General features: G+C 32.8%; 3 protein-coding genes, 1 non-coding gene and 1 pseudogene across 4 annotated transcripts; 3 read left to right on the forward strand and 2 right to left on the reverse strand.

Moving 5' to 3' along the window:
- The first annotated feature begins 12,063 nt into the window (after nt 1-12,063).
- On the forward strand, nt 12,064-16,995 carry LOC142531102 (putative receptor-like protein kinase At5g39000; annotated as a pseudogene).
- Nucleotides 16,996-25,035: 8,040 nt separating this feature from the next.
- On the forward strand, nt 25,036-27,268 carry LOC142531817 (uncharacterized). Its single transcript, XM_075638089.1, has 7 exons — nt 25,036-25,207; nt 25,321-25,442; nt 25,556-25,608; nt 25,758-25,821; nt 25,970-26,012; nt 26,143-26,190; nt 26,967-27,268. The coding sequence occupies exons 1-7, from the start codon at nt 25,121-25,123 to the stop codon at nt 27,135-27,137; spliced, it is 588 nt and encodes a 195-aa protein (XP_075494204.1). The 5' UTR covers nt 25,036-25,120; the 3' UTR covers nt 27,138-27,268.
- A 990-nt stretch (nt 27,269-28,258) lies between these two features.
- TRNAD-GUC (transfer RNA aspartic acid (anticodon GUC)) lies at nt 28,259-28,330 on the reverse strand. Its single transcript has one exon. It is a non-coding gene; the product is annotated as a tRNA-Asp (tRNA).
- A 14,418-nt stretch (nt 28,331-42,748) lies between these two features.
- On the forward strand, nt 42,749-46,551 carry LOC142532006 (agamous-like MADS-box protein MADS2). Its single transcript, XM_075638303.1, has 8 exons — nt 42,749-43,230; nt 44,474-44,552; nt 44,696-44,760; nt 44,922-45,021; nt 45,444-45,485; nt 45,582-45,623; nt 46,051-46,190; nt 46,298-46,551. Exons 1-8 carry the CDS (start codon nt 43,046-43,048, stop codon nt 46,386-46,388), a joined length of 744 nt encoding a protein of 247 aa, XP_075494418.1. The 5' UTR covers nt 42,749-43,045; the 3' UTR covers nt 46,389-46,551.
- A 149-nt stretch (nt 46,552-46,700) lies between these two features.
- Nucleotides 46,701-47,281, reverse strand: LOC142530654 (uncharacterized). Its single transcript, XM_075636474.1, has 2 exons — nt 46,980-47,281; nt 46,701-46,896 (listed from the first exon to the last, which is right to left on the reverse strand). The coding sequence occupies exons 1-2, from the start codon at nt 47,279-47,281 to the stop codon at nt 46,701-46,703; spliced, it is 498 nt and encodes a 165-aa protein (XP_075492589.1).
- Nucleotides 47,282-55,020: the final 7,739 nt, after the last annotated feature.

Genomic DNA, 55,020 nt, shown 5'->3' on the forward strand with positions numbered 1-55,020 from the left:
TGGTTCTCCGTATTTCAGTTGATCAGTTTACACAAGTCATTAGACTTTAAAATCTCTCAGTTTTTCTTAAAGAAGGATTACTTCGAGTGTTTTCCGCTTGGTTTGAACCAAACTCGATCTAATTCATCGGTGTATACATTCTTATAACAAGAGCTATTGAAGCTCTTAAAGAATATTGTGTTTGAAGCACCTCAAAGGTGCCCGCACACGATCCTTCACATATACTCTAACAAGTATAGCACCAATCAAGGAGCACGTGAATTCTGAGTTGCGACGTGTTAATCTTGTAACGTTGATTGGCTACTGCAATGAGCAAGAGGAGATGATTCTTGTTTATGAGTATATGATCCATGGAACACTGGCTGATGACCTTTTCAAACGTGGTGCTAGTGGCAATCATTCTTCTTCTCTTTCATGGAACCAATGCCTCAAAATCTGCATTGGAGCAGGCCGGGGACTAACTATCTTCGCACAGAAAATGGGATCATACATCGGGATGTAAAGACTTCAAACATCCGGTCGGATGAAAAATTTGTGGCTAAGGTCTCAGATTTTGGCCTCGCCAAACCTAAAAACAGAGGCGAGTCTCAAAGCTATGTTAGCACAAATAATAAGGGAACATATGGCTGCTGCGACCCATATTATCTTAGAACTCATAAACTAACAAGGAGAAGTGACATATATGCCTTCGATGTAGTGTTGCTAGAAGTATGGTGTTGGAGACGTGCTCTAGATCCTAGGCTTGAATAAGATCATCACAGTCTAGCCACATGGGCTCGCCGCTCGAGAACACATTAGGAAAGAAGATATTGAAAAGATTATAATACGAATATCAGGGGTGAAATCTTACCAGATTGTTTGAAGGCATTCCTGTAGTTCAACTTGAGTTTGCACTTGACCTACAGAGGAAACTAAATTCTTTGGTATCTACAGAGACAAACACTGCTAATGGCTTACAATGGGATGCAACTTTGCAATCAGCAAAACCATCCAACAATGGGAAAAGGTCAACATCAGGTAATCATGCAGCTTTATTAACTTTGAGAAACATTTTGATATATATTGTTTTCTATGAATTTTCCCTATAGCTAATAGTGGCGTCTAAACTAATCTTCATGCACTATACCCTGTCAAAGCAACATGTCGTAATTCCTCGAACTTCTTTAGCCAGTACCCAGATTTTTGCAACAGTGAAAAGTCCACTTTTATCATTGTAACGAATTATCCCACTGAGATTATGCAACAGAGGTAGAAGTGACCAAACTTGATTGGGCAACAGTTGAAACTTCCACCAATGGATTCTCTCACACATACCATATGAATAATCAAGCCATTGAAGACTTACTTCTCCACCATGCACTGCTAGAGAATTTCAGACATACTTGTATACGAGTTCATGGATCGGAAAACACAAGTCTCCACGCTATTTTATTTTGTGGGTAACAAAGAATTTTTACATTGTTTTGTCCCAACTCTTTTCACATAGTACTTGTTAATTTGAAGAACAATCTACAGAAGTTCAAAATTTCATTTCACTGTATGGCATTAATTACCTTAAATAGAAAGACATGATCAGCTTCCCTGGCCAGTTCGTTTCAAAGTCATCGTTGAGATCGCTCGAGGAGTTTGCTGTCTTCATCTAAAAAAAGACTTGAGAATAATTTTCTGCAATCTTGAACCCTGCAATATTTTCTTGGACATTAACATGAATCCTAAAATAGCAGCTCAATCATCATCAGCTTCGATTGATCCCCAAGCCACCCCTCTAATAATTGTATTTTTTACAATCGGTAACAATCGAATATGTGAACTTGACTCTAATATCTATTATAAGACTGAACGCTTATCAATTTAAAATTAAAAAATATATATATGATGATAACAATGGTATTAATATTTGTACAATAACTAGCTATAGCTTTTGGTAAAGCGACAAGCGTTCGATCCTACAAACTACTTCGGAGATTTTTAAAAATACCCGAACCCGAACCAAACCCAAAAAATCGAGGATCTCATCCCCGTTTCGAGTTTTTCCAGCAGGGCCCCAAACCCGTGGGAAAAGTTGTCATCCCTAACTCCTTCTATGCCCAAGATATATTTAATTAAAATAGTGAATTAAGAAAACTTTATGTCCAAAAATTTTATTAAATGGAGATTCATTTCCTTAAATTAATAATTGAAATACCGTCATTCTATCTCAGAAAAGGGTAAAAAATATCATCACTCTAAATTAATCTTCAGTGTCATGTATCATCATAATCATTATTCCGTCATTTTTTGTCGCGCCCCGAGCCCTGGCCCGCGGCTGCGTGATTGCACAATTGGCCCCTATAGCAACTACTTCGTATTCGTCATCGCTTTACGAAAATGATTAAACCAAGTTGCTATAGAAGTCAATTGTAAGCCAATTATAAACTCATTTTAAATATTTAATTTTTAAGATGTAGGACAAGGGTATCACAATCACCCCTCCTTCAGAACGCGACGTCCTCGTCGCGCCCTGGCCACTCGATCCACATCATGTAGCACTTTGCCACGCAGGTTCAAGAAGTGACTCTCATGCACGTAGCACTTTGCCCCGCATAGCACTTATTTCCCGGTGTTCCTTGCTGGTGACCGACTCTGATACCATTCTGTCACGCCCCGAGCCCTGGCCCGCGGCTGCGTGACTGCACAATGGGCCCCTATAGCAACTACTTCGTATTCGTCCTCGCTTTACGAAAATGATTAACTCAAGTTGCTATAGAAGTCAATTGTAAGCCCATTATAAACTCATTTTAAATATTTAATTTTTAAGATGTGGGACAATGATATCACATTTTTTAAGAATTGCATTTGCTAAAGTTCGAAGCTATTAACATAAAATTTGAATTCGTTTTCACTGTATATTTATATTTTAAGATTTTTCTTATTATCGTTTGAAAAGTAAAATCATGTACACTATTGATGAATTCTAGATATTGGACATTAAAAATTTACCAATTTTGAAATAGAATAAAATATAATTACTTAAGTATAATAATATTTTCCAATTCAATTGATTATTATTAGAATGTTATCAATAAATTAGATTCATACTGTGCCTAACTTCTTCAACTTTTTCCTTTTTTTTGTTAATTAAATATTTGAGGGGTGTCAGATGAATGATGATAATGTCATATTTATAATGTTCAAATTTTTTTCATATTTTAAAATTTATTATATCATGTTATTTTAATTGATATAATTGTCATAACTTAATTGTTTTACAATCGTAAATAGATAAAATTATCTTTTCCTCCATACAAATTCAAAGACATCACAAAGATAGAAATTTAGAATTTTAACATAAAATAAAAAAATTAATTTTAGACTATTTTCTCCCTCTCACTTAAATTCTAATTTGTATATGTTATTTGCTCAACTGGTGATTCTCATTACACCAACATAACTTCCAATTTAGTGATGGTAACGTTATACTAAGAATTATTTGTGGGAATATCTCGCTCTTACTACTTTTTGACTCATTTGTATCATTTTTCAAAACAATTTCATAATAATTCTATCTATATACCATTTGACTATATATATAATATATATATATATATATATATATATATATATAAGAATCAATTATGATAACATATGTGAATAAGCTCAAAATATATTCTATTTTTTTGTTCAAATTAAGTGTTTATTGATTTTTTTTAATTTAATGTTTGATTATCTTTTTGTCAATATAATTATCGTTATATGTGTGTGTAAATAACTCTACAGATGCAAATAAATTGTCGTGACATTATTTTCATAATTGAGTACTATTTGATAATATATAAATAAAGGGATACTTAAATAAAATAGAATCTATAAGAGTAATTAAAACAATTAATCATTCAATCTATTTTATTTATTATCAAAATTAGTGAGAAAAGCTAATGAAAAAATTCATTGATTTTCTACATATTTCTTTCTCATTTTAGCAACTGTACAACAATATTTTTCTAGTAATATATCATCTAATGTATGTTTCAATGTATGTGGATGCACGATTCATTTGTCCACACTTTTATAAGTACTTCTGATTCAAATTTATTAATTTTTTTATTAATTGTGGGGACCCGGACGCTAATTCAATTCTTAATCATCATTAGGATCAATTTATTAATTCAAGTAATTTGGGTCATAAAAAAATTTCTTTAAATGCGGAACGTAATGAAATCTAACTAATATACAGATTCATATAAAATAAAGTACAAGTCCTGTACAATCTACATTCAATAAAACTAAGGTTTAACAACTAATTATCAAGTGTTCAAACCCTATCTTTAATACAAGTCCGTAGTCTCCACTCTAATCATGATCTCTCTCTTCTTGTCTTGACCCTGATCCTGTCCCACCTGTTGTCATGCACACATACAAACAAGACAACAGCCGGATAACTCCGGTGAGAATTATATTCCCAGTATAAACCATGTATACATGCATTTCATATAAACAATATAAAAGCATGAAATAAACATTCATAACATGTATCAAATTCAGAAGCATGAATCAATATAAACTCGGAATATAACATGTATCCAATCCGACACATGGATCAACACAAACTCTGAATCACACTCAGTGACTCATGGACTCGTACTCGACTCGTCCTAATCTAGGGATCCCGATCGGAATAAGAACATACACCCACCTACACTCCCGATCGGGGTGGTGGCATGTTCTTATTCACGGACTTTGGCTCTTTCCATATCGAACAACAGTAATAGAAGAAACTCCAATTCTATCCACTCCGATATAGCCAAACGTCCGGTGTCTTGACCTAACCGTCACAGACTTTGGCATTTTCACCAATATCCTATCCCGTGACAATGTGCAATGTGCCAGTGACGATTCCATCACTATCCGGCACTACTGTCACAAGATTATCCATTTACAATTAAGCGTATCCGCTTATGACTCAATACATAAATCAATAAATCAAAGGTATCAATCTCATACAATTGCAAATATCGATGCAATAAAGTAAAGTATGTGATTTTGGGAAACTCAAGTCAATCGGACTCGAGTTGTGCAATCCCACATCAACATAAATTTATACCTTTGTCTTCGCGGTCTGACGAAGTTGAAGTCCCGAATTCAACTATGTCCATATCAATCTGAAATACAATATCACATAGGCACAATCTCAATATGCAACTCAATTCAAAATCTAGTCTGATTAATACTCAAATCAAACATAATATGATCAATATCGAATCAAGATACAATCTGATCCATATCGACGACATCACAATATAATCGAAGTCGCTACTGAATCTGATCAATATCAATCCACTGATGTTTCGACGGTATAACAATACAGTCTCGATAACCCCGTCAGTCTCAACATCACAGATATAATACCAGAATTCATAATCAATATCGGTACAACTCATAATCATTAACAATACAATCCTGATATCGAATCTTAATCAAATCAACTCCGAAAATCATAACAAATACATACACAGTCTGTTCTTCAATCTCACTTCAATTATACGATGTCAGAAACACCATATATGATTCATATTCAATTCTGACAATATCATAATTTCAAATCGTATCTAAACGTAACAAAATTTACATCATGTTGTAGCTGTCGTCGCTAGGAACTCAGTGCCGTACTCAGATTCAAAATCAGACGGGCGGATTCTTCAAAATCAAAATTAAAAGCTTCGAAGGAAAAGTGAAATATCCTAAGCTCTATCCTCGTTTCTTTCCTTCTAAATCTTCAAGAATGAAGTTTGTATATATATATATATATATATATATATATATATATATATATATATATATACATATATCATGTTACACGATAACACCAAATGTCACTCTTTCCTTCTGCATGCCGAGCACATATGCGCGCCCAAGCCCCGCGCATATGCGCCGGAAGCTCTATCCAGAAATCAGCTGCTGGACTGCTCGCGCATATGCGCGCACATAAGTCGCGCATATGCGCGAGACCTACTGTCTCGTGCATTCTACGCGAGGTCCTCTGGACATTTACTTTGGTTACTGAACACCTCGCGCATAAGCGCGCCCTCACGCCGCGCATATGCGCGGGGTCTTATGCCAAACCCGCGCATGTGTGTGCGCACCAGATCGCGGATGTGCGCGGATGGCGTCTCCCTCGCACATATTTCGCGTCTTTTCTCGTCTTTCCCGGTCTGATTCATTCCGTCTATAATCACATCAATTAATCACTAAATCATTTCAGATTAACAAGATAAATTTCTCGGGCCTTACATTAATAATATTTAAATTCATCATTAAATTTTGGTTTATAAAATATTATATTTGTTCATGCATTTAGAAATTAATAATTTGACAAAATAAATTTAAAATTTTGATTAAATATAATTTTATTTTCAATTAATTTTTTTTATTTAATTTAAAAGAAATAATGATTATTTTAATTTTGTTGTTTTTTCATTTGTGAATATATTAATTTAGAATTTATTTAAATGATTTTTCATTCAAAGCACTTAGATACTTTATCACATGACCTTCGTATATATAATTTTTTGAAGTTTTTTTTTAAATTTAATTACATTAAAATTTATTTTTAATAATTCATTGAATGTATTCAAATGATAGTGAAATAACACAGTAAATAACGTAATTAATTTAATTTAGAATTTAAATGAAAGTCCAAGAAAATTATTAAAATGAAAAAAAAAATAATTGATATTAATATTAAGTAAATTTAATAGTATGTTTTTTAAAAATTAGCTCAAACATTTAAGAATATGGAGATGACACGAAATAATTTTTTGTAAAATGAAATATGACTTAATTAAATATTATAATGAAAGAAAGACAAGGGAAGAAAGTCGAAAACACAAAATCATAACCATAAAATGTGATTAATTAGAATTATCACATATGTTACTTAATAATTGAAATAAGTGAATACGTGAAGGGTAATTATGTTCGTTCACAACTGGAAAACTTTTCCATCATCCACACTTTTATAGGTAATATGTTATTTGATAATGGAAATAAATAAACACACCTACACATTTATATGTATATATAATGAAATAATTTTTTTTAAAAAATGAAATAGAATGAAATATGACATAATTAAATATTATAATGAAAAAAGATAAGGGAAAAAAGTGAAAAGCACAAAACCATAACCATAAAATGTGGTTAATTCGTATTAATTATTAATTAATAGACTAAATGTGAATTTACCACATATGTTACTTGATAATTGAAATAAGTAAATATGTGAAGGGTAATTAAGTCCGTTCACAATTGAAAAACTTTTTATGTATCCACACTTTTATAGATACTAGCATGATGCACGTGCGTTGCACGTAATATCAATTATATTATAAATATTAAAAAAAATTGATTTTCTAGAAAATAATTTGAATCATTTTGTTATTTATCTGGGCTTAATTTCTTATAATATTATACGATTTATAAGAACTTATATAACTTACTATTAAAATTGTTTCCCAAATTAAAATTCAAGCAGTTGACTTTATGTTATATAATAAATTATAATGAACAAAATATATAGAAAAAATGAATTGAAACAATTTTTTTAAAAAAATTATATATTCAAACACCACGTATAAAGCATAATAACCTAAAAATTGACCAAATTATGGATTTTATCAATGTATAAATCATAATCTACAAAAGCGAAGCATACTAAAGACAAATAATTATCAATTTAAAATCACTATGACTAACTCATAAAAACAATATTGTAATGCCCGAGATTTTATTACTGTAATCTGAAGCTAATCTAAAATGAGTTAATGATTATTGAGGTAAATATAGATGGAATGGATTAGGCCGGGAAAGACGCGAAAATATGTGCGAGGGAGGTGCTATTCGCGCATATGCGCGACCTAGTGCGCACACATGCGCGTTTCGGGCAGTAGACCCCGCGCATATGCGCGGCGTGAGGGCGCGCATATGCGCGAGGTGTCCAGTAGCCAAGGAGCTATAACAGAACATTGCGCGCACATGCGCGACGTGAGCCGCGCACATGCGCGAGGTAGGCAGAGAGTTGGGCGCACATGCGCGGGGTGAAGTCGCGCATATGCGCGAGTGGTAAAATGCACGAGACAGTAGGTCTCGCGCATATGCGTGACTTATGTGCGCGCATATGCGCGAGCAGTCCAGTAGCTGATTTCCGGATAGAGCTTCCAGGCGCATATGCGCGGGGCTTAGGCGCGCATATGCGCGAGACATGCAGATTAAAAATCAGCCATGTTTCATTGGCATGCGATTTGATATATATATATATACATACAAGCTTGAATATCATAGAGAAGAAAGAACGGAAATCGAAGGGAAGAGTTCTAAGTTCTTTACGTGCGAGAATTTGAATGTTACGCAAGATCCGCCCGTCAGAATTCTGATCTAAGTATATTTCTGTAATCTTCGTGTTAGCGGCTTCACACGGACGTAAGTTTTGCTACGTTTCGATATGTCTTGAAATTATGATATTTCCAGAATCGAATAGAATTCATATATATTGTTCTTGCGATATCAGACATTATATAATTGAAGTCAGATCGAAGAACAGACTGTGTATGTATTTGTTATGATTTTCGGAGTCGATTTGGTTGAGATTTGATATCAGATTTGTATTGTTATCGAGTATGAGTTACAGGAATTGATATATGTTGATTTATATTGCGTGGTATATTTATATGGTACCGTTATGCCGTCGAAACATCAGTGAATTGATATTGATCAGATTCAGTATTGATTGATATTGTATTATGGTGTCGTGATATCGATCAGATTATGTCTTGAATTGAGTTATACATTAATCAGTATATTCGATATTGTTATTGCCAGATTGATATAAATAGGCAGTGAGTCCAAGACTTCGACAGAGTCAGACTGAAGATGGACAGAGTTGAGTTTGAGACTTCGTCTTCGTCAGACCGAGAAGAGAAAGGTATAAGTCAATGTGGTACCGGGAGATCGACTCGAGTATAGTATGATATACTTGAGTTTCCCTAAATCACATACTTCTTATTATTATGTTCATTGATTTGACTGGATATGATTGTTCTATGAATGTATAGAAAGCATGTATTAGTCAAGTGATCTTGTGACAGAAGCACCTGATAGTGGCGGGATCGCCATGGGCACATTGCACGATGTCACAAGATAGTAAATTGGCGAAAGTGCCAATGTCTATCACGTATAGGTCACTGGACGATTGGCAATCGATGTGGATAGAATTGAAGTTTCTTCTATTACTGGTGATCGATACCATATCAATGTGGATAGAATTGGAGTTTCTTCTATTACTGGTGATTGATATGGAATGCCAACGTCTTGAAATCGGGATCCCTATACTAGGATTGAGTCTGGTCTGAGTTTAAGAGTTACGGATATTGATTCATTGATTGATGTTGATTTATGTTCCTAATTATGGTACATGTTTAGAGTAAGGGTTATTGTTGATATTAATTCATGTTTCGGATTATGATACATGCTACGAATATTTGATTCATGTTCTGATTTTGATACATGTTATGAATATCTGTTATATGCTTTTATATTATTTATATGATTGCATGTATACATGATTTATATTGGAAATGTAATTCTCACCGGAGTTATCCGGCTGTTGTCTTGTTTGTATGTGTGCATGACAACAGGTGGGACAGGATCAGGGTCAAAAAGAGAACGAGGATGGACTAGATAGCGTGGAGATCCGGGCTCAGAAATAAATTAGGAGTCAGCATTGATATGTAGTTGAACCTAGTTGGATTATTATAGACAATACAGGACTTGTATGTTTATATTTAATATGTAATTCAGATTGATTTACATAACGTTTCCGCTTTGTATTTAAAAAAAAAATTAGACCCTGTTTATTATAATTGATTGATTAATTCTAAGAACGATTAAAAACTTTAATTAACGTCCGGGTCCCCACAAGTATTAAAACAAAAGAAATAGTAATATTGGTAGTAAAATATAACTCATAATATTTAATTTAACCTTCTAAAGAATTTTTTTTACTTTTTATTTTTACAATTCTATATCATGGATAATAAATTCTATATATCGATCTTTCGTAGACTAACATTGATGACTATTAATTTCTTGTTAGATAAGTTTTAAAATAATAAATAAATCAACATATGTAAAGAAATGCACATTCAAATAAGATTATATGGTAAATATCAAATAAACTCATATAATAATTATTAAATATAGATTTTAAACTATTGGTATGATTTTCACCATTAAAATTTGAAATATAACAAAATAAATAAACTTTCATTAAAAAAATGTTATTTTTGTATCTATTGAATTAATTAGTTTGATTTCAAAATAATTAAATAAATATATTAAATATCATATGTAAAAATTCTGATACTTTGACAAATGTTAATCAATGATCATTATAATTATATTTATTATAAGGATTATATCATATATTGTTTTTACAGTAGAAAATAACTTAGAATCTTTTTATTGCTCATTAAGTCTCTTTTTATTAATTACATATTCAAAGTTTTGATTGATGATTGATTTTAGAAGTAATACATGTAATTTTTTAGTTATACAATTTAATAAAATAATTATGCCTATAACATATATATTCGTTATAAATGATTTTTTTCATATTTTTTTGAAACCGTATCATCTTTTAAAATCAAAATTAAACTCTTTAATTTCAATTTTTTGTTAAAAAACCCATAAAATATGTTAGTTATTCTACTATTGCACATATAATAATAAATTTTTCATATATCTTTTTGTGATACTATAATTTATTACTTAATTAGAAATTGCACTAAAAATATAATAACAAAATTACAATAAAATCATTGGAAAAAAATTAGAGAGAAAATTAAAAAGATAAAACATTTAATTGTAGTATAAAGATGAGTTATTTGATAAAATTAATATATGAGTTACATTCTATTCTTGAACTGTCTATAAAAGGTTAATTTTGTCATTGCACAATTGGAAAACAATCCACACTTTTATAGATATATATAAACTATTGAATTAATTAGTTTGATTTCAAAATAATTAAATAAAAATATTAAATATCATATGTAAAAATTCTGATATTTTGACAAATGTTAATCAATGATCATTATAACTATATTTATTATAAGGATTATATCATATATTGTTTTACAAAATATCATATGTAAAAATTCTAATACTTTGACAAATGTTAATCAATGATCATTATAACTATATTTATTATAAGGATTATATCATATATTGTTTTACAGTAGAAAATAACTTAGAATCTTTTTATTGCTCATTAAATCTCTTTTCATGAATTACATATTCAAAGTTTTGATTGATGATTGATTTTACAAGCAATACATGTAATTTTTTAGTTATACAATTTAATAAAATAATTATACATATAACATATATATTCGTTATAAATTCTTTTTATTGCTCATTAAATCTCTTTTCATGAATTACATATTCAAAGTTTTGATTGATGATTGATTTTACAAGCAATACATGTAATTTTTTAGTTATACAATTTAATAAAATAATTATACATATAACATATATATTCGTTATAAATGATATTTTTTCATATTTTTTTGAAATCGTACCATCTTTTAAAATCAAAATTAAACTCTTTACTTTCAATTCTTTATTAAAAAACCCATAAAATATGTTAGTTATTCTACTATTGCACATATAGTTATAAATTTTTTATATATATTTTGTGATACTATAATTTATTACTTAATTAGAAATTGCACTAAAAATATAATTACAAAATTACAATAAAATCATTGGAAAAAAAACGCAGTGAGAAAATTAAAAGGATAAAACATTTAAATGTGTTATAAAGATGAGTTATTTGATAAAATTAATATAGGAGTTAATATTCTATTCTTGAAGTGTGTATAGAAGGTTAATTTTGTCATTGCACAATTGAAAAACAATGTCCTTTATCCACACTTTTATAGATACATAGAATATATATATATATAGATTAGCTGCAATTCGAAGTGACATATGACAAGTTTTACGAGTATTTGTACATCATATGTGAGAATCATTCAAGGGTTGGTGGCGACCTACACATTTTATGAAGACATGCCATAAAATAATAAATTTCTGATCCATGAAATGTATACATTTTTACAAAGTAATAAATAAATTTTTAGTCAGTTGGCTGGTCTCATGAAGTGAATGAAGGTTGACTTTTTAAACCATAACCAAAGTATTTTTAAATGAAGAACATGTTAAGCATTTATGTTCCAAAACAGAGAAGAGAATGCCACTAAAAAAAGACTTGGACAACAAAATAAGTCATCTCTTGCTTATCAATCTGCAGATATGATAAACAAAAAAAATGTCAACGCTTGGAAAGTAAGACAAGATTTGAGCAAACACCACAAGACAAAGTATCCTTCCCCTTGGTTCACATGGATTTCTTCGAAATTTTATCAGCTCCATTTGTTATCGGTTTCTTTGCGATAATCACAGCTGCATTTCATGATCACGAACAACTCACGGGTGGCATTCTTATAAATTGCGGCTCAACTGAAAATTTTGCAGCGGTTGATGGCAGGGAATGGATTGGAGATAAATACAGAAAAATATCTGCTTCGGTGCAGATAAAGGGCTCATCGACAAGCTCAAGCGTCGCAGGTGGATCAATCCTATCAGCTGATCAAGCTCAGTACAAGGCAGCGAGGATTTCAAGATCTCAGTTCTCATACACATTTCATCTCCATCCAGGTCCCAAGTTTGTTCGCCTTCACTTTAATCCAGTTTTATACAGAGGGTTTAAAGGGTTCAAGGATTTATTCACCGTTGAAGCTGGTCCTTTCACTCTGCTTAGTGACTTTAGTGCTTCACTAACTGCTGATGCTCTAGGTGGGAAGGGGAAATCTTTTGCAAAAGAATTCTGCATAAACATAGACGAAAACCAACGATTAGATATCATTTTCTATCCTGATCAAAGTATTCAACCACAAGATGGTACATATGCTTTCATCAATGGCATTGAGATCATATCTATCCCTATGCATCTTTCTTACTTTCGTGGTGGAGTTCAAATGGTTGGTCTTAAGTCTCTGTCCCACGTCTATAATCATAATCATACCGCTCTTGAAATAATCCACCGGGCAGATTGTGAAACCGAGTGATGATTTTTCTAGCATGTTTATGATGAGGACAGCCATTCCCGAGCGTAAAATAAACAAGCTCAATAATATTACTTGGAAGATAGCTGTTGACGTGGGATTCAGATACTTGGTAAGGATTCATTACTGTGAGTTAGGACTCAAGAACGCAAAAGAAGCCCAAGTGATTTTCAAAATCACCATTAACGAAATCAGAGTAGACCATGATATTCAATTGATTGAAAAAATGTACGACAATGAGTTCCTGCAATATGGGGACTACATGGCCACGATACAAGGACGAAAACAGGATGGCAAACACGGTTTATTGATTTCCATAGTCAACTGATGAACTGATGGATAGGAATGGACCCTTTAAAGGATTTGAAATAATAAAGTTGAGTAACTTGGACAACAGTCTTGCAGGCCCAAATCCACAGCCACCAGCACGACGGTCACCATTCCCTACTATACAAAAGTTACTTCAAGTTTGTGGGGACCGAAATATAATTGCGACTGCAATTGTAACTATAATCACTATCGTAAACATTGTTATTTATATATTGCAGCAACTTTGGGACGATGATTTTACAAAAGAAGAAAAAAAGCCATCAGCCAGGGCAAGAAGGCTATGCCGCTGTTTTTCACTGGCTGAGATTGAAGCAGCCACCCAAAACTTCAACCATACATTTGTTATTGGAAATGGTGGATTTGGTAAAGTCTACAAGGGGAATATTAACAACGGACAAGATACTCCAATCAAGGAGCACGTGAATTCTGGACAGAAATTGAGACACTTTCTGAGCTGCGACATGTTAATCTTGTCTCACTAATTGGCTACTGCAATGAACAACAGGAGATGATTCTTGTTTATGAGTATATGATCCAAGGAACACTTGGGGATCACCTCTTCAAACAAGCTAAGGCTGACAATCATTCTTCTTCTCTCTCCTGGAACCAATGCCTTAAAATCTGCATTGGAGCTGGCCGGGGACTAGACTATCTCCACACAGGTCATGGAATCATACATCGTGATGTAAAAACTTCAAACATCCTGTTGGACAAAAATTTTGTAGCTAAGGTTTCAGATTTTGGTTTGGCCAAACCTGAAAACATTTGCGAGTCACAAAGCCATGTTAGCACAAATGTTAAGGGAACATATGGGTACTTCGACCCATATTATATTAGAACTCGTGAACTGACAAGGAAAAGTGACGTATATGCCTTTGGTGTGGTCTTGTTAGAAGTATTGTGTCGGAGACCGGCTTTAGATCCTAGGCTTGAAGAAGATCAGCGTAGTCTAGCCACATGGGCTCGAGAAAACATTAGTAAAGGAGATATTGAAAAGATTATTAGTTTAAATATCAAGGGAGAAATCTTACCAGATAGCTTGAAGACATTTGTGAGAGTTGCTGAAAGTTGTTTAGATGATGAACCAAAGAAACGGCCATCAATGGCTAAAGTTGTATTACAACTTGAGTTTGCACTTGACCTACAGGAGAAGCCAAAGTCTTTCTTCTTTACAGAATCAACATCAGGTAATCATGCAGCAATAACAACATCGAGAAACATTTTCATACATATTTTCCTAAGAACTAATAAAAGGGTCTAAACACATTAAAGATCGACATATATCATTATGATGCTTTTATCTTATCAATCAATCATCAAATTTATACTCTTTTATCCAAAGTTTTCTGATGTATTTGAGCAAGACTCCTAAACAGATTTGTAGCTGACAGACCTAGAGAAAAGTTTACAACCAATTTCGTGAACAACGTTTGTAACCAAGAAATTATACCAACTTCATAACTAACATTGATATGAGCCTAGATTGGCACTAAAAGAAACAATAAAACAGCAGCAGCAGCAAATTCTTCTTTGGATCTCCCATTTGCTTTCTTATATATACCATGGAGTGTTAAGAACTGCCGAGTATATACCCATTTGCTTTTTAATTTTTCATACTTCAATCAAGGAAAATGATGGCCCTGTTTATACAAAGGTTTTACTTTGGATATACATTTATGAGTTTTCTTACTTCTTCCTTTGGAGTTTGGGGGCATGGCTTTATTCCTGACAATTGGGGCCCCACATATGCCATGTAATAAATTAAGCTATTGCGAACTAACTTCTCGACCGCGCAATCCATAGAACGAAGTGAACTCTTTAATGAGAGGCGGGATGATCTTGTAGAAGATTGTGCAACAGAGCTCAAACTGAGTGAGTTTGATTGGGAAACAATTCAAGTTGCCACCATTGGATTCTCTGATTCAAACATTATGGGCAAAGGGCGAGGAGGTACTTTTTACAAGGTGACGTTTCAAGACTATGAACTCAATTACTTCCCTCTATTTAACCTTTATTGAGTTAAAGTTCACCCTCATCATCCTTGTATTAAGGTACTTTGTTCTTGTTTTGCATAGGCTGTGTTACATACAACTCAGGTAGTCGCGGTTAAACGGACTAAATGTTCTTGGTTTGGGCGTAAGCTGTCGAAACTTGAGATTTACCATCTATCCAAATATGAGCATCCAAACATCATGAAACTATTAGGGAACTTCATTCATGGAGAAGAGATGATACTTGTGTACGAGTTCATGGAAAACAGAAGACTTGATGATATTTTATTTGGTAAGTAACTCAGAATCATTTGCTATTTTTTCCCAACTTTTCACATGATACTTGCTAGATAGATGAATAACGTGCAGAAATTCAAAATTGCATTTCATGATACATATATGACTTTAATTACCTTGCTCTCACGAATAGAAAGACGTGAGCGGCTTCCTTGGAGTCTGTTCTTCAAACTCATCATTGGGATTGCTGGAGGAGTTTACCGTCTTCATCAAAGTCCAGGCTTGAGAGCAATCTACTGCAATCTTGAACCCTGCAATATTTTTTTGGACATTGACATGAATCCTAAAATAGCATTTGACTACTGTAAAACTAAAACCAATACCGTAATCAGCACAAGGTGAGTTACAAGATCCTTTCTAGTACAATATTCTTTACTCTCTTGGTCAAATAAAATGTTGTTTTCTGCAATTTATGTGTACAGTGACTATGCCCCTCCGGAAGGTTATCAGGCTAACCAGGTATGTGCATCAGACATCTACAGCTTTGGAGTAATGGTCCTGGAGATACTAAGTGGACGTAAACATGGCCGTTCTAATCAACACCCGGACCTGATTGCTTTTGTAAGTCATACACATTGAAACAAATTAATTCCAAAAAGGTAGTGAATAACTTGATAGTATGATGATACCAAATACAGTAAATAAGCCAATACATATATAAATCTCTGTGCTTTTCACTCACAAACATGAGGGAATACGTACCATATTGCAGGTATGGAACCTGTGGAGAGAAGGGAGAGAGTTGGGCCTGTTAGAGACATGGAACTTTATCGAGTTTTCAAGCGAGCAGGCGAAAACATGCATCCAAATTGCTCTTTTATGCACTCAATTCCAACCACAATACCGACCAAAAATGTCCCTTGTTCTAAGGGCTTTGCAAGGTAGTCAAGATTTGCACGTGGATATGAGAGAAGCGGAACGCCGAAGATACCCAAGATATACTTATATTTTGGAAAAATCCATGGAAATGGTGGGATTCAGTTCAACAGCACTGTGTACTGTGCAATAGTATTCTTTTTTTTTGTTTCAATTGGGCTTGGAAAAATATGGGCCAATAAGCATAGTATTTTTTTGGTTTCAATTGGGCTTGGAAAAATATGGGCCCAAATTTCTCTCCATTTCACTTCGTTTCTGTCCATTTCACATTGTTTTGTTTCCCCTCCACAAACGGCCATCAACTTCCTCCTCAAAACGTATGAATAATTTTTGTCAATAAACTATTCAAAGTCGTTTTTGTTATGAAAAAGTAAATATTTATGGTAAATAAAAATCTCAAACTCTCAAAATTTATTAAACTACATACTTTATAAAATTTTTCTCTCTACCCAATTGTGATTTAGAATTTCTTTACAAATAATCCAAAAATAAATTCATCATTACTTACATCATCACACACTAATTTTCAATATTTACAACTCTTATTTTCAACATTCAAATATTCAACATTTAAATATTCAATACACATGTTTTAAATATTAATTTTCAACATTCTCCCTTATGATGATAATCATAATGATTGTCTTCATTACGTGTTTTTTATACTGCATCGTTAAAAACCTTACTAGGAAAAACCCGTTGGGATAAAAACCACAGTAAGGAAAAAAGATTGCAGTCACGTAAAATCTCCCTCATGTTGACACGAACAATTCTTCATAAATTTCGTAGATTGCGCATCCCAATATTATATATTTGCTTTCTGAATATTGTCGTAGGAAGTGCCGTTGTGAAGAGATCCGATGAGTTTTCACTTGATTGAATGTGACGAATATCAATATATTTATTCTTATCAAGCTCCTTGGTAAATGCGAAGAACTTATGAGGAATATGTTTAGTTACGTCGCTTTTTATATATCATTCTTTCATTTGAGCAACACATGCAACATTATCTTCATATAGTATCACAGGCTTCTCGTCGAATGATAATTCGCATGAGATTTGGATATGTTGGCTCATTGATTTTAACCACACACATTCACGACTTGCTTCATGTAGTGCAATAATCTCGGCATGATTTGATGAAGTTGTTACGAGTGTTTGTTTCTGTGAACGCCAAGAAATTGCAGTGCCTCCACGAGTAAATATATATCCAGTTTGAGAACGTGCCTTGTGTGGATCAGATTAGTATCCAGCATCGGCATAACCAATTATACTTGGATTAGCATCTTTTGAATACAAAAGTCCCAAGTCTGTCGTTCCTCGTAGATAGCGGACTATATGTTTAATTCCGTTCCAGTGTATCTTTGTTGGATATGTGCTAAATCTTTTCAATAAATTTACGGCAAAAGATATATCAGGTCTTGTACAATTTGTAAGATACATAAGGGCACCGATAACACTTAGATATGGTACTTCTGGACCAAGAATATCTTCATCATCTTCACATGGACGGAATGAATCTTTTTCTATGTTTAATGATCTAACAACCATTGGAGTACTTAAAGGATTTGATTTATCCATATTAAAACGTTTAAGGATCTTTTTTGTATAATTTTTCTGGTGAACAAATATTCCACATTCTTTTTGTTCAATTTGTAAACCCAGACATTACTTGATTTTTTCAAGATCCTTCATTTCAAATTCTTCCTTCAAGTATGACACAACTTCTTGAATTTCCTTATTCGTTCCAATGATGTTTAAATCATCAACATATACAGCAATAATTACTCATCAGGATGTTGTTTTCTTAATGAAAACACAAGGGCATATTGAATTATTTACATATCCCTTTTTCATCAAGTGATCACTTAGCCGATTATACCACATTCGACCCGATTGCTTTAACCCATATAATGATCTTTGTAATTTCACATAATAACATTTTCTGGGTTTTGAACTTTGTGCTTCAGGCATCTTAAATCCTTCAGGGATTTTCATATATATATTACTATCAAGTGATCCATATAAGCAAGCTGTAACAACATCCATAAGACGCATTTCTAAATTTTCAGATACTGTCAAGCTAATCAAATATCGAAACGTAATTGCAACCATCACAGGAGAATACGTTTCTTCATAATCAATTTCAGGCCTTTGAGAAAAACTTTGTGCAACAAGTCGAGCTTTATATCTTACAATTTCATTTTTCTCATTTCGCTTTCGAATAAAAACTCATTTGTATCTAACAGGTTTTACACCTTCAGGTGTAAGGACTATAGGTCCAAAAATATTACGTTTATTTAGCGAATCCAATTCAACCTGGATGACTTCTTTCTATTTTATCCAATCCTGCCGATTTTATCATTCACCAAAAGATTTTGGTTCATGATCTTCATTATCATTTATGATGTCAATTGTCACATTAAAAGAAAATATATCATCAATCTCTTCTATATCTTTTCGATTTCATATTTTTCCAGTATTAATATAATTGATAGAAATTTCACGACTTTCGTCAGTTTGTTGTTCTGACAGAACATTTTCATTATCATGTGTTTCTTCAGGAATATCATTCTCTATTTTGTGATCATCGTGTTTCTCTATGAATTCTTTTTCTAGGATTTTTATCCTTGGAACCGACTGGTCTTCTACGCTTCAGGCGTTTTACGACATCATGAGTATTTTTAATTTGTTTCTTTGGAATTTCAATTCGAGCATGAGCATTTATAACATGTATATATGATTTAGTTACACCTTTTACATCTGTAAATGCATCTGGTATTTGATTTGTTATTCTTTGCAAGTGCACAATTTGCTGTACATCTTTTTCACATTGTTGTGTTCTTGGATCCAGATGTAACAACCATGATACATACCATGTAATTTTCTTTTCGGTATGTTTCTTTTTCTCCCCCTAACATTGGGAAGATTTCCTCATTAAAATGACAATCAGCAAAACGTGCTATGAACACGTCGCATGTCTGAGTTTCAAGATATCGAATGATTGATAGACTATCATAACCGATATAAATTTCAATCTTTCTTTGAGCTCCATTTTCTTTCGTTGAGGTGCTGCAATAGGCACATACCCCATATATCCAAAAATTCTCAGATGAGAAATGTCTGGTTCTTTACCAAATGCAAGCTGCAATGGGAAGTATTTATGATATGCACTTGATCTGATGCGAATTAATGAAGCAGCGTGTAAAATTGCACGTCCCCACATAGAAATAGGTAGCTTTGTTTTCATAATCATTGGTTTAGCAATCGGTTGCAGACGTTTAATCAATGATTCAGCCAATCCATTCTGTGTATGCACATGAGCAACATGATGCTCAACAGTGATTCCCGTAGACATACAATAATCATTGAAAGTCTGGGAAGTGAATTCACCAGCATTATCAAGTCTAATTTTCTTGATTGTATAATCGGGAAATTGATTCCTCAATTTTATAATTTGATCCAGTAATCTTGCAAATGCAATATTTCGAGTTGACAATAAACATACATGTGACCATCTGCTGGAGGCATCAATCAATACCATAAAGTATCTGAATGGTCCACATGGTGGATGGATTGGTCCACAAATATCACCCCGAATACGTTCAAAAAACATTGTTGATTCAGTTTGGATTTTGGCTGGTGACGGTCTTATAATAAGTTTTCCAAGAGAACATGCTTTACACTGAAACTTATTATTCTGAAATATCTTCTGGTCTTTCAGCGGATGACCATGTGTATTTTCTATAATTCTTCGCATCATTGTTGAACCAGGATGTCCTAATCGATCATGCCATTGGTTAATATTGAAGAATTATCAACTACCATGTTTGATTCAATGGGACTTATATGTGTATAATGCAATCCAGTTGGGAGCATTGGTAGTTTTTCAATCATATATTTCTTTCCTGATTTATATGTGGTAAAACACATATATTTCTTATTCCCTTCATTCATTGTTTGAGTATCATACCATGGGAATATATATCATTAAAACTCAACAAATTTCTTTTCGATTGTGGTGAATACAAAACATCATCGATCAAAAATTTTATACCATTAGGTAACAAAAATTGTGCTTTACCACAACCTTTAATCAAGTCTACAGGACCTGATATTGTATTCACCATTGTTTTTGTTGGTTTTAGTTCCAAGAAATATCTTTTATTTCGGAGGATAGTGTGCGTTGTACCACTATCAGGTATGCAAACTTCAGCTTTGTTCATAGCATTTTTCATATTTGAACTTCAAAAAAATATGCAATGAAATAAATTACTAACAATACATTTATAAAAATAAAATAAAATACAATACATATGTAAAAATATAACACACGATAAAACATTATCACATTAAAAAATAAAATATTTTACATATTTATTCCACCAGCAAATTGATCATTGTCCGAGAAATCAATCAGAAAATCTTCAGCATCAAAATGAATTGAATCACTCAAAGGTTCATTTGTTAGTGAAGTTGGTCTCCTTTTCTTTCTCTTTTATTGATTCTTTGTAAAGTTTACAAAGGTGCTCAGGGGCTCGACAAATACGGGACCAATGTCTTGGAGTACCACATTTGAAACAAGAACTTTCAAATGTTTTTGAGTGATTCTCATTAACACTCATATTCTCATGATGCCTTTTCAGTGGATGGTTTGGGACATTATTTTGAGATGAGTTATAGGAGTAACTATCTCGATTATTTTCAAAACCACGGCCACGACCACTTCCACGTCCACGTCCACGACCACGATTTCATCCTCTACCAAAATCTTGTCTATAACTTTGATTTTGGTTTCCAAATTTAAATTCATTTTTGCTTACGACATTTACTTCAGGAAATTCGAAAATCCACGCACTTTATATTGTTGTTGTAGATTTATATTTGATGCGTGAAAAGAGGAAAATATTTTTTCAACATTTCCAATTCAGTAATCTCGTGCCCACAAAATTTTAATTGCGAGATTATTCTATACATCGTCGAGTTATAATCACTGACTTTTTAATAATCTTGAAATCTCAATGTATTCCATTCATCCCGGGTGGTCGAAGTATAACTTTCCTTATATGTTCGAATCTTTCTTTTAATCTCTTCCACAAAGCCATATATCTTTTTCAATTAAATATTCACATTTCAATCTCTCGTCGAGATGTCGACGCAAAAATATCATGGCTTTTGCCTTTTCTTGTGATGTTGATATGCCATTTTCTTTTATGGTCTCATTTAGACCCAATGATTCAAGATGCATTTCTACATCGAGAGTCCATGACATATAATTTTTCCCGTTAATATCAAGAGCAATGAATTCGAGCTTTGCCAAGTTTGACATGGTGGTACTAAAAAAATTACGATGCATTTTATTAGTTAATGAATATTGCAATACAAAGTAATTGATAAACAACAAGTACAAACATTCGTAAAAATAAAGAAAACACACGAGGAGAATATTCTCCGATAAATACAAGACTCGTGAGTATGATAACCAAAATAATTAAAAATAACCTTGAGAAAGTCATCTTCTTTTTTTCTTCAAAAAATTTGATGAAGAATAACTTTTTAGAGAAGAAGAGAAAGTTGAAGTGATTGAATGCGCTTGTAAGATCATATTTATAGGGCAAAAACTAGCCGTTCTGTTACCGTTTATGACCATTGGTGTACAAAAAATAAATGTATGTATTTGTATAATTTTATGCTAATAATATGATGTGTATAATATTAGTCATGTTCAAATAATTATGTATATTATATCACATTATTATAATGAGGTATCATAAGGTATTTTGTTTAAAAACCTTATAGGTTTTTATACTTGTCGTATCCCTTACCGGGAGTGTGGGATGTCGTCTTAACATCCTCCCAGGATTTATAACAAGTTTTTGAAAAATTTATTTTTATGATTTCTGAATAACATTATATTATATATTAAATATATACACAATAAATAAATAAACAGTAAAATAAATATTATTACTTTTGTTACCTTTTTCTTCTGTTTTGGAGCTTGGAAAAATATGGAGGACTTTTAGAGCTTCGTGCTGATAACGTGTTATGAAAAAGTAAAAATTTATGGTAAAAATAAAAATCTCAAACTCTCAAAATTTGCCAAACTACACACTTTATAAAATTTTTCTCTCTACTCAATTGTGATTTTCTTCACAAATGAGAGATCTATTTATAGAATTTCTTTACAAATAATCCAAAAATAAATGAGAAAGAAAAGGAGACCAACTTCACTAAAAATTTGTAGGTTTTATGTATTTAACAAATAAATGATGTCGTGATTTATGGTTAAGAATTTTATATGCTACTGAATAAAAATATTCTCCTTATACTTATCAAAATAATTTTACGAGGTTCATGAAAGTGTATTTTTTCAAATGCAGCTCCTTATTGAAAATATTAGTAGAACGACTCCTAATATCACACATTTATTGATTGATTTGATATTTAGAATTTTTGGGTGTGTAAAAAATTTAAGTTAACAAGTATGAAATTTTTTTTAACAAGTAAACATTTTTTAAGATTGGAGTAGAATTTTTTTCGTGAAAATTTGTTAACAAGTAAAGATATTATTACTGATATAATAATATTCAATTTTAAAATCATTAATTTAACTTAATGGAAATAAATTATATACATGATTTCCTATAACATAAATTTAATTATAATTTAATATATATATTAATATATATATATAATTATAAATTTATACTTTAATTAAATTTTTCGTTTATTTTAATTTTTTAAGTATAGTTAGTCAATTATTTATCATTGAATTATTTTTTGATTTTTTGATTTTAATAATAATACAATTTGGATCGTTTTTTAATGGCAAGCCTAAGAGCAGAAAACTTAAAAAAATTATAAAAAAAAAAAGAAAAAAAAAAAAAAACATAACAGCACAACAATACACAATGCTGTTGTCCTCTACACATTAGAGGATCTGGATCCGAAATGATGGGCTTAATCGAAGAATAAAATAATAAAATATTATTTTTTAACCATTTTATAAGAATTTTTGTCATTAAATTAACTATTAGCGTACTTATTTTGAGAAATAAAGTTAATGGAGTGTATTTAATTTAAAGTTTGTTTTGATGAATTTTAATTTTTTTTAACATAAAAACTCTTGTGAAACGGTCTCACAGATCAATTTCGTGAGACATATATCTTATTTGGGTTATCCATAAAAAAATATTATATTTTATGCTAAGAGTATTACTTTTTATTGTGAATATCAGTAGGGTTGACCCGTCTCACATATAAAGATCTGTGAGACCGTCTCACAAGAGACCTATTTTTTTTAAATGATATATTTTTGTAAATTTGATAAATTTTTATTGACTTTTATAGAATCTCACATATTTACAAATAAATTTATTTGATTCATTTAGATTTTTTTGCAATATTATTATAAAATTTTTAATTTTTTTTATAAAATTTTATAAAATTGTATCTAATTATAACATATTATTTTATTAATTTATTTGAAATAATAATTAATTGACATATATAACACATTCATTATATATATATATATAATTTTTATAAAAATTTGATAGTAAAAAATTTAATTTTATTTAATAAAAAATTACTATTATTTTTAATTTTACGAGCCAATAAAAATTTATAATTTTCTTATATATATTGCAATACTTTTATTAATTTTTTTTATAATTTTAATCATAGTAGAATTTCAAAAGTAGAAGTCATAAAATAGAGAAAAATAATAAATTTTTAAACAACAAAGAAAACAAATTATTTTATCCATAATATTGTAAAATTTCTTTATACATTATAACTCAAAAAATTTATTTTATTTTATTTTTTATCATGCTTGTTGAGAGTATATTCTATTATTAAAAATTAAGAGACATTGTTTTATGGATTATCTTTTATTATTATTGAATATTAAATTTATTTGTATAAATCATAAATTAAATATCACAAAATCAATTTTAGAATTCAAAATTTTCTAAGATATTAAAATAAAAAATTATTAAATGAAAAATCAGCCAAAAAATAAACATATGAAAAGAAAAAAAACAAAATGTATGTAGAGATACCTTTCGAAAATTAGAGAATGATAGAGATACATGAGATGAGATAAGAAGAGAGATGATGAGATATTGAGATGTGAGAGAAAGAGAAATAAATAGTTTATACATGAGTTAGAAGTTTTATAAATTCATCCAAATATTTGAGATCGATCAAAGACAATTTTTAATAATTTATAATTATACTTTAGATTTTAATGTTTGTATATTATTAAATTATATGAAGAAGTTAAAAGTCTATTGAAAATTTGTGTGTCACAAGAACCGGTCCAGTTGCTATAAAAATACTTTTGTTTAATAAAAGGAGTTATTTGAGATGGGCTTAGACCTTACTTATCCGGCCCAGTAAACTAGCTACTACATAAGACGCCTAAATTCATAGTCTGGGGAGACGACGCGCCGCCTAGAGATGAGCGGAGGCATCCGTAAAGGTCCACCGAAGCACCAGAACAGCTTCGCCTGGAAGCCCAACTCCGGCCGAACGATTAATCCCACCGTATATATCCGTTTTCATACTAAATTCACACTCTTTTTAACGTAAACATGTATGTATTTGTATTGAATTTGTGTTGCTGTTAATGTAATTGTTTTATGGATTGCTGATTCCAGGAAGTCGGGGGCAGTTTCAGGCCGTATTCAGAAGTGACAGGGGTTTGCTCACGCTGTAAAGAACAGATTGAATGGAAGAGAAAATACGGAAAATATAAGCCTCTCATGGAACCCTCGAAATGGTACGTTTCGCATTTGAAATTATGTTTTATTGTGCAATTATTTTATCTGTAGCGGTTCTTCTGCTTAGTATTATCTTCTGGTTGTTGATTTTATTTAAGTGAATTATTTTTAGTCAGAAGTGTTCCAAGAGGAATGTTCGACAAGCTTACCACAATCTATGCAATGGTTAGTTTTTTTTTCTTTTTGAAAAAATGATTTAATCAAGCGTTAAGGCAATTATTCTACAAAATATAACGTGCATAATGTGTGGAAGTTTTGATCTTTTTAACTCGAGAGGGTTTGTTCTGATTGTCTGAGGGGGAAATTGTGTGTAGGCTGTGCTAAGGAGCAACATGTATGTGCCAAGTGCTCGCGTCCTGTTGGCCACATAATTGGGAGGTGTAATTTTTCCCTTATTTTCCAATTTTTTATCCAGATCAATATCTCGATGAAATGAATTTCCTCGAGAAAGGAAGAAGATTATATGAATTGATTGTTAAGGTGGTGGAGGTGGCATATTTAAGATATTTTTTGGGTACTCTTGCAGAGATATTTCTGAAGTTGAAGCTGAACAGAAGACACTGGAGGAGGTTTGCTTTTCCTGATTATAAGAATTTCCTATTTTGTTTGTTTTCTTGCTTATCTTAGATTTTTGTGAATTTATAAATTGATTGTTGATTGTAATGTTAGAGCCTTATTAGAAATGTTGATTGCTTATAGGCCATCAATAATGCTCGGGAGAGGGAAAGGAGAACTTTGATTCGAACTGTAAGTATATCCTTCAAGTTTCATCCCAATAGAAGATCTAGTCTCCTATTAATTTTATTTTTATCAATATTTGTTGTTTTCCTTGTGGGTGCTTGGTGGTGCGTGATATAGAAATAGAAGCACACTTTTGAAACAATTTTCCACATTCTGTGAATATGTTGAGATTATTACTGTCATGAATATTTTCTTTTCACTCATGATTTGGCAACTTTATGTGAGAGTTTGATATTGGTTTTGGCAAAACATATTGCGAATGACTGATATCGACCTGTCATTAGTGCATGATTTATAAAATCTAAGAGAAACCATATCTATATCTACATCTTAAATATATATCCATGGCCCATGCACACTGCTAGTGGTATCATGTGATTGTTGGGAATCGATGTAAGAAAGAAATGTGTGTTGTATCACATCCATAATGCATGCGCTCTGAAAAGCTTGTAAAATGTAATTTATGATGAAAGTTCTGATGATACTCAAGTGGTGATAGCAAGACTGGAAGGAATTCATGTTGCTACTGAAAAGCAAGAGAAACATTTATGATGAAAGTTCTGATGATACTCAAGTGGTGAGAGCAAGACTGGAAGGGATTCATGTTGCTACTGAAAAGGAAGAGAAAAGGAAGAGCACAAAATGGGAACTTTGATATTGTTATTTATTCTAGTAGTGAACTTTATTCCTATGGGATTTTATGTGATTAGATTGAATTTCTTCAATTATATATTTGTTCATTTTGTTCTGTAGCTTATGATCATTCGATGTCTGTGCAACAGATGAACAAAGGGAAATCTCAAAGTGCGACTCAGCCTACGCTAACACCAACCAAAGACAACAGTAAGGCTGGTGAATTATTCACTGCCTCATCGCTAGATGAATATGCCGAATTTAGCAGAGATGATGTGGACAACTATAGCGACAACGAAGAGCCCCACATAGTCAGCTAGAACATATTTCAACAAATTTACAAGGCAAGTGTTCACTGGTTGTAAGGATATACAGACTACAGAGATAACTTATATAAATTATGCACGCTGGCTGCATTAATCGGAGGACTTTTCTTCCCCGACTAACTTCATGGGTTCGCAGCTGACTGTTAATTTGTTACCCCTTTCCTCTGAAATTGCGTCCTTTATATTGGGCTCCCCGTCGCTCTTCATGTACGAGTGGGTTTTCAATACTAGGATCAATCACTTTCTATGATCTTCTCAGATATCTATATTTCTTCTCAAGTCATAATCCAACCCACCAAATTATCGACATGCTATCAATATATATTGGCTCGAAGTCAATAAACAAGATGAAAAGGTGAGGAGATTCTTGAACTTTACAACGCATGCATACCCTTTTCCATCTCTAGGGCTATCTCACCGATCAGGAATTCAGATTATTGCTTAAAAATTTTGATTACAAAGATTCGTTATTCCTTTTAGAAATAATTACAAAATACTTACTTCTAATTTAAGTGGTGTCGAATATATTGTATGCATGTATTTTTGCTTAAAAATAGAAGACAGTTTTCTTAAACCTTAAGACTTGTCTATTACATTAAACAAAAGCAGTGGAAGCTAAATACGGTATAAATATTTCATACAATGGTCGACCAATGACCGTTGCCGATTTAAGGGGAAAAAATATAAATTTTGAAAAACGTTTAAAATTGGAAATTTTGGGGATGGGAGAAGAGGAATAAAAAAATAGATATGCAATAGTCGAGACCGCCAAAAAATCGACGATACTCCATAAACAGACCCATTTCAGTTTAGAACTATCACAACAGCTGCCGTTCCGGAACGCTGCGAGCAAATACAGTTGATGAAACGGAGTAAAGCACGAAAAAGACAAATAAATACTTAAGGTAAAATAATATTACATGGAAGAATTCACGATGATAATTTAATAAAAAATTTCTGAAACATGGAAAGACATCTGGGCAAAGTTTTGGACAAAAAGATAGTTTGGAGGTGAGTTTGAATAAAATCATATGCGCTTTGGAATAAAATAGCCCAGATATGTATTGGGCCTGTAAGGCCAATTTTGAGAGATCCAAATTTTTTTCAAAACTTATCGCCGTTGCCGGGGATCGAACCCGGGTCACCCGCGTGACAGGCGGGAATACTCACCACTATACTACAACGACTTCGATGTTAATGCATGATAAATTAAATAATTATTACGTTATCTACTAGTTAAATTTCAGAGTCGAAAATATCTTTCTAGGGATAAGCCAAGCCTGTGAAGAAAGAAACCACGAAACATGTTTGAAAACATAACAGGCTCGGAAATTGCAGGCTATGTCAAGTATAATTCCTTTTGGATTTGATAGCGTCTGCTTACCTGCGGAGAACAAAGTTCTTGTTATGCTGAAATCGATTCAATATCAGGCGTACAACTTTAGAATCTTGAATTAAATTGAAGGGCTTTTTATGATTCGATCTTCAGAAGTAGAGGGACAAATAAAATGGCCATGCTCTTACTCTGCAACTGATCAATGAATTTATATAGTCGATTTGTTCAAAAGCTCCAGCGAGTTGAAGAAGAAAGTTCTAACTTTAAGCACATGTACAAGCTTGAAATCTGGAATATATATCCTACATTTAACGCTCAAAACATATACAATAATAATAAGAATGTTCACATTTACGTTGGTGTGGAGTGCAAACCAGTTCAACATGATATTTTTGGAGCGCAAAACCCCATATGTATATAATTAAGTTGCTGTTGGGTAGCTTTTGTCGCCTAATGTCCGATCGATTTGCATTTTTGGATATTAAATCTTCTATAAACTTGAACTTGTAGAAGATGATTGTTTTAACTTATAAGCGTAAAGACATGCGTAAGCTCGAAATCTGGTGGAGTGTTAGACAATAAAGACCATCCCGAGTTCGCTGAAGTTGAGGATATCTATTCTAGATTTAATATCTAAAGCATGGTCAATGAGATTTTACCTATGTGGGCATTACACTCACTTCATTTCAACGGATAATATCTTGCCACACATACAATTTCAAAAAAAAAATGGTCTTATATAGGCATGAGCAAATCTTGGCCATCCATCCTATCGTGGAGGCAATGCCCACATAGGTAGAATGAAATAAACCCTAGGCATATATATTTAAGTTGATCGAGTATTAGATAACAAAGACTATGAATCTTGAAATCGGGATTATAAATCCTAAATTCAATATCCAAAAAGCACAGTACAAGTTGGTCGAATATTAGGCAATAAAGACTACTCTAAGATCAACTTAATTAAAATATAGAGTTTTATTCTTCAAGACTCGAACTCGTGGCATGTGTGGTAGAACCAATAATACTCTTGTAGTTTATGATATAAATGAATTCTTATGCTTTGAATTACTCCCTAACTAGCAGTTCTTTGGGAATGTGCAATAGATGTGGTGACCTTAAGCTGATTTCTTGCTCCAGATGCAAAGGCTCTGGATTGATTAAAGAAGGTGGGCTGTTCTGTTTGATTCCTGTTGTTGATCAGACTCCATCAATGGATGGAAAGTCGAAATCGAGATCGTCTTGCTGCAGCAATTGTCTTGCCAAAGGGCATTTTTCTTGCTCAGAGTGCTCTTAAGATTCCACTAAACCGAGCTTGAAACTCTAAAAGTTTCCATAGTACACGTATGTTCTGTTTCTTTGTCATATGATTCTTCAAGGATTCTGCCTTGTGTCTCAATGGCGTTGGAGTCTATATGTTTGCAGTCGATTGTTTGGTTGGTATCGGGAGAGAGAGAACTTCTTGATCAACAGGGGAATTATGAATCATGGAAGGTGTAATATTTTTTTTTTTTGAGAAAATAGTCAATTTGATTCTAGTCCAATTTAACCGGATTGCTGACATGACGTCATAAACATCATCGATTTCTAATGTGACGTAAACATTTTTCAGTGCCACAGGTGTCACGTCAGTGTTCTGGAAAAATATGACTGAAATTTAACAAAATCAAAGTTACATGATTAAGATACAAACTTGACAAGCTTGATGATCAAAACAAAATACATGACAAATTGAGGATTAAATTAGCTAATTTTCATTTTTTTTTCTACATATAAAATACATATTTTAATTAAAGATAATTTAATTAATTATTTTGATTATATGTATTTTGCAAATATGAAACCCAAATTTGAAATTTTCACTGACAAATGTGATTAGTAAATTCTCTTCTCCAAGTTTGTCTTTACCGTAATCAATTAGTGTAACATTTAATTGGATTTCGTGTTGATTTAAATTTATGAGGTAAAATTTTAAAATATGTTTTGTCAAATATAAAATTTATCTTAAATATTAAAATTTTGGGCAGGTTAAAGAAATTCAATCATTGTACTTTTGAGAGTAAAAAATGTCATTATTCTTGAACTAAAAGTTGACCAAATAGAATTGCACTTTGCTTATAAATTATGATTATAAAATTCAAATTTAAATATTTAGTAATACAATTCAATTGATGGAGAAATAAATAACTTAGGAATATACTGAATGAGATTTGTTAGATAAATTTATAAATTTAAATAATTTATTATTATAAAATTTCCCCTTAAATTTATATTGAAAATGGGGGGATTTTTTTCACCTACATTCTTTAATGAAACGATAATGTAGTTCGGTAATTTTTATCAAACCAAATCATCATCTATATATTAAATTGGACCAAGAGAAATATAGCATCGTGACAATATATTTTAGCAAAACCATTACCGATTCACCATTCTCTTATGATTTATTTTCGAATGAGTAATAAAACTTAATAACAATATAAAAATAAATATAATTAAATATTTTCATTTTTTTAAAAAGATCTATTAATAAATGCAAGCTTATATAAAAAAAGTTATTTATCCATGAATTAAGAGTGTATATTTTTTAGGTATATTTTACATAGTAGAATCAACTCACCTGTTATTATGGTAAGACACTTGGATGGAATAGATTTGGTAATATCCCCAATGTACATGTTCTAATTCCTCCTCTTACCAGAACATCAAAACCTTTCACGCCCCATAATGGATTTTTATCGAACAAAATATCCTTCTACCAATATCGATTTACATGTTATTATATTATGTCAGTGAGTAATTAATCATTTATTTGTGTTGGGTTAAGCGTGCGTATTTAAGAGTATACTGAGATAAGTTACCACCTGCGAAGTTTTTGTGTGTTAAGTTATTGATGTTGTACTGCTTGATCTAGTTGGCTAAATGAGTCGTAAAAGAATGACGTCAAATCTTAACGGGTAATATTGTCTTTGTTGAGGACATAGTCAGTGGTAAAGAAATGGTAAAACTCATAATATAAGGTATATGAGCTAGTACTAGTAGATAGACACGTATTTTTTCCGTACTCATGTGCTTAACAGTCCGACCCATTAGAACTCAAGTATGAACAATTTGCGCTGCCACATGTATAATTAGGGGTGAGCATTATTCGGTTTGGTCTGGTTTTACTCTACAACAGTTCGATTTTCGGTTTTGAATATCTCTGGTCCAAAACCAAACCATTTTATTACTGTTCATTCAGGTATTTTTTAAACGCGATTCGGTTTATATGGTCGGTTATTTTGGATGTTTATCATCTAAACAGATTAAGTTGTATTAGTTTATTTTTTTTACTTTGTTGCAATGTAAAACAAATTTAGGACAAGGCAGTTGCTTCTAAAGCATTTGCTCACTTTGTTTTTAATAACGTTACAAGAACTAAAATACATGTTTTCTTACGGCATGAGGGAAAAGACCCATATCCACAAGAACTAAAATACATATTTTTTTTGCGATTTGACTAACTGTTATAATTTTTTATCTAACAATAAGTCTAAAAATTTGTTTTTAAAGCAATAATTAATAATTTATTATATGATCACGTAAATGTAATAGTAAAACGACAAAATAAAGCATATGATTATTAACCCTAAAACCGTACACTTTGTTGAAAATAATATATTTAAATGTTGAAAAATAATATTTAAAATGTGTGTATTGAATATTTGAATGTTGAATATTTGAATGTTGAAAATAAGAGTTGTAAATATTGAAAATTAGTGTGTGATGATGTAGGTAATGATGTATTTTATTTTTGGATTATTTGTAAAGAAATTCTATAAATAACATCACCATTTGTGAAGAAATTCACAATTGAGTAGAGAGAAAAATATTATAAAGTGTGTTGTTTGGTAAATTTTGAGAGTTTGAGATTTTTACTTTTTACCATAATTTTTACTTTTTCACAACACGTTATCAGCACGAAGCTCTAAAAGTCCTCCATACTTTTTCAAGCTCCAAACAGAAGAAAAAGGTAACAAAAGTAATAATATTTATTTTACTGTTATTTATTTATTGTGTATATATTTAATATATAATATGATGTTATTATTAGAAATAATAAAAATAAATTTTTCAAAAACTTGTTATAAATCTTGGGAGGATGTTAAGATTACATCCCACACTCCCGGTAAGGCATACGACAAGTATAAAAGCCTATAAGGTTTTTAAACAAAATAACTTATGACACATGATATACATAATTATTTAAACATGACTAATATTATATACACCATATTATTACCATAAAATTATACAAATACATACATTTATTTTTTTGTACACCAACGGTCATAAACGGTAACAAAACGGCTAGTTTTTGCCCTATAAATATGATCTCACAAACTCTTTCAATCACTCCAACTTTCTTCTATTCTCTAAAAATTATTCTTCATCAAATTTTTCGAAGAAAAAAGAAGATGACTTTCTCAAGATTATTTTTAATTATTTTGGTTATCATACTCACGAGTCTTATTTATCGGAGAATATCCTCCTCGTGTGTTTTCTTTATTTTTACAAATGATTGTACTTGTTGTTTATCCATTACTTTGTATTGCAATATTCATTAACTAATAAAATGCATCGTAATTTTTTTAGTACGACCATGTCAAATTTGACAAAGCTCGAATTTGTTGCGCTCGACATTACGGGAAAAAATTATTTGCCATGGACTCTCGATGTAGAAATGCATCTTGAGTCATTGGGTCTAAGCGAGACCATTAAAGAAAATGGTATATCTTCATCACAAGAAAAAGCAAAAGCTATAATATTTTTGCGTTGACATCTCGATGAAGGTTTAAAATGTGAATATCTCATCGAAAAAGATCTCATGGCTCTGTGGAAAGGATTGAAAGAAAAATTTGAACATATAAGGGAAGTTATACTTCCGACCGCCCGTGATGAATGGAATATGTTAAGATTCATGATTTTAAGAAAGTCAGTGATTATAATTCAGCGATGTATCGAATAATCTCGCAGCTAAAATTTTATGGACATGAGGTTATAGAATCGGAAATGCTTGAAAATACATTTTCCACGTTTCACGCATCAAATATAACTTTACAGCAACAATATAGAGTGTGTGGATTTGCGAGATATTCGGAACTCATCGTCTGTCTTCTTGTGGCGGAAAAGAACAACGAGCTGCTAATGAGAAATCATCAGTCCCGACCCACTGAATCAACAGCATTTCCAGAAGTAAATGATGTAAGTAAAAATGAATTTAAACCTGGAAACCAAAATCAAATTCAAAGACAAGGTTTTGGTCGAGGTCGTGGACGTGGACGTGGAATTGGTCGTGGTCGTGGTCGAGGCCGTGATTTTGAAAACAATAGAGATTGTTATTTTTATAACTCATCTCAAAAGGGCGTCACGAACCACCCACAGAAAAGGCATCATGAGAACATGAGTGATAATGAAAATCACTCGAAAAGATTTGAAAGTTCTTGTTTCAGATGCGGCACTCCAGGACATTGGTCTCGTATTTGTCGAGCCCCTGAGCACCTTTGCAAGCTCTATAAAGAATCGATAAAGGGGAAAGAAAAAGAGACTAACTTCACTGAACGCAGTGACCGTTTGAGTCATTCAACTCATTTTGATGCTGCTGATTTTATGAATGATTTCTCTGGAAATGATCAATATGTTGGTGAGATAGAAATGAACAATATTGATGCTACTGATTTTCTCAATGATTTCTCTGAGAATGAACAATATAATGGTAGAATATAAATGTACAATAATTTATTTTTTCATGTATTCATATAATAATGTTTTATTGTACAATTATGATATGTGTTATATTTACATATATATTGTCAGTAATCTTATTTCATTGCATATTTTTTTTGAAGTTCAAATATGGAAAATGTTATGAGCAAAGCTGAAGTTTACATACCCGATAGTGGTACAACGCACACTATCCTCCGAGATAAAAGATATTTCTTGGAACTAAAACCAACAAAAACAACGGTGAATACAATATCAGGTCCTATAGACTTGATTGAAGGATGTGGTAAAGCACAATTTTTGTTATCTAATGGTACAAAATTTTTGATCAATGATGCTTTATATTCACCACAATCGAAAAGAAATTTGTTGAGTTTTAATGATATATATTCCCATGGGTATGATACTCAAACAATGAATGAAGGAAATGAGAAATATATGTGTCTTATCACATATAAATCAGGAAAGAAATATGTGATTGAAAAACTACCAATGCTCCCTACTGGATTGCATTATACACATATAAGTCCCATTGAATCAAACATGGTAGTAGATAATTCTTCAATATTAACCAATTGGCATGATCGATTAGGACATCCTGGTTCAACAATGATGCGAAGAATTATAGAAAATACACATGGTCATCCACTGAAAGACCAGAAGATCTTTCAGAATAATAAGTTTCAATGTAAAGCATGTTCTCTTGGAAAAATTATTATAAGACCATCACCAGTCAAAATCCAAACTGAATCACCAATGTTTCTTGAACGTATTCAGGGTGATATTTGTGGACCAATCCATCCACCATGTGGATTATTCAGATACTTTATGGTATTAATTGATGCCTCCAGCAGATGGTCACATGTATGTTTATTGTCAACTCGAAATGTTGCATTTGCAAGATTACTTGCTCAAATAATAAAATTGAGGAATCAATTTTCCGATTATACAATCAAGAAAATTAGACTTGATAATGCTGGTGAATTTACTTCCCAGACTTTCAATGATTATTGTATGTCTATGGAAATCATTGTTGAGCATCCTGTTGCTCATGTACATACACAGAATGGATTGGCTGAATCATTGATTAAACGTCTGCAAATGATTGTTAGACCAATGATTATGTAAACAAAGCTCCCTATTTCTATATGGGGACATGCAATTTTACATGCTGCTTCATTAATTCGCATCAGACCAAGTGCATATCATAAATACTCCCAATTGCAGCTTGCATTTGGTAAAGAACCAGACATTTCTCATCTGAGAATTTTTGGATGTATGGTGTATGTGTCTATTGCACCACCGCAACGAAAGAAAATGAGACCTCAAAGAAAGGTTGAAATTTATATCGGGTATGATAGTCCATCAATCATTCGATATCTTGAACCTCAGACAGACGACGTGTTCACAACACGTTTTGCTGATTGTCATTTTAATGAGGAAATCTTCCCAATGTTAGGGGGAGAACAAAAACATACCGAAAAGGAAATTACATGGTATGTATCATCATTGTTACATATGGATCCAAGAACAAAACAATGTGAAAAAGATGTACAGCAAATTGTGCACTTGCAAAGAATAGCAAATCAAATACCAGATGAATTTGCAGACACAAAAAAGGTAACTAAATCATATATACATGCTGCAAATGCCCCTGCTCGAATTGAAATTCCGAAGAAACAAATTGAAAATACTCATGATGTCATTAAACGCCTGAAGCGTGGAAGGCCAGTCGGTTCCAAGGACAAAAATCCTCGAAAAAGAAAATTCATAGAGAAATACGATGATCACAAAATAAAGAATGATGTTCCTGAAGAAACACATGATGATCACAAAATAGAGAATGGTGTTCCTGAAAAAACACATGATGATGAAAATGTTCTGTCAGAACCACAAACTGACGAGAATAATGAAATCTCTATCAATTATACTAATACTGGAAAAATATGGAACCGAAAAGATATAGAAGAAATTGATGATATATTTTCTTATAATGTGGCAATCGACATCATAAATGATAATGAAGATCATGAACCAAAATCTTTTGGTGAATGTAAAAATCGGCAGGATTGGATAAAATGGAAAGAGGCCATCCAGGTTGAATTGGATTCGCTAAATAAACGTAATGTTTTTGGACCTATAGTCCTTACACCTGAAGGTGTAAAACCTGTTGGATACAAATGAGTTTTTATTAGAAAGCGAAATGAGAAAAATGAAATAGTAAGATATAATGCTCGACTTGTTGCACAAGGTTTTTCTCTCAAAGGCCTGGAATTGATTATGAAGAAACGTATTCTCCCGTGATGGATGCAATTACGTTTCGGTATTTGATTAGCTTGGCGGTATCTGAAAATTTAGAAATGCGTCTTATGGATGTTGTTACAGCTTACTTATATGGATCACTTGATAGTAATATATATATGAAAATCCCTGAAAGATTTAAGATGCCTGAAGCACAAAGTTCAAAACCCAGAGAATGTTATTCTGTGAAACTACAAAGATCATTATATGGGTTAAATCAATCCGGTCGAATGTGGTATAATCGACTAACTGATCACTTGATGAAAAATGGATATGTAAATAATTCAATATGCCCTTGTGTTTTCATTAAGAAAACAACATCCGGATGCGTAATTATTGCTGTATATGTTGATGATTTAAACATCATTGGAACGAATAAGGAAATTCAAGAAGTTGTGTCCTACTTGAAGGAAGAATTTGAAATGAAGGATCTTGGAAAAACCAAGTATTGTCTGGGTTTACAAATTGAACAAAAAGAATGTGGAATGTTTGTTCACTAGACAAATTATACAGAAAAGATCCTTAAACGTTTTAATATGGATAAATCAAATCCTTTAAGTACTCCAATAGTTGTTAGATCATTAAACATAGAAAAAGATTCATTCCAGTCCATGTGAAGATGATGGAGATATTCTTGGTCAAGAAGTACCATATCTAAGTGCTATCGGTGCTCTTATGTATCTTACAAATTGTACAAGGCCTGATATATCTTTTGCCGTAAATTTGTTGGCAAGATTTAGCACATATCCAACAAAGAAACACTGGAACGGAATTAAACATATATTCCGTTATCTACGAGGAACGACAGACTTGAGACTTTTATATTCAAAAGATGCTAATCCAAGTATAATTTGTTACGCTGATGCTGGATACTTATCTGATCCACACAAGACACTGTTCTCAAACTGGATATGTATTTACTCGTGGAGGCACTGCAATTTCTTGGCGTTCACAGAAACAAACACTCGTAACAACTTCATCAAACCATGCCGAGATTATTGCACTACATGAAGCACGCCGTGAATGTGTGTGGTTAAAATCAATGACCCAACATATCCAAATCTCATGCGAATTATCATTCGACGAGAAGCCTATGATACTATATGAAGATAATGCTGCATGTGTTGCTCAAATGAAAGAGGGATACATAAAAAGCGACAGAAATAAACATATTACTCCTAAGTTCTTCGCATTCACCAAAGAGCTAGAGAAGAATAAATGTATTGATGTTCGTCACATTCAATCAAGTGAAAAATCATCAGATCGCTTCACAAAGGCACTTCCTACGTCAATATTCAGAAATCACATATATAATATTGGGATGCGCAATCTACGAAATTTGTGAAGAATTGTTCGTGTCAACATGAGGGGGAGTTTACGTGACTGCACTCTTTTTCTCTTACTATGGTTTTTATCCCAATGGGTTTTTCCTAGTAAGGTTTTTAACGAGGCAGTACAAAAACACGTAATGAAGACAGTCTTCGTATCATGATCATCATCACAATGGGGAGTGTTGAAAATAATATATTTAAATGTTGAAAAATAATATTTAAAATGTGTGTATTGAATATTTGAATGTTGAATATTTGAATGTTGAAAATAAGAGTTGTAAATATTGAAAATTAGTGTATGATGATGTAGGTAATGATGTATTTTATTTTTGGATTATTTGTAAAGAAATTCTATAAATAGCCTCACCATTTGTGAAGAAATTCACAATTGAGTAGAGAGAAAAATATTATAAAGTGTGTTGTTTGATAAATTTTGAGAGTTTGAGATTTTTACTTTTTATCATAAATTTTTACTTTTCGCAACACACTTTTCAAATCTAAGACAATCAAAAAGGAAAATAATTACAGAACGGCCCCGTTTTCTATCACTCGCCGGCAGATTGGCAGAACTAGGCAATTTATCGACACGTGTAAAGTTTGTGTTAAATTTACTGTGCTGTCGTTTCAAATTCTTCCAACAACCTAATCTAATCTCCCAGCGTGTCATAATCTGACACGTGGACGGAGCCCCTAAATCCGGACCGTAAAGTCGAGTCCCGAAAATACACGGAGGTCACGAAATGAAGAGACGTTACTAACGAACTAAAATATTAATTTCTTCTTTTCTTTCGGACCCGTGAATTTCATATTTTTGTCACATTCTTCAATTTTTAACTGTAAAAATACTTTAAAATTATAAATATCGCGCGGTAATAATATATGTTTTTCATAATAGGAACGAAATATATTGCTTGGTTCAAGGGTCCTTTTTCTTACGAAATTATAGTTAGAGTATGTTTCTTGTGAGACGGTTTCACGAATTTTTATCTGTGAGACGGGTCAATTCTACCGATATTCACAATAAAAAGTAATACTATTAGCATAGAAAGTAATACTTTTTCATGGATGACCCAAATAAGAAATACGTCTCACAAAATACGATCCGTGAGACCGTCTCACACAAGTTTTTGACTTATAGTTATTGGTTTTTCATTATTTTGAAAATTTTACATTATAAATGACTAGAAATCTTGCTTTCTTTCTTACCACACATTCATGAATATTGATTCCTTTCAAAACGCAATGTATTATTTGATGTGCAAACTCGCGACCACGATTCGAACATGACACTCATTTCCTAAATGAGAGAGCTAATGTCATCAAATCAAGAGGTTTTGACATAAACGTTAGTCTGATTTACCTTTAACTCTATAATACAACAACTTATTCCGAGCTCTCTATAGAGTTCCATTTATTTTGAATATTCTTTCTTTATTGAATGGTCGAGATTAACATATAAAAGCTCGGTATATTAATCCATTAGATTGGTCTGTCCTCAATTTGAGTATTTGATTCGTATGCATATATTTAAAAAGTTTAATGCATCTAAGAGTCATTTAATAGTTGGGTTAATAACTGTTTATTAAATCTAATCGGCTGATGTATACGGGCGATGCAATCTGAGCTTAAACTTGCCGTTAAAAGTTCTAGATCCGCCGTTAGACATCGTGAAAAATTTAATTCTTAAGAAAGGATAACTAAGTAATTCAATTTAAAAATTTGTTGACTTTTTTATTAACTCGTGAGATGGTCGTCTCAGGGCTCATACTTGAAGAGCCACGCACACACGTGCGCGCGCGCGCGCACACACACACACATATATATATATATATATATATATATATATATATATATTATTTTTAAAGATGAAAGAACTTCAATTTTGTAGAGTTATATAACATCGATAGCACAAATATTTCGAAATAATGAAAAATAATTTTCATTTGAGAAGTAAATTCTATTTTTAAATAAATCTTTAATTACATGTGTTGAATAAAATAAAACGACGTGCTTTTTGGATATTTCTTTTTGGTTGGTCTAAGTGTGTGTCACAAATGACAACTCACATTCATTAGTTACAATGAATTTTTCATGAAAGTAACTTGCCATTTTTAATAAGAAAAGATTAATAATAGGTCTGACATATCTTTATTTGTGAGATGAGTTAACTATGTCTATATTCAAAATAATAAATAATATTTTCGACATAAAAAATAATAATTTTTCATGGGTGAGTTAAATATGATATTTGTCTCATAAAATCGACTTGTGAGACCATCTTACAAAGGTTTTTGTGTAAGATTATTTTTATGGACATAATTACGAAAATAAAATTAGCATTTGGTCCAAATAATGAAAATATAATCGTAACCTTTAGTTTAAATTTATATTTGAGTTACAAATTTCTAATTAACACCACAAACTTGCAGACATAGGGACCTACAATATAAGAAAAATGACAGTAATGGTGGATGAATGTGGCATGCAACATGACATCAATTATGCGTACATGCATACCTACTTAAATTCAACCAATTAAAAAATTCTCAAAATAAATTAACCAATTAATGACTATTTTTTAAAATCCAAATTAGTTCAATTGATATCAACACTCTAGGAATCTAGGTATTTAAGCCTGAAGGTTTTGGGTTCGAGTGTTGAAAGAGACGAAAGAAATCACTTTTCAAATGTGAGATATTCTACGAGTGATGGTGCATGGACACGAGTTACGTCTTATGCTGGACCAACCTACGCTCATGACTATTAGTGGTGCATGAGTATGAGTTGAAGCTCATGTTAGGTCCTACGACCTATGGTGGTTACAATTTTAATATTTTGTAATTGAACTAAATGGATGGTAGAAACATTTAAGCAAATAGTTTTCTTATCAAAACTTAATTACCTAATGGATCATTAAATCAAAATGTGCATGTCCTACCTCAAGAAAAATCATAATAAACTCGAACTTATTAGTTACATCATACAATATCGATATATGAGCTGATCATTAAATATACATAATTATTGCCAATATCAAAAAATACTAAGCAAATTTATTAAATTATAAAAAAAATACATATGTTGACAAAAAAGAGCTCAATGAATTAACTTTCAAGGCATAATCTCACGAGTCAGAGATGAATCTATGTATAATACAAAAAATAATAAGAATCACTAAAAAAAGGAAGTGTAAATAATTAATTTTTCACAAACAAATACAAATTATAATTTAAATATTAACAGATGCAAGGGATAATTATGATGAATTGATTAAAATTCAGCCCAAGGGCCAAATAATCAAATTAAAATATTATAGAATCACGGAGACCAAAAACAAAATTAATTAAAAATAAAACACCAACCACAACATACGAACAGACGAAAAAATTCACATTCATTAATAAAAAAACGACATGATAGTATAATTGACCCAATTTGAGCAACCTAACTCATATGTGTGGAGAAATTTAACAAAGAAAAAGAGTTTGTTAAAAATAAATAGGTTTTTTTTAACGCAAAAAATGAGGAACAAAAGTACAAAAAGTTGGCAACTGTTTCAAGTTTTTAACAAAAAAATTGAGAAGACATTGAAGTTTTAAATGAAAATAACTATAATAATAATAATAATAATAATAATAATAATAAAATATTGAAAAAAATAAAGGGCTGGAGCTGGCACTGCTATCAATTTTAGCCCATTTTTTAATATAAATAAATATAAATAATAAAATAAAAACTCGAACATAATAATTGAGGAAAATACATTCCAACATAATTATATTTTATATAAAATTTTCGAACGATATTTTATGTAACATTTTATATGTATGCATGCCTCATGTAAGTGGTATCTAAGATTCGACCCCGACACAAACATACATTCCACACAGACAAGTGAGATTTGAACTCAATACCTCGTCGGGATTTCATCCTTACCATTGGAGCAAGATATCCAATTTTCTCAAGTACAATTTACCTCAACAAAGAATGTGAATAACGTAAGTTAGAATATATAAACAATCTATGGTCCGCTTCAATTTATTTATCATACATTGTGTATCTATATTATTAATTGAGGGAGGTATACCTGATACTTATATGTAATAACTTTTTTCTTCAATTTGACTCTTTAAAAAAATGGTCGATTAAATTATTTATTTAATATAATAGAGTATGCTTAAATTTTTATAGAAAAATATTTTTTTAATATAAATCTCATGTCATATTTAATTTTGTAAGTATCTTAACTAAATAAAAATTTGAGAAACAAAAGATATTAAAATACGTAATATTCATATATTTTATTACACACATGTGCGACCGGTTTCTAGTACTTAAATATACAATGTGTATATTTAATGAGTATGTCTCTTATGAGATGCGTCAATCCTACCGATATTCACAATAAAAAGTAATAATTTTTCATAGATAAGATATCTGTCTCACAGAATACGTCCTATGAGACCGGCTCACTACAAATTTTTGTCATACTTGATTTGTGTCCTTTTAGCAATGTTAAATTAATTATTAGGTCACGTAATAATTTTTCTTTCAAAGAGGTCACATAATTGTTTCGAAAATATACATACAATTAGGGCATATATATTTATGGACACGACTGAAACAGATTATTAGCAGAAAGCAAGGATTCGAAACCACTTATGATCCGACACGTGTTGAGCCATTTTTAATTGGCGACGGCTGTCTGATAAGAAATTTGCTTTGTTTACCCGATGGTCAACACGGTCCACCACCACGCGCCAATACGCCGCGTTACGGAACAACCACCCTCAAATCTCCCGACACCGTGTCCCACGTGCCCCATCGCTCGAAACCTCAGCCTTCATCCCTGTGGATAAAACATAACACCAACCCTAGGTTTCCATATCTCATCTGCACGTCTAACTAAAGATCTTGGGCTGGTTCTTTCAGATATTAAATATTAAAATCAAACCCAAAAAAATAAATAAAGAAGAAATCTTTTACAGGTGTACATATATATGTATGTATATGCGCATAAATATGCCAGTTTTTTGAGTTTCCTGTGTTTAGGGTTTCAAGATTTTCACAGTTTTGGCTAACAGGGAAAGAGGAAAAAAAATCAGAATCCATACAGAAAATATAGGGATATATAGCTAGATATAGGTTGGGATTTGTTTACTTATAATAATATGGGTAGAGGGAGGGTGGAGTTGAAGAGAATAGAGAACAAAATAAATAGGCAGGTTACTTTTGCAAAGAGGAGAAATGGGCTACTCAAGAAAGCTTATGAGCTCTCTGTGCTCTGCGATGCTGAGGTTGCGCTTATCATCTTCTCTAATAGGGGAAAACTCTACGAATTCTGCAGCTCCTCCAAGTATTTTGATCCTTAAATCTATACCTTTTTTTTGTTTCGTAGAATTGTGTATTTTTTAGTTCATGATTATGGTTGTGGTTTGGTTTGGTTTCTTTACGTTTCTTGATTTTAAGATGCAAGTTTTGTTTTAGTTTGTGTTTATTACGTTATTTGATCAACATCAGCTTTGATCAGAAATTTCTTTTAGGTTTCTTGATTTTGGTAATGAGATCTTGTTCAAGAATTTGTAAGATTCTTGTTTTTGAAAATTCTTTCCGTTTTCTTTCTTAATTTGCACTTTTTTTATATAAAAATAAAAAAATTGTGACTTTGCACATTTCTTGATTTTTAGTGCTTTTATTTGATGGCAGATCATTATTCAATAATATCACACCATTCATTTACTTTTCAGTCGCATTTACTTTATAATTTTTGTGAGCATGACCTGATCTATAATCCAATGGAACCAGAGATTTTGGATTTTCTTCACTCACATCCATTTTGATAGGGAAAAAATGCTAATTATTTTATTTTATTCCAGTATCCCTTAATTCTTTGCAGATCGCACCCTGCTTTAGATGTTCATGGAGTATAAGTTCTTGTACCATATATATTATTACATTTGTTTGTTTTCTTGTTTATTATAATCACTTGTTAAAAATATATGCTCAAAATATTGAAGGGGTTGTAACAATTACTATTGGCGAGCCATCGATTTAATTTGATCTTTTGATGTATCTTATGAGATGGTCTTACAGATTTTTATCCGTCTGTGTTTGTGTTCGTGTTCGATTATAATCACTTGTTAAAAATATATGCTCAAAATATTGAAGGGGTTGTAACAATTACGGTTTATTAAATAGCAGAATCCAAATTAGATTAATTTAATTTGTGGGAAACATGGATTTTTTTTGTGTTTCAAGATATAAAACTTTGAGGGCACTTTGGAACAACTGAAAAATTGTAAGAATATTTTACATTCGTGTGGGGAAATTCGTGGCTGGTGCTGTAAGCCTAGATCCAACGACCCCAAGTGTCCTACTCGCAGCATCGAATTTCCGCTCGTGTGTGTATGTATATATGTGTGTATTATTTGGCAGTTTAAAATGGGCTAAAAAATAAAAGTATTGGTGTAACTTTTATAAGTTAATATTCTTGTATTAGAACACACACACGCACGGACGCACGCTATGCCAGATTATATTCTCTATGAAATTACAATATTTCAATCTTATTTAAATATTTCTACATTTGAACTAATCAGCATGCTCAAGACACTCGAAAGGTATCAGAAATGCAGTTATGGTTCACAAGAAGTCAATCATCCAACCAACGACATTGAGGTATATTTTGTGTGATGAATATTAATCCTACCAATTCTATACAAATAGTAAGCATTGGAAAAATTCAAAAAATGATTGTATTCAAAGTATTTTAAATTTAGAAACATTAACTCACTAATTCATTCTTGAAATTTCTCTCGTAGCAAAGCAGCTATGTGGAATATGTAAAACTAAAATCAAAATACGAGTCGCTGCAACGATGCCAAAGGTATTTAACATTCATCTCCTGTGTTTTATGGCTAGGCAGTTCTGATCTGCTAGTAGATTATAGCATGAAACAAGAGATTTTAGGCTTAAACAAGAGAGACAAAATAGTAATTACGTACCTCTGAAGTTGCATGAATTTCCTAATAAAAGTGATGCATGCAGACATCTTCTTGGAGATGATTTGGGACCCCTAAACATGAATGATCTTGAGCAGATTGAGGCTCAACTGGAGACATCATTGCATCACATCCGGTCTACAAGGGTAAAAGTTCATTTTCATGCAATATCTCTTTCTAGAAAATAAAATAAATTCAAATTCTTCACTTTGTGCAGATATCAATGTATAATATTGTAGGTTTTGGTCTCTTAAGTTTGGTTTTTTGGCTTCTAATTGTATTTCATCGAAGTGTCGACGTGATATCTAATATTGACGACATGTTCAACTTCATGCTATGTTAGCCATGAAATGAGACTAAAGACAAAGTAACCTAATTTACAGAATCATCAAGGTCAAAACCTAAATAGTTGTAACCTAATTACTCATATATACACTACATATAGTTTGTATGCAATGATTTACATATATATGTACCTGATTAAAATTACAAAATTCGATTGTTATTTATAATATTATATTTTAGGGAATTGTCTCGATCTACTTACACTTTAAATCGTATATTGCAGACACAGAATATGCTCGATCAACTTTCTGATCTTCAAGCTAAGGTGTGTATGTGTCTATATATATATATATTCTTTAATTTTCATATTTTGATAATTGCCAGGCAATTGAATTTTCTTATGTACATTCTTTAATTGCAGGAGAAGTTGATGCTCGAAGATAATAGCTCATTAGAAAGAAAGGTTAGTAGTCAACCTATAAATTAGTAATACATTTGCATTAATATAACATTTTATTTTATTTTCGCAAATTTTGGCTGTCAACGAATATGTTTTGGAACATATATTGTGGAAATTTCTTTCAGTGGTTTAATGTAAGGAAAAATATTGGGGAAAATATTTTATATTTTATTTAAGGGCAAATTGAATTCGTGATCCATGTGTAAGTTAAAAGAGTACAAAGCTTCCCATAAAAAATCAAAAGTTTTTTAAAAACCTTATATTTCTATAAATGACGAGGATACATACTACATTAATTTGTATCTAACTTTCAGATGATTTATGCCTATAATTTAAAAATATAAGGCGACTACCCGACTCGCGTTTTTTTTTTTTTTTTGTAAACTAGTAATCATAGTACATTTCATTTTGTTGTTTTGGGTGAATTCAGCTGCAAGAATTATATGCTGGACAACACTTTCAGCAATCTTGGGTGGAAGGAGAACAAAGCAATGCATATACACATCATCACAATGTTCATTTCCAAGGCTTCTTTGAACCTCTTCAATGCAATTCTAATCTGCAAATTGGGTATTTTTTTACCTACTCAAGTTGAATTTAATTAAGCAAAGCTCTTTTGAAGTACGTACATTTTTCCTTATTTGACTTATTTTTTAATAATTCCCCCTTTGAAATAGATATAATGATCACGCGAATTCGAGTCAGATGAATGCTTCGATGAATCACGTCCAAAACGACAACAGTTTGGTTCCGGGATGGATGCTTTGATCATGTGATGAATTTTCATTTGATTATTAGATATTTATGTGTATTTTTCTGGGATTGATTTTGATGTTATTGATCTTGTTTGATTGCAGAGGCAATGATAATAAATGAATTGTGTAAAACATGTTTTGTATTGTAAGTTAATATTTGTAAAATGTTTAAATGAGTTTTCTTCTCAATGAAATAGTAGCTGTGCAACGCTAGGTGAAATTCAGAGGGACAACATAGGACAAAGAGGGCCGAGATGAGACAGCATGGATTTCAGACGGCTAAACTTGTAGTTTAGAATTTTTTTATATAAAATTATCAAAATTCTTAGAGGAATCTTCCACAAAGACGCACCAAAGCATCTGATCCGGTTCTTGATGCAGCATCCTCAATGGCAGATGCATTTGACAGAGTCACACTATCTACAAGCCTGAACTCGCACAATTCCTTCAAGGAACATGCATCTGTCAGCACTGCTGAATGGCCATCTCTGGCAGCCAACTTCCGAACTTCCCCCCCACAGCTACATTGAAAGAAGATCCCATTGACCAATTTAAAAATTCAATCATTATCAAAACAAAATTACAAGAAACTGGAGAAGGATACCAAGCGTACATAGAATTCTCATTAGCAGCCTGGCTGTAGCTGTTGTAGCCCCACCCATGAATTCTTCCATCCTTGGTACAAATGAGAGTGTGAGAGTGTCCACAAGCGACCAGCTGCACGTTTGTTGGGATCACCACTACGGGTATATTGCGAAGCATGGTTTCAGATTCATTTAGAGTGCAAGGAAAGAAACCAGTCACGGGGCCAAGGCCTAACAGCCCTGCAACCCCTCCGCTCCAAGCGCACAGAGCTCCTGTCTGAGTCAAAGCACATGTGTGGACACCTCCACATGAAACATCCATAACACCCAGTCTAGAGCAACTACACGTCAGGTTAATAGCTCTTTATCACCCGACAGAAGTGAACAATGCCCAAGTTGACCCATGCTCCCAAGTCCCCAAGTATAACTATGAAAAATAAATGAGATCAATAATTTGAAGAAGAAACAAAGTGTAAGTATGCTAGCAACAACATAATGGAGGCAGTCAGTCAATCAATATAGATTGATCCGAAATCTGATTCAAATCCAATATAGTACCTATGGGTACATAAGAAATATATTGAATCCAGTGTTTTTAATGAATAGATCAAATTGCAACTTCGAATATGGAATTCAAAGGGATCAAATAGGAAAGGATACTCTGGATCATAGATTGAAAAAGAGTCAGAAGAAATGGTTCGATCCTCTTATCTTGATTTCTGGAACTGAGAGATCCATGACCTGATGCATATAGATACGAAATGTTCCAATGGGAAACGAAAGAATCGGTTACATTTTTCATATAATCTCCACTTATAGATAGACTAAAAAATCGACCAAAGTTCTCACTTTGCCCTTTTTTCTTTTTTTTTTTTTTGAAATCGAGTCAAAAAATATTCGAGTTACAATTTATTTTATTTATAGGTATAAAGTATGAACTACCCCTTGATTGTTTGAACACCATCATAAAAAACTTTCCCCTATACTACGAACGGGAAGGATGAAAGCGAATTGGTATACTAATTCCTCATCTGCAAATCAGCCATTCCCTACCGTAGGTTATTTTCTAAAAACGTTAAAGCAGAAACAAGGAAACCTCGATGTAAGAAGTTCTAATCCCCAAGATCTCTAATTACTCATTCTATACGGGCTAATCTCAATTCTCATCTCAACACAAGAATTTTTTTACATCACAACGGTCCTCTGGACCTCTGGAGGACTTACACCTCTCTTTTTTCCCGACATGGTTGCAGTGTGATATTCTCCACAAGAAACATGGATGATATTCAAATGCTCGGGGGCTTCGTCAAGGAAGCTAGCATAACCATTAATTACACGAGCCCCCTGAAAGCCTTCACAAGTAATACCTCTGCCAAGCTGGCCATACTCATTATAACCTGATTTGACAGACGAGTGACAAGATTTTATTAATAAAATGAAAACCCAAATTTGAAAAGTCTCGACTTCACGGTTCCAATGTGACCACGATATAGAAACTAATATCAACTGACATAGAAGATGTAATATGCAGAGTGCAAAACGAGTAAACATTATAGAAAAACCTAGCATCAGAAGGAACAAGTACAAACAAAATGTGTGCATTAGGATAATGCCAAACAAGTATAGCATGTTAGATTAAGTACATATTATAGAGACATTAAACAACCACCTGAGCAGCCCCACAAAAAACTTGGCGAACAACCTGGAATGAGTACCGTTCAAGCAGGAACATCAAAGAATGCCAAAGGCACTGTGTAACATTTGAAACAAAGGCTGTTGCGAGCAAGCAAAGTGACAAACCAGTGACAGCAATGGTGAAAACAATGTACTCAATAGATATTGCAAAACACACAACTTGTTGAGGTGGTGGCCGAGATTTTAAAGGCACAAGTGAAGTGATCAAGAGTCAATAAAGGAACTTAACCACCTAAATGTAACTAACTAGTGTTAGGAGAGTTAGTTAGGCCCAAAACTAATTTTTTTGCTGACTTGTGGATAGGCAAGAAAACACATGCAATAAATAGATGACCTACTGTAAAATTCCATCTTCTTCGTAATAATGAAAGCTTTCTGATTTCTTCAATCTTCTTCAACCTCTCATTCACTGTGAAATCGTTTTCATTGTTATTATTTGGTGAATTTGTATCAACGCAAAAGAGCTCTTCTTGCGACAATTGATATCAGAGCCAGGTTCGATCATTTGATTCCATCAAGAATGGCGTCTACGAGATTTGATATTGATAAATTCACGGGAAAGACCGACTTCGGGATATGGCGTCTCAAGATGCGAGCTCTTCTTGTACATCAAGGTCTTGAAGATGCTCTGGAGGGTGATAAGAAATTATCAGAATCAATGTCCGACAAAGAAAGGAAGGGGCTCCTCGACAAGGCTCACAGTGCATTGATTTTATCTCTAGGTGACAAAGTCTTGAGGGAAGTTTCAAAAAAGAAATCGGCTGCGGAAATTTGGCAAAAATTAGAGAACTTGTAAATGACCAAATCTTTGGCAAACAGGTTGTATTTGAAGCAAAAATTATACACCTTCAAGATGTTGGCAGGGAGATCCTTGGAAGATCATCTTGATGACTTCAACAATATCCTTCTGGATCTTGAAAATATTGACATCAAAATTGAAGATGAAGATCAAGCTCTACTTCTCCTAAGATCATTGTCTAGTGATTTCGATAATATTTCAAATACATTAATCTATGGGAGGGAAACATTAACTCTTGAAGAAGTGCAAGTAGCATTGTTCTCTAAAGAACTCAAGAAACGAGCGGAAGGGACCGTTGATGTGCGTGCAGAAGGCTTGAATATCAGAGGAAGAAGTAAGAGGAAAGAATTTAAATCAAGAAGTGTTAATAGATCCAAATCTATGGATAGAAGGAAATGCTTTCTGTGCAAAAGAAAGGGACACTTCAAAAAGGATTGTCCCGATCTCAAGAAACACAATCTGGACAAGAAAAATGATCATGGAGATGCTGATGTAGCCTCAGAAGGATATGAGAGCGCTGAAGTTCTTTGTGTAACAAGTGAGGGAACAAGTAAAAATGGGTTCTTGACTCAGGTTGCTCCTTCCATATGTGCCCTCAAAAGAACTGGTTTCTCTCATACAAACCATGTGAAGGAGGAAATGTATTGCTTGGAAACAACAAAGCATGCAAGATTGTTGGCATTGGATCCATCAAACTCAAGCTTACAGATGGCACTGAGAAAGTCTTGACTGATGTGAGGCATGTACCTGAGTTAAAAAGAAATTTAGTGTCAATAGGGATGTTGGATTCCCACGGATTTTGTTGCAAGGTTGAAGGTGGAGTTCTCAAAGTCTTGAAAGGATCATTAGTAATAATGAAAGGAAGGCTTGAGAATGGTTTATACCTACTGCAAGCAAAAGCCATTACTACCGATGCCTCAATCACAACAGCAACAGACACACAACAGCCAAGAGCACATATTTGGCATAAGAGATTAGCTCACATCAGTGATGCAGGGCTCAAGGAACTCGGTAAACAGGGCCTTCCTGGAAAAGATCGAATGATAGGAGTCCAATTCTGTAGACATTGCATATTTGGCAAGGCAAAATGATTGAAGTTTGCCACTGGAATTCACAAGACCAAAGAAACTCTAAACTATGTTCATAGTGATCTTTGGGTCCCCTCTAGAGTCCCTTCAAAGAGTGGTGGAAGGTATTTCCTATCACTGATCGATGAATTCTCACGGAGAGTATGGATCTACATCTTGAAAAACAAGAGTGATACATTTGGAAAATTTAGAGAATGGAAAACACTTGTTGAAACACAAATTGGAAGGAAGCTAAATATGCTACGAACGGACAATGGTTTAGAGTTCTGCTCAGAAGAATTCAAACAATATTGTAAGGCTAATGGCATAGAGAGACATCTTACAGTGAAGCGAACTCCACAGCAAAATGGTTTGGCGGAAAGGATGAATAGAACTATTATGGAGAGAGTAAGGTGTGGCGCCCCAACCCTCGCCACGTAATCATACAACATGTGACGTCATATGCATAAAAATTTTCTTTTCGACGACGTAATAATATAATGCATATACGACAAAATAATGCCATCACCACACTATCTACGTCAGTATAGCAGAAACATTTTAATAAATACACACATACAACGCAAATAAGACAATGAACCATATTGTCTCTATTTACTATTAACTAAAGGACTGTTTGACTAGACACACCTAGTCCTTCACCACTATCTTGTTTCACGCATAGTCCTGTAAACTGCCCAACAGAAACAGCCCTCAAAGGGTGAGCATACACAAAAATCATCATCAAAATACATAACAGTTATATTATCAACAATATAAAATATAACTGGAATGATAACAGAAATACCCCATTTGCTGTCTCTGGACAATCAATCCATCAACAACTTCAACAACATCACAATGCAACAATAACATCGACGATACGTCGCACCCCAACACCGGCGACAGCAATATCGTCGAACGAATAACATCAACGATACGTCGCACCCCAACTCCGGCGACAGCAATATCGTTGAACGAACAACATCAACGTGACAACATCAACGAAACGTCTCCCAACAACGATAGTCAACAATATCAACAATAATAAACAACAACAAATATAATATCAAATCACCCAATTCCGGTGATTTATCATCGTTCAACGCAATAGTATTCATCAATACTAAACAATAACAACATATGCTCGTACGTCAACACGTACCTGATAATCGAGTATATATAAAATCTGGCTATTTTTTTGATCCCGAGGCTTGTGATGTATCTAAATAATTCAACGACAATATCAGATCATTGTCACCGTATCAACACAGTTATAACAGCCTCAATATATAACATCAAATAGCCCAACAACAAAACAAATTAGGAATAATTCAAAATAACACCACTATAATCTTCTCTACTTCGTTAAAATCATACACTATTCAACAATATTCAATTTCAGTATGATTTAACAATTTATCGGATTTATTCCAGAAATCGACGAATTTCAAACATCACCAAAACTACAAAATTTATACCTCAAATCGAAGACTTTGTGTCAACGATCCCATAAATGAAGTCGGTTCGTCGATTGGATAAACCGATAAGTCGCACGATCGAAAAAAAACTCAAAATGTTATTTCCTCATCTTTCTCTCGATTTTCTCACTGTGAAAAATGTCTCCTGCCCAAACGTTGAAACTCACGTTTGTAAGTTTCAAATTTATCCAATTTTAATTTTTTTAAATATTATATTAATAAAATAATATAATATAATATAATATATAATATTTAACATTTTAATACTGGTATATCCTTTTGGACCAGTCAAACACTCAAATTTTCCAAAACTCAAAACATGAAACTTCTATAGTTTTGAGTTTTCTACATTATATCCAAATTTCAAATCATTTGGACTTCGTATGACCAACATATATCATATTTCATTTTTTTTAAAATCGTTAATTATTTAGTAATATCATATTACTAAATCAACAACTTGTGATATTTACTTCAGGCATTACATTTCTAACCCCTCTTAAATAAATTTCGACCCCGAAATTAAGTAAAAGCAACAATAACATGCGTAAATAAAGATACGTCATACCATCAAAATAAGTAGGGGTAGAGCTCCCTCATATGCTGCTCTGTCTCCCAAGTGGCCTCTTCGACACCTCTATGCTCCCACTGAACCTTCACCATCGGTATAATCTTACTACGAAGGTTCCGTTCAGATCTATCCAAAATACAAACTGGTCTCTCAACATAAGACACGTCAGGATCTAACTGAACATCAGAAATATCCAACACATGTGAAGGATCCGGCTCATACTTCCGCAACATCGACACATGGAACGCATCATGAATACCAGATAAAGATGGAGGTAGAGCCAATCGATAAGCCAAAGTGCCTATCCGCTGTAATATCTCATATGGGCCAACATACCTCGGTGCCAACTTTCCTTTCATACCAAATCGTACTGTGCCACGGAAAGGAGAAACTTTCAAAAATACTCGATCGCCCTGCTGAAACTCTAAGGGTCTTCGTCTTTTATTTGCATAGGCTGCCTGTCTATCTTGAGCTGCTTTCAATCGCTGCTGTATCAACTTTACTTTCTGTTACATCTCAAGAATCATATCAGGACCTGTGACTGCAGCTCGATCAACATCATTCCAGTATAACGGAGATCTACAACGTCTCCCATACAATGCCTCAAATGGAGCCATCTGAATACTACTCTGATAACTGTTGTTATACGCAAACTCTACCAATGGAATAGATGACTGCCAAACAGATTTAAAATCCATAACATAAGCACGCAACATATCCTCCAGCGTCTGAATAGTACGCTCAGTCTGACCATCTGTCTGAGGATGATAAGCTGTACTCAATCTCAACTCTGTCCCCATCGCAGTCTGCAATCCTTCCTAAAAATGAGAAGTAAACCGAAGATCTCTATCAGAAATAATAGACACTAGAATCCCATGCAACCGTACAATCTCTCGTATATACAACTGTGCCATCGTCAAGTACGTACTACTCATGCTATAGGGTATAAAATGTGCAACTTTCGTCAATCGATCAACAATAACCCAAATAGCATCAATAGTTCCAGTGCTTCTTGGCAAATGAGTTACAAAATCCATTGATATATGCTCCCATTTCCAATTCGGTACTTCTAAACTCCTCAATTCACCTCCTGGCCTTCTCCTCTCAGCTTTGATCTGTTGACAATTGAGACATCGATGTACAAAATCAATCACATCACGTTTCATTCCCTTCCACCAAAACTGAGAGCGTAGATCCTTATACATCTTCTTGCCACTAGGGTGGATAGAATATCGACTACAATGTGCACGTCGAAACAGACCCTGGCGCAACTCAGATATATCAGGAACTACCCATCTATCATTCATCCTCAAACTGCCATCATCAGCCACTCGAAAACGAGTATCTTGTTTCTGAGAAACTAACTCATTCCATTGCTGAACTCTCTCGTCTGTCATATGTGCCTCACGAATACAACCATATATATCAGGTTCAGCTAATAAGGTAGATACCTATATAGGAGTCGTTGAGATATCAAAATCATATCCCAAGGAACAACAAGACATCATCATAGCTGATAAACGACTCACATCCTCTGCAGTACAACTCACTTTACGGCTCAATGCATCAGCTGTAAGATTGGCTCGACCAGGATGATATTCAATCTCACAATCATAATACTTCAGCAAATCTAGCCATCGTCTCTGTCTCATATTCAACTCTGTCTGTGTAAACAAAAATCTCAAGCTCTTATGATCAGTATAAATCATAAACGAGGTACCATATAAATAGTGTCGCCATATCTTCAAGGCAAAGATAATGGCTGCTAACTCCAAGTCATGCACGGGGTACCTTGTTTCGTGTGGTTTCAGCTGTCTCGAGGCATATGCCACAACATGTTGATCCTGCATCAAAACACATCCCAAACCATGTAATGATGCATCAGTATAAACAACAAACCTCTCGTTTTCCGTAGGGATTGATAACACCGGTGCAGTCGTCAGTCGGTGCTTCAACTCCTGAAAACTCCTCTCATATGCTTCAGACCACTGAAATCGCACACCTTTCTGAGTCAACTGTGTCAAAGGCCTAGCAATCTTTGAAAATCCCTCGATAAATCGACGATAATAACCTGCTAAATCCAAGAAACTACGGATCTCTGGTACAGATGTAGGTGCAGACCACTGTAACACGGCTTCGACCTTCGTTGGATCAACAGAACTCCCATCTCTCGATATAACATGACCCAAGAAGACCACTCGATCCAACCAAAACTCACACTTACTGAGTTTGTCATACAACTGTCTATCTCGCAACACCTGTAACACTGAACGCAAATGCCATGCATGCTCAGCCTCACTCCTGGAATATATCAATATATCATCAATGAACACAATAACAAACTGATCGAGATAAGGCTGAAATACCCTATTCATCAAACTCATGAACACAGCTGGAGCATTCGTCAACCCAAATGGCATAACCAAAAACTCATAATGCCCATATCTG

Source organism: Primulina tabacum, chromosome 17 (assembly GCF_025594145.1).
Source record: "Primulina tabacum isolate GXHZ01 chromosome 17, ASM2559414v2, whole genome shotgun sequence".
Taxonomy (NCBI): Eukaryota; Viridiplantae; Streptophyta; class Magnoliopsida; order Lamiales; family Gesneriaceae; genus Primulina; species Primulina tabacum.

Coding starts and splice junctions, on each gene's coding strand:
- LOC142531817 (XM_075638089.1), top strand. CDS start 25,121: ATGAGCGGAGGCATCCGTAAAGGTCCACCGAAGCACCAGAACAGCTTC. Junction 25,208..25,320: donor GCCGAACGATTAATCCCACC/GTATATATCCGT, acceptor TGCTGATTCCAG/GAAGTCGGGGGCAGTTTCAG. Junction 25,609..25,757: donor TTACCACAATCTATGCAATG/GTTAGTTTTTTT, acceptor AATTGTGTGTAG/GCTGTGCTAAGGAGCAACAT.
- LOC142532006 (XM_075638303.1), top strand. CDS start 43,046: ATGGGTAGAGGGAGGGTGGAGTTGAAGAGAATAGAGAACAAAATAAAT. Junction 43,231..44,473: donor GAATTCTGCAGCTCCTCCAA/GTATTTTGATCC, acceptor TGAACTAATCAG/CATGCTCAAGACACTCGAAA. Junction 45,624..46,050: donor ATAGCTCATTAGAAAGAAAG/GTTAGTAGTCAA, acceptor GGGTGAATTCAG/CTGCAAGAATTATATGCTGG.
- LOC142530654 (XM_075636474.1), bottom strand. CDS start 47,281: ATGGATGTTTCATGTGGAGGTGTCCACACATGTGCTTTGACTCAGACA. Junction 46,897..46,979: donor GAGAATTCTATGTACGCTTG/GTATCCTTCTCC, acceptor CTTTCAATGTAG/CTGTGGGGGGGAAGTTCGGA.